Here is a 60,948-nt window from a genome sequence, read left to right on the forward strand (position 1 = left end):
TACAGATGTCAGCAGCATGGGATCAAAGAAGAGGAAGAACTATTGGCAAAAGATGAGGTAAGCGAACACAGCTGGTTTTGCAGTGACATTTAGATAAACACCTGGAGTATAGAAGAGTTTGCAGGAATTTATGATATGAAAACTGCATTTGTGCTTGTGAATAGGACAGCTACCTAGCAACAGTGGGTGGATTAGGCAGCAGCATCCTAGTGGTCTGTCAGTAAGGTGACAGTTGGGGTGCCTGGACACCAATACTTATTACCAATAAAATACATTTAATGTGAACCTGTAGGTAAAAAGTGTCGGGGAGGGGCAGTACTTACCTTGGGAGGGGGGCACCTGTGGATCCTAATCAAATTTATTTCGTCTCCCTCTGCCAGCTCGATCCAGCACTGGCAGCCCCAACATCAGAGAGACTATAATAATTACATTTGCCTGCAGACGCAATAGCGGCTTTCCGCTCCGGTGGAAATAGCAGCGGCTGATCGGATCCAAACTACTGGGTAGGGGCAGACAGCTCGAGCCTGTGCAGTAGAGCGGTCCCGATCTGACTTTCTCAGAGGTAAAGTGTTGAAAAGTTCATTTTAGATAAGATAAAAAATTATCTCCTGGAAGAAAACCTTAAGAGAAAGATACCGTATTTACTGGCGTATAAGGTGACTGGGCGTATAAGACGACCGCCCAACTTTTCCAGTTACAATGTAGAGGTTGGGGTATACTCGCCGTCAGGGCCGCCATCAGAAATTTTGGGGCCCCTCACACATCATCAAGCCTGGGCTTCCCCTCCCTGGGCCCACCCACTGAATGCTGTGCCTGCTAGCCACTTCTCCCCCATGTCCGTGCGCGAAGTGCGCTGCGGCGAAAAATGAGCATGGCTCCAACACTGAATAAAGCAGCATGCAAAGCATGATGCGGCAAAAAGTGGGCGTGACCATGGCATGTTGTGGGTGGAGACAAATACTAGCAAAATACAGGTAGTCCCCGGTAAACAAATGAGATAGAGACTTGTAGGTCCGTTCTTATCTGTTCTCTTTTGTCCCCCTCTTCTCTTCCTGGTGCCCCCAGTATAGGTATCCAGGCATAGGTGCCCCCAGTATAGGTAGCCAGGTATAAGTTTCCCAGTATAGGTAGCCAGGTATGGGTTCCCCAGTATAGTATAGTAGCAGGCTCACTCATCTGCTCCTCACGTTCAAGCACTGATGTCACTCTTCTCTCAGTGCTAGAATGCAGTGTGCTGGTTAGTGAGCCACAGGTCTGCAGCCAGCACATGTGGCCCTTCCAGCACTTTGGAAAGGGGGGGGGACCCAGGGCCCCCAGAAGCCCTGGGCCCCTCACTGCAGTGTCAGTTGTCCCCCCCTGATGGCTGCCCTGCTCGCCGTATAAGACTACCCCATGGTAGGAGTGCCGGGTGTCAGGCAGAGCTGTAAATGCCTAACGCTGCAGTCATCTGATGAAAAGAGAGATAGATCGCGCTCTCCGTTTAGAAAAATAACTTGTTGTATAATAGCTTCTGGTGAGCAGCCGCTCGCGTGGGTAGCTGTGCAGCTTCTGGCATCACCTGACTGGTGACGTGTGCACTCCACTGATGACGCTCACGCAGGAAGATTGCAGGGCTGTATTGTGGAGCACACACGTCACCAGTCAGGTGACCCTGGAAGCTGCACAGCTACCCGCGCGAGCGGCTGCTCACAAGAAGCTATTACAACAAGTTATTTTTTTGTAAACAAAGAGAGCGCAATCTATCTTTCTTTTCACTGGATGACTGCAGCATTAGGTAATTACAGCTCTGCCTGACACCCGTCACTAACTCCCTGACCAGACCTGAAACCATGACACTCGGCATGTAAGACGACACCCGACTTTTCAGTAGATTTTAAGGGTTAAAAAGTCATTTTATATGCCAGTATATACGGTAACAGGTTAATGACCAAAATGTTCTTATACAGGGGGTATGGGGTGAGGGGGTTTTCAATAAGCAAGAAAGTAACTATCTCATGTATAGTCAAATCAGGACACTGACAATCGATTATCCTCCAAAGTAGAACTGAGTCCATTACGTCTAGTTTGGAAAAATACATTTCTGTTTTTATTTTATTTTTTCGTATTGCTGCTATTATTTTTATAGAATTTTTTATTCTCACCCTCATGTATTTCCTTATACTGCACCTAAATTAATGTTCAGCGCTGCGTAATATGTTGGCGCTTTATAAATACAATAAATAAATAAATACTGTATTATGTTCATTCATGTATTTTTCAATGTGTATTAATTATTTTACACCACTAGATGGTGGTATTGGTTAAGTTCATGCTGGTGTGTTAGCCAGGTCCCAATGTTAACCTTTTAATTGTATTTATTTTATTGATTTTTTAAAGGTAAAGCAGCACTTACCAACTATTCTTATTTTTACTTGTAGCTCTGATTGAGTGTAAGCCCCCATTCACACAGGCACAAAAAAATGTTCCATTTAGCAGCTCAAATGGAACAGATATGAACCAGCCAATAGAATCTGTTCACATTAGTCGGTCAATACAGAGCTGTTCGGGCCATTCCGGTGAGCAGAAGCCAAGCTTGGGTCCCATATTACTTTACCGGGTCTGGCGGACAAGGTGTATGTCTACAGAGGCCAACAGAATCCATGCTAGCCTATGACACTAGGCTGCTCGCCGAGTACGTTTCACAAAATACTCACCTGCCGACATTCATTCTGGTCTGACAACACTGGGTATACCGATCTCAGAGTCCCAGCCGAAGCATCAGGCTACAATCCATTTGTAATAGACCAATGGGAATCGTCCCTCCCCAGGGAGGATTCTCATTGGTTCGCTGAGTGCTGGACCAATAAAAATCCTCCCTGATGCTCAATAAGGATTCCCATTGTTTATTTTGCAAAACAATGGAAGTCTGGTGCTTCTGATCAGGTTTTGGGATCATCTGGATAGCGTACTGGTAAGGCTGTTGCCCTTGATGTGGTATTTGAGCCTTTGACAAGGGTTTGAATTCCAGCTCAAGCCAGTACGTAAAACAGTAAGGAGTTTTTTTTGGCAAGGCTCCCTAATCATCCTGGTTTCCCGTAGAGTGCGCTGTAAGTGGCTGCAGCTCTGTTGTTTTGAGTCTGCTAGGAGAAAAGCGCAATATAAAGGTTCTGTGTCTATATTGGTGTTTCTTCGGTGCAGAGTACCCAAACAGTGGTGCCAGTGGCACAGAGGACACGAAGGGACAGCGTCAGGTACTGAGAGCGTGACTACGGAACCAGATGAAAAACTGATGCCATTGTAACAAACCGATTAGCTTAAAGGGGCACTACAGCAAAAAAAATATAAAATGTAAAATATGTGTAAACATATACAAATAAGAAGGACACTTTTTCCAGAGTAAAATGAGCCATAAATTACCTTTCTCCTATGTTGCTGTCACTTACAGTAGGTTGTAGAAATCTGACAGAAGTGACAGGTTTTGGACTAGTCCATCTCTTTATAGGAAATTCTCAGGGATATATTTATTTTCAAAAGCACTTAGTGAATGGCAGTTGCTCTGTCCAACTGCCAAAAAACTGTGTAGGGAGCAGAGAGGCTGGCCAGCACCATTGTTTAAATCCTTTTTAGGGAATATCTGTATAAAGAATAAAAGCCTTGCTGAGAATCCCATATGAAGAGATGTACTAGTCCAAAACCTGTCACTTCTGTCAGATTTGTACTGCCTGCTGTAAGTGACAGCAACATAGGAGAAAAGTAATTTATGGCTCATTTTACTCTGGAAAAAGTGTACTTCTTATTTGCATATGTTTGCACATATTGGAAATTTTACAATTTTTCGCTGTAGTGCCCCTTTAAATAGAAAACGGATCAGTTTTTATATCCAGTTCAGTGTGTACTGGTCCTTAGGGGCACCAGGGCTGGGGGGGGAGCATAACTTCTTACCCACCATCCCTTCAGTACAGAGGGTACGTTACTATGAGACAAATGTACATCTTGTATGTAAGCATACACATGTATTCTACATTTCAAAGATGTGCACTTTACTACAAATCATTGAGAAGTAAAACTTTCCGACGCAAAGTTTTATTATGATTATTCTCCTTAGAAAATCATGTTGGCATTGCTTGGATGATGTGCTTTCTTAAAACTGTCCACAAGAGGGAAGCATTGTATTTGTTTCAATACATCAGATTTTGAGTCACCCAGTCCAACTTTTTTTTACACATTTTCTGTTTTCAGCACTTATTGTATCGCTGCAACCTTCATTTTGATAATTTACTGTTTAGCCTGATACTCCTGCAAGGGTGACACCTGGTAGTGACTCCCAGCAATGTTATTTCAGTGGATGAGTAAACCGTCTTTTCCCATGCCAAAGGCACTCCAGTATCCTGCATTATTCAAAAACTTCTAACGAATGAGTGATTCTGGCAGACGGACAAAAAAGACATCGTCCAGATAATATAAAGCTTGCTGCTGTGGGCAGCTCTCATTAACTGTCCATTCCAGCAATGTAGAGAACGATTTAAAGCAGTGGTTCCCAACCTTTTTGGAGTCATGACACATCAAACCAAACGTTCAGATCTCCGTGACACGTAGACTAAATGCATGTAATGAGAGACAGCGTTTCCCCACTAAATGCACATAAGAGACAGCATTTCACCAGTAAATGCAGGTAATGACAGACAGCGTTTCCCCAGTAAATGCACGTAATGAGAGACAGCGTTTCCCCAGTAAATGCACATAATAAGAGACAGCTTTTCACCAGTAAATGCACATAATAAGAGACAGCTTTTCACCAGTAAATGCACATAATGACAAACAGTTAGTTGTCCCCAGTATATGTAGCCAGGGATATATGTGGCCAGTATATGTAGGCAGGTGTATATGTGCCCAGTATATGTAGTCAGGGGTATATGTGCCCAGTATATGTAGCCAGGGGTATATGTGCCCAGTATATGTAGCCAGAGGTATATGTGCCCAGGATATGTAGCCAGAGGTATATGTGCCCAGTATATGTAGCCAGAGGTATATGTGCCCAGTATATGTAGCCAGGGGTATATGTGCCCAGTATATGTAGCCAGAGGTATATGTGCCCAGTATATGTAGGCAGGGGTATATGTGCCCAGTATATGTAGCCAGAGGTATATGTGCCCAGTATATGTAGCCAGGGGTATATGTGCCCAGTATATGTAGCCAGGGGTATATGTTCCCAGTATATGTAGCCAGGGGTATATGTGCCCAGGATATGTAGCCAGGGGTATATGTGCCCAGTATATGTAGCCAGGGGTATATGTGTCCAGTATATGTAGCCAGGGGTATATGTGCCCAGTATATGTAGCCAGGGGTATATGTGCCCAGTATATGTAGCCAGGGGTATATGTGCCCAGTATATGTAGCCAGGGGTATATGTGCCCAGTATATGTAGCCAGAGGTATATGTGCCCAGTATATGTAGCCACGGGTATATGTGCCTAGTATATGTAGCCAGGGGTATATGTGCCCAGTATATGTAGGCAGGGGTATATGTGCCCAGTATATGTAGGCAGGGGTATATGTGCCCAGTATATATAGGCAGGTGTATATGTGCCCAGAATATGTAGCCAGGGGTATATGTGCCCAGTATAGGTAGCCAGGAGTATATGTGCCCAGTATAGGTAGCCAGGGGTATATGTGCCCAGTATATGTAGTCAGGTGTATATGTGCCCAGTATATGTAGTCAGGTGTATATGTGCCCAGTATATGTAGCCAGGGGTATATGTGCCCAGTACATGTAGTCAGGAGTATATGTGCCCAGTATCTGTAGTCAGGTGTATATGTGCCCAGTATATGTAGCCAGGTGCCCCCCCCCCCCCCCAGGAGGAGAGAGCGAGGGAAGGAGAGCGGCACCTCAGGGTGCTCTCCCTCCCTTGCTCTCTCCTCCGGAACGAAGTGCGGTGGCTGGCAGGCTGGCTCCGTCTGGTCTGGTCGCAGGCTCGCGGGATGATTTGCCACTACTCTGGTCTGATCCAGACCAGAGCAGCGGCTGTGGCGCCAGAACTTCCAGCGCTTGGAGCGACACGGAAGGTAAGTCCCGCCCGCTGCCAAACGCCTGACCACACTTAGTATCGGGGGAGAGAGCGAGGGAGGGAGAGCACCCTAAGGTGAGGGAACGGGGGGAGATGGCCCCCTTCTCCTGCGCTGCCCACAGCTCTCCCTCCCTCGCTCTCTCCTCTGAGAGCTGACACTGCGACACATACCCGAAGCTGCACATGGGTTAGGAACCATTGATTTAACCACTTGCCGACCGCACGCTTATACCGTGCGTCGGTAAAGTGGCAGCTGCAGGACCAGCGACGCAGTATTGCGTCGCCAGCTGCAGGCTGATTAATCAGGAAGTAGCCGCTCACGCGAGTGGCTGCTTCCTGTCAATTCACGGCGGGGGGCTCCGTGAATAGCCTGCGGGCCGCCGATGGCGGCTCGCAGGCTAAATGTAAACACAAGCGGAAATAATCCGCTTTGTTTACATTGTACGGCGCTGCTGCGCAGCAGCGCCGTAAGGCAGATCGGCGATCCCCGGCCAATCAGCGGCCGGGGATCGCCGCCATGTGACAGGGGACAGCCTGTCACTGGCTGCACAGGACGGATAGCGTCCTGTGCAGCCCGGTTCACCAGGGGGGGCCAGGTAGGAGAGGGAGGGGGAGGATTTCGCCGCGGAGGGGGGCTTTGAGGTGCCCCCCCCCGCAACACCCGGCAGGCAGGAGCGATCAGACCCCCCCAGCACATCATCCCCCTAGTGGGGAAAAAAGGGGGGCGATCTGGTCGCTCTGCCTGCACCCTGATCTGTGCTGGGGGCTGCAGAGCCCACCCAGCACAGATCAGCTAAAACAGCGCTGGTCCTTAAGGGGGGGTAAAGGGTGGGTCCTCAAGTGGTTAAAGTATAAACAAGAAAAAGAACAGCCCATGCTACTTGGAAGTAATCCCAATAGGAAGAGGATTAAAGCATACCCGATGTGACATGATGAGATAAACATAGGGACATATAATACTAGCCTTAGTAAGGAAGTCCCTTTCTGTTTTCCAGTACAGCAAGAGTTAAAAAAAAGTTGTTATCTATGCAAAAGAGCTTGTCGAAAACTTGTCAAATTCAGTCTGGTTTCCTGAAAAAGTAAACGTAGAATAAAACCATTGAGAAACAATGAGATAATGCTTCTAATGGGGTTTAAGTGCAGGAAAGTTCAAAGGGTCATTACTTGTCTAGCTCTTACCCACCTCCTGACCGTCTCACGCCAATGGGTGGTGGCTGCCTGGGGAACGCCTAACGTGCGGTGGGTGGGATTAGCAGGGAACATGCGCGTGTGTGTTCCCTGCACAACAACAGTGTGGGAATGAGGGCTGGCAGGCTGAATTCAAGGGGGAAAAAAAGCTATTTACATTTTGACAGCGCTGCAATCTAGAGCAACGCTTTACAGGGGACAGCCCCGTCACTTAACTGTATCAGGAGTAGCTCACAATCTAATCCCTCTCATAGGCTGATGTTCTGTAGAGTATGGATCACAGTCAGGGCCAATTTAGGGGGGAGGGAAATATAAAAAAAATAGGATTTTTTATTTAAAAAAAAAACGTTTTAAATTAATAAAAAAAAAATTGCAGCAGCAATTAGAAACCACCAAATGCTCTATTAGTGGCAAGAAAAGGAGGTAAAATTCATTTTGGGTGGTAAGTTGTATGGCCGAGCAATAAATCAACAATTCAGTGGCGAAGTGCTTGAATTGTAAAAAAATCACCTGGTCACTAGAGGGGTATAAACCTGTGGTCCTCAAGAGGTTAAAGGACAACTGAAGTGATAAGAATATAGAGGCTGCCATATTTATTTCCTTTCAAACAATACCAGTTGCCTGGCAGTCCTGCTGATCGATTTGACTGCAGTAGTGTCTGAATAACACCTGAAACAAGCATGCAGCTAATCTTGTCAGATCTGACAATAATGTCAGAAACATCTGCATGCTTGTTCACGGTTCCCATTGTCTCGAGTCTTGGATGTTACACGTAGCAATCAAGATGGCTGCATTCCAGCAATTCTTTTCCCCTCCAGGGTGATCAAAATGTGTCGGGCTGATGAAACGCCAGGACCAGATGCTGAACGCTTGTCGTGCTCGGTAGTAGAAAAGTGTTCGCATTGGCTAATCGAGCCGCCGGTGTCACAATCCGCCTGTGGGTACCAAGCCTCAAGTGTTGGGATGGAGGTTTTTATTATGGGGATCAGTTGCATGTAGCCAAACAACAGGAGACAGAAAATAGTGTTGCATAGCCATGAAAATCAAAGGTACTCTTTTGTATGATTCAAAGAGATGTAACTATTAGAGGAGCAGGCGCCCTGGTAGTGAGGGAGGGGAGACCATCTACATCCTTCCCTCAAATACTGAATCACCCCTCCAATTGTAGCTGTCCACCTCCCAATATAAAGTGTCACAGAGGTGCAGTGTATAATATCTGCTGCAACACAGGACCCTTCTTCACTGCAGCTACCCACTAGCAGTGTCAGTTGACACTGGATGACTCGGGGTCATAGGCAAATGCAGGGGGGGGGGGGGGATTACAGCTGCCCAGAATCCCCCCTCAGACCAGTACCAGTGCAGTGTCTGGGGACAGGCACAAGTTGAGACACCAGAATATCTGCAGGAATCCTGCAGCCAGTGGAGTAGCTAAGGAGCTGCGGGCCCCGATGCAAGTTTTACATTGGGGCCCCCCAAGCACTCTATATATAACAATTGTTACTGCACACCAAAACCTGCCTATGGAAACTACAGTGTCAATGATTACCACTATTCAAAGTATCTATAGAAGTAATTATTATGATCACAGGACCAATAGAGAGCTAATACTGTAGTTGAGGGAGGGCCCTTCCGGGCCCCTTTGGCCCAAGGGCCCCGATGCGGTCGCTACCTCTGCACTCCCTATTGCTAGGCCCCTGCCTGCAGCTCACAGCACTGCCCTCTTTCTTTTCCTGCTACAGTTAACTTTGGAGGGAGAAGCAGCATGTGTACAGAGCATGGAGCAGCTCTGGGGAACTTCACAGAGTCAGTAATGAGCACAGCCCTGTGCCCTGCTGTTTTTCCCTTCATTAGCAGTGTTGGCTGTCTTCATTATTATCTGTATCTAAACTGCTCCTGATCAATCCCCTTGTTGATTGGGCCAGGTGCCCCCCCCCCCCCCCCCCCAGGAGGAGAGAGCGAGGGAAGGAGAGCGGCACCTCAGGGTGCTCTCCCTCCCTTGCTCTCTCCTCCGGAATGAAGTGCGGTGGCTGGCAGAGGGGCGGAACTTACCTTCCGTGTCTCCGTCTGGTCTGGTCGCAGGCTCGCGGGATGATTTGCCACTACTCTGGTCTGATCCAGACCAGAGCAGCGGCTGTGGCGCCAGAACTTCCGGCGCTTGGAGCGACACGGAAGGTAAGTCCCACCCGCTGCCAAACGCCTGACCACACTTAGTATCGGGGGAGAGAGCGAGGGAGGGAGAGCACCCTAAGGTGAGGGAACGGGGGGAGATGGCCCCCTTCTCCTGCGCTGCCCACAGCTCTCCCTCCCTCGCTCTCTCCTCTGAGAGCTGACACTGCGACACATACCCGAAGCTGCACATGGGTTAGGAACCATTGATTTAAAGTATAAACAAGAAAGAGAAAAGCCCATGCTACTTGGAAGTAATCCCAATAGGAAGAGGATTAAAGCATACCCGATGTGACATGATGAGATAAACATAGGGACATATAATACTAGCCCTAGTAAGGAAGTCCCTTTCTGTTTTCCAGTACAGCAAGAGTTAAAAAAAAGTTGTTATCTATGCAAAAGAGCTTGTCGAAAACTTGTCAAATTCAGTGTGGTTTCCTGAAAAAGTAAACGTAGAATAAAACCATTGAGAAACAATGAGATAATGCTTCTAATGGGGTTTAAGTGCAGGAAAGTTCAAAGGGTCATTACTTGTCTAGCTCTTACCCACCTCCTGACCGTCTCACGCCAATGGGTGGTGGCTGCCTGGGGAACGCCTAACGTGCGGTGGGTGGGATTAGCAGGGAACATGCGCGTGTGTGTTCCCTGCACAACAACAGTGTGGGAATGAGGGCTGGCAGGCTGAATTCAAGGGGAAAAAAAAGCTATTTACATTTTGACAGCGCTGCAATCTAGAGCAACGCTTTACAGGGGACAGCCCCGTCACTTAACTGTCCCCAGGAGTAGCTCACAATCTAATCCCTCTCATAGGCTGATGTTCTGTAGAGTATGGATCACAGTCAGGGCCAATTTAGGGGGGAGGGAAATATAAAAAAAATAGGATTTTTTATTTTAAAAAAAAAAACGTTTTAAATTAATAAAAAAAAAATTGCAGCAGCAATTAGAAACCACCAAATGCTCTATTAGTGGCAAGAAAAGGAGGTAAAATTCATTTTGGGTGGTAAGTTGTATGGCCGAGCAATAAATCAACAATTCAGTGGCGAAGTGCTTGAATTGTAAAAAAATCACCTGGTCACTAGAGGGGTGTAAACCTGTGGTCCTCAAGAGGTTAAAGGACAACTGAAGTGATAAGAATATAGAGGCTGCCATATTTATTTCCTTTCAAACAATACCAGTTGCCTGGCAGTCCTGCTGATCGATTTGACTGCAGCAGTGTCTGAATAACACCTGAAACAAGCATGCAGCTAATCTTGTCAGATCTGACAATAATGTCAGAAACATCTGCATGCTTGTTCACGGTTCCCATTGTCTCGAGTCTTGGATGTTACACGTAGCAATCAAGATGGCTGCATTCCAGCAATTCTTTTCCCCTCCAGGGTGATCAAAATGTGTCGGGCTGATGAAACGCCAGGACCAGATGCTGAACGCTTGTCGTGCTCGGTAGTAGAAAAGTGTTCGCATTGGCTAATCGAGCCGCCGGTGTCACAATCCGCCTGTGGGTACCAAGCCTCAAGTGTTGGGATGGAGGTTTTTATTATGGGGATCAGTTGCATGTAGCCAAACAACAGGAGACAGAAAATAGTGTTGCATAGCCATGAAAATCAAAGGTACTCTTTTGTATGATTCAAAGAGATGTAACTATTAGAGGAGCAGGCGCCCTGGTAGTGAGGGAGGGGAGACCATCTACATCCTTCCCTCAAATACTGAATCACCCCTCCAATTGTAGCTGTCCACCTCCCAATATAAAGTGTCACAGAGGTGCAGTGTATAATATCTGCTGCAACACAGGACCCTTCTTCACTGCAGCTACCCACTAGCAGTGTCAGTTGACACTGGATGACTCGGGGTCATAGGCAAATGCAGGGGGGGGATTACAGCTGCCCAGAATCCCCCCTCAGACCAGTACCAGTGCAGTGTCTGGGAACAGGCACAAGTTGAGACACCAGAATATCTGCAGGAATCCTGCAGCCAGTGGAGTAGCTAAGGAGCTGCGGGCCCCGATGCAAGTTTTACATTGGGGCCCCCCAAGCACTCTATATATAACAATTGTTACTGCACACCAAAACCTGCCTATGGCAACTACAGTGTCAATGATTACCACTATTCAAAGTATCTATAGAAGTAATTATTATGATCACAGGACCAATAGAGAGCTAATACTGTAGTTGAGGGAGGGCACTTCCGGGCCCCTTTGGCCCAAGGGCCCCGATGCGGTCGCTACCTCTGCACCCCCTATTGCTAGGCCCCTGCCTGCAGCTCACAGCACTGCCCTCTTTCTTTTCCTGCTACAGTTAACTTTGGATGGAGCAGCAGCATGTGTACAGAGCATGGAGCAGCTCTGGGGAACTTCACAGAGTCAGTAATGAGCACAGCCCTGTGCCCTGCTGTTTTTCCCTTCATTAGCAGTGTTGGCTGTCTTCATTATTATCTGTATCCAAACTGCTCCTGATCAATCCCCTTGTTGATCGGGAGCAGATCAGACATTTAGGAAATAATTGTCAGATCCTGTCAGTTAGACGGGAAATTGCATTATGTGTACCCAGCATGATGTCCTATCAAATTATTAAACTGTATTGTGTGTGGCTGAGGAAGACCTTTCAAGAATCCCCCCCTCCCTCTTGATAAACCTGGGTTTGCCCCTGCTGGTGACAGACATAGGTGAGGGGCTGCAAGAAGAGGTATAAACCTGTCACTGAAAGAATATATGTTGTGCTCTGCTTTTCTACACGGCATTGGGAAGATAACTCAAGCTACTCAGTTTTGCTGTAAATCACTGTCCAGTAATGATTAACCTTTTCAGGACCGGCCACCTAACCCCCCTTAAGGACCAGGCACTTTTTCATGGGAGGGGATTGTGCGTTTGGGGGAGGGTCAGGCAGCTGGATCCTGTTGCTGGGCTTGCTGGGCTGTGTCCCCCCTGTGTGGCCAGGTGTCCCCCCTTTCAGCAGCAGCTTTCACTCACCTTCCAGGCTCCAGTGATGAGCCGCGGTGGATACCACCACTCTCTCCGACATCCCCGCTCATACTGACGCTAAGTCCCAGGTCGCGGCTTGATGACGTCATCAAGCTGCGGCCCGGGACCTACGTCACAACGAGCAGAGATACTGGCAAAAGCGGTGGGGAGGGCCAATCGTCGTGGGAACGGCAGGGAGGTAAGTGGATCCACTTCCCCCCCCCCATCCCACCGCCTCAGCTGTCAAATTGATCACTACGATCTGCCTGCGATTGTAGGGATCACATGATTAGCAGCCATACGCGATGGCTGCTGATCACTGAGGGGAGATGCCAGCTGTCATATGACAGCTTAATCTCCCCTCTCAGGTGCGCACGATCGCGTCGGTAGCGGAAACGGCGGGTGGCTTACATCCTACGCTGCATCAGGATAGAGCAAGTGCAGCGTAGAATCTCATAGCAGCGGTCCCCAAAAGGTTAATGATACTGTGATTTGGTGTGGTGGACAAGGATAGTGCATGGCAGCCAGAAAATGATTAATGAAATGGGGCCCTGGGCAAGATAGCAGTTTGTTATCCACCGCTGATGGTCACGTGGCTTTTTTAAAGAGAAGCTGTCAGCCATACTATCTCAGAAAAAAACCCACATATATACTGTAAGTAGATAAATACTTGCTCCACTTACATTACAACATATGTATTGCACTGTCCACAGTTTGATTTTAGTGCTTTTTATACAGTAAAAAAAAAGAGAAAATACTTCTTAGCATTGCCCATTTTAAGTGTGGCTATTTTGAAGCCAATCCTGATGTCATTTTCTCCCTTACTTTTCTCTGTCCGATTGTGTATGCATTACCCGCCCTCCACTATAGAAAGTGCATTGTATCAGCATGAGAAATACTGGCCAATCAGAGAGGAACAGAAGTGTGGGAGGGGAAAACAGGAGGGAAAGAGGGTTCAGCCAATCAGACTGCATTAGTTAAGTCTGAGGGGGAAGAAGAGAAGCAAAAAAGGACAACTCAGCATGCCCTGCAACTTCCTTTTTGCATACCAAATTGTGTGTGTACCAAGTAAAAGTCAGGTAAACTGGGGAATGATCATTTATTAACAAGAAAAGTAACAGTGATTTTAACTTTTGGATTACCTGGTTAACATTCTTATTACTTGTTTACCAGATAAAAATAAAGAATTGATTTTTGATTTTATGCTGGATAGTTACACTTTAATAAGACTTGGTGGGGGGTAGAATCTGCCAGGCAACTGGACTCTCTCCAGGCCCTAGGCAACTGCCTAGAATTGCCTTGTGTATGATCCAGCTCTGACGGCAGCATACATTTATCCAAGTACAGTTCTGAAGTTATTGCGTTCATATGCATTAGGTATTATCTAATGCAGGGGTAGGGAACCTATGGCTCGGGAGCCAGATGCGGCTCTTTTGATGGCTGCATCTGGCTCTCAGACAAATCAGTAGGGGTTGATCCACTAAGCTACACTGCTCAAGCAGCGCAGCTTAGTTTGGCAGCGCAAGTAACATTTTCGAAGTAGTGCATGTTACTGCTATAGTAGCATGCACTACTAACTTACTCATGCTACCCCAAAATTAACAGCTGTTCCAACTGTCCCACTCTGGACCCAATCAGGTACAGTGACTTTGTAGAATGAGATCCCCACACTTTGATTGGCCCAATAGGCTGCCTGTTACTTGACAGGCAGCCTATTGGGCCAAAGTGCAGGGATTTCGTCCTACAAAGTGAATCAACACCCAAGTCAGCTAGCTAATTGTACAAGCTGTTAGTCGTAATTTCTCCTGCCTAGCTATCGTGGAAATTGCTGATGTTGTTGAAACCCCCAAAAAGCTGAACACGTATCTGACACTTCTGCTGCCCGGTGGATCAACTGTATACACATCTACATAGCAACGGGGACGTGAGCCCTACTGTCCCAGTTTGAAACATATTGTATGGCTCTCACAGAATTACATATTAAAATATGTGGCGTTTATGGCTCTGTCAGCCAAAAAGGTTCCTGACCCCTGATCTAATGGAACATCTTGGTAAAGAAAGCCAAATTCAAGGTTCATACACATAACCTAGAACCTAGAACTTGATGGAAACTACATTCTCAGTCATCTCAGCATGACAAACATGAATGCAGTTATTCACTGCAGCACAGTAAGCTGTGAATGCGGAGTGCAAGAGAAGCATTGTGTGTGGTTGTGGTGTAATTTGATACGCATAGATACCAAACTGGTCGTGTAGGAACAGCGTGCATGTTACTCTGGGATTGTGAGCCTCACACACCCTTCTACAAGAAGAATAAGGTCACACCTGTATCAGTGCATTCACTGAGCTATGTGAACATACCGGTCGGCAAGTTACATATTCTCTTATCGTAGCACCAATCTTAGTGCTCATACCCATAAAGTGTATTTTACTGCGTATTGGAATGTTTGAGTTGTTTTACTATTAACAATTTCATTGCCAAGTGCTGGTTAATTTAAACCTAAACTATGTCAGGCTTAAAAATCAGTAGTATAAACATAACAAACAAAACAAAACAAAAGGAAACCTGTTTTAATAAAAAAAAACGTTATTAGGCCACAAGCAACATGATAAACTCTTTACTTTCGTGACTCTGAAGAGTCTAAAGGAATCTGTGATCTGCAGTCTACATTTGACTTAAAGGCAGGGCCGGAGCTACAAGTAAGGCAAGGGGGGCAATTGCCGCCAGGCCCTAGAGTCCATATGGGCCCCTCAAGCATGTCCCACATAAAAATGTAATATGTCCGGTAGGGCCACCGGGTACTGCGGCGTGTGGTGGAGATGAGCCTGGGACAGCAGTGGCAGGCAGATGAAGGAGGCAAGGTTTCCCTGAGTGCTCCCCCTCTCCCCCCATAAGCAGAGCAATGCAATCCGGAGACGAGGGTACAACTCACCTGTACTCTAGATTTCTTTACTGGAGGGGGGAGGCTACCTAATCTAAGGGCACATCTAGCTATCTATAAAGTAGGGAGAGGCTACTTAATCTGGGGGCACATCTTGCTATCTATACTGAGGGGGAAGCAACCTAATACTGGGGGGCATATCTACCTATCTATACTGGAGGGGGGAGGCTACCTAATACTGGGCGGCATATCTAGCTATCTACACTGAGGGGGAGGCAACCTAATACTGGGGGGCACATCTAGCTAACTATAATGGAGGGGGGGAGGCTACCTAACCTGAGGGCACATCTATCTATCTATACTGGAAGGGGAGGCTACCTAATACTGGGGGGCATATCTAGCTATCTATACTGGAAGGGAGAGGCTATCTAATACTGGGGGGCATATCTAGCTATCTATACTGGAGGGGGGAGGTTACCTAATACTGGGGGGCACATCTAGCTATCTATACTGGAGGGGGAGGCTACCTAATATGAGGGCACCTCTAGCTATCTATACTGGAGGGGGGAGGCTACTTAATATGATGGCACATCTAGCTATCTATACTGTAGGGGGAGGCTACCTAATATGAGGGCACATCTAGCTATGTATACTGTAGGGGGGAGGCTACCTAATATGAGGGCACATCTACCTATCTATACTGTAGGGGGGAGGCTACATAATACTGGGGGGCCCATCTAGTTATCTATACTGTAGGGGGAGGCTACCTAATATGAGGGCACATCTAGCTATCTATGCTGGAGGTGGAGGCTACCTAATATGAGGGCACATCTAGCTATCTATACTGGAGGGGGGAGGCTACCTAATATGAGGGCACATCTAGCTATCTATACTGTAGGGGGGAGGCTGCCTAATACTGGGGGGCACATCTAGCTATCTATACTGTAGGGGGGAGGCTACCTAATATGAGGGCACATCTAGCTATCTATACTGTAGGGGGGAGGCTACCTAATACTGGGGGGCACATCTAGCTATCTATACTGTAGGGGGAGGCTACCTAATATGAGGACACATCTAACTATCTATACTGGAGGGGGAGGCTACCTAATATGAGGGCACATATAGCTATCTATACTGGAGGGGGAGGCTACCTAATATGAGGGCACATCTAGGGCACATGAACTGCGACTCCTCAGTGAGAAGAGGGAACTGGGCAGTAACACCCCAGTCTTCTGCTTCACAGAAACATGGCTGCATGACGGCATCCCTGACAGTGCCCTACATCTCCCAGGATTCAGCCTCACCCGAGCAGATCGTGATGGCTCTCTCTCATGGAAAAGGAGAGGGGGCGGTATCTGTCTATACATCAGCTCCGCTTGGTGCTCCAATAATTCAACACTTGCAAAGAAATGCTCCCCGGAACTAGAACTCCTTCTTGTGAACTGCAGGCCGACATACTCGCCCAGGGAATTCTCCTCGTATGTCCTTGTTGGTGTGTATATCCTACCCGATGCCGAGGTCAAAGCAGCCCTGTGTGATCTTAGCGACACCATCATGAAGTGGGAGTCAGCCCTCCCAGACTCGTTGTTTATCATCATGGGCGATTTTAACAGAGCCAATCTCCGCCAGGAGATTCCACGCTTCCACCATCACGTCTTCTGCCCCACTAGGAACTCCAACACCCTAGACCACTGCTACACGGTCCTAAAGGATGCGTACAAGGCCACCCCATGGGCAGCACTAGGCTCTTCTTACCACAGTCTCATCCATCTGATACCCACGTACAGGAGGCGGCTGGAAACCGCAAAACCAGTCCTAAAGTCCACCAGAGTATGGTCAAGCGATGCCAAAATACAGCTTCAAGCATGCTTCGACAGTACAGATTGGAAGGCCCTGGAAGCACCAACCTTGGACGAGTGGGCGGACAACGTTGCCTCGTACATCAGTTTCTGCGAGGACCACTGCATACCAAGGAAAACTTTCAAACTCTACCCTAACGACAAACCGTGGTTCTCCAACAAACTCCGGCAACTGCGGAGATGCAAGGAAGCAGCATACAAGTCTGGCAACCAGGAGGACTACAGGAGAGCTAAAAACATCCTAAACAGGGAACTTAGAGCCGCCAAAAGGAACTTTGCAGAGAAACTAGAACAGAACCTTTCCTCAAAGAACTCACGGGCAGTGTGGAAGGGGCTAAAGGCCGCCACTAACTACAAGCCACCCCCTCAGCACGCAACCCCCAGCATCGAGCTCGCTGAGAGCCTGAGTGACTTCTGCTGCAGATTTGAGAACCAGGGGACACCTGCACATTCCAGAGACCCCCCTGCCTCCTCTTCTGCTCTAGCTGTCCAACAACCGAGTCCACCACCTCTAGCGGTGAATGAGGAGGTCGTTCTGCGGCACCTGTCAAGACTAAATTCGAGGAAAGCCTCTGGCCCAGATGGTGTGTCACCGGCCTGCCTGAAAACTTTTGCACAGCAGCACAGCAGCTCACCCCCATCCTCTCCGCTATCTTCGCCAAATCTCTTCAGGAAGGGAGTGTCCCCGTGTGCTTCAAGAGGTCCACCATCATTTTTGTCCCCAAAAAACAGGGTGTCTCCGACCTCAACAACTACAGGCCTGTGGCACTCACATCTGTCATCATGAAAACCTTTGAGAGCATGGTTCTGCCCCTCCTGAAACTTTCCACAGTGGCCCGACTGGACCCGCTTCAGTTTGCGTACAGAGCAAACAGGTCCACCGATGACACCATAAACACCTGCCTGGAGTTTGTCTATGATCATCTGGATAGGCCAGGAGGGTCCTCCTATTAGACTTCAGCTCGGCGTTCAACGCTATCAGCCCTCAAATACTTCAGGAGAATCTTACTGCACTCGAGGTCCACCCTACCCTACGACTGTGGATCACCGACTTCCTCACGAACAGATCCCAAGTCGTGAAGCTAGGAACTATACTCTCGCAACCTACGTCCACCAACACAGGAGCCCCACAAGGATGCGTACTGTCACCGTTTCTATTCTCCCTATACACAAATAACTGCAGATCCACGGCAAACTCTGTCAAAGTGATCAAATTTGCTGATGACACCACCATTGTGGGCCTCATCACCGAAAACGATGAGCGGGAGTACCGGCACCAGGTAGACAGGATCTGCCACTGGTGCAAGGAGAATGGCCTGGTTCTCAACTCCACAAAATCTGTTGAGGTGGTCGTTGACTTTAGGAAGCACGCCACCTCCCCTTCTCCAATCTGCATCGACAACACAGAAGTGGAAAGAGTCCCTTATGCACGCCTTCTGGGCACTACTATCTCCAACGATCTAATTTGGAAAACAAACACTACCTCGATCCAGAGGAAAGCCCAACAGACACTATTCTTTCTCCTTCATCCTGGTCTGGTATGCCGGTTCCTCTGCTGGTGACAGGTACAAACTACAGAGAGTCATTAGATCAGCGGAGAGAATCATTGGTAAACCACTTCCCCCCTGGACCTCCTCTACGCTCCAGAGCCTTGAGGATAGCCAGTGATCCCTCACATCCAGGCTACCGCTTCTTCAGTCGGCTCCCCTAGGGCAAGAGATTCCGGTCTATTGCCACCAAGACCTCAAGGCACCAGAACAGCTTTTTCCCCTCAACCGTCAAATCATTGAATGCTATGCACTTTATTCCCACCCTATAGTGTCGGTTGTACTGTGAACTCTGTACTATCTGTGTTTTTGACTCTATCTGTGTATTTTTTTGATGTGATTGTTGTATTTGTTGTATTTTTGCGTATTTGCTACACTCAGCCCCAGGGCCGGGCCGAGGCATAGGCTGGAGAGGCTCCAGCCTCAGGGCGCAGTGTAGGAGGGGGCGCACAATTTATTCAGCTGTCATTCCTAATTGTGTATGAAGCAGAAAGAAATAAGAAAAGGGGATATATAGCAGTGACTGCAAGCCAGATAACTAGATATTAAGGTGTTGGGAAGGTTGTGGGCCCTGTGGCCCTCTTAGTCTAATAGCAATCAGTGTGTGACGGCTGGGGTGGGAGGGATGGAGGGGCGCACTTTGGTGTCTCAGCCTTGGGTGCTGGAGGACCTTGTCACTGCTCTGCTCAGCCCTGTTATGCCAAGCCCAATTCCGGGCACGACCCAGTCGTGCTTGGCGATAATAAAAGATTCTGATCTGATTCTGATCTAGCTATCTATACTGGAGGGGGGAGGCTACCTAATATGAGGGCACATCTAGCTATCTATACTGGAGGGGGGAGGCTACCTAATATGAGGGCACATCTAGCTATCTATACTGGAGGGGGGAGGCTACCTAATACTGGGGGGCACATCTAGCTATCTATACTGGAGGGGGGAGGCTACCTAATATGAGGGCACATCTAGCTATCTATACTGGAGGGGGGAGGCTACCTAATACTGGGGGGCACATCTAGATATCTATACTGGAGGGGGGAGGCTACCTAATCTGGGGGCACACATCTAGAAATCTATACTGGAGGGGGGAGGCTACCTTATACTGGGGGGCACATCTAGCTATCTATACTGGAGGGGGAGGCTACCTAATCTGGGGGGCACATCTAGCTATCTATACTGGAGGGGGAGGCTACCTAATCTGGGGGCACATCTAGCTATCTATACTGTAGGGGGGAGGCTACCTAATATGAGGGCACATCTAGGAATCTATACTGGAGGGGGGAGGCTACCTAATACTAGGGGGCATATCTAGCTATCTATACTGGAGGGGGAGGCTACCTAATCTGGGGGCACATCTAGCTATCTATACTGTAGGGGGGAGGCTACCTAATATGAGGGCATATCTAGCTATCTATACTGGAGGGGGAAGGCCACCTAATACTGGAAAGGGGGGGGGGGCAGATCTAGCTACCTAAAACAGGGGCACATCTGACCATTTCTACTTGGGGGGGGGGGGCGAGTGCCGCAAGTCAGAGGGAGATGGGGTCTGGTCCAGCAGTGGTCAGGGGGTCCCCAAGTTAGTTTTGCCCCAGGGCCCCATTGCAGCTAGAACCGACCCTGCTTAAAGGCAACCTGAAGTGTGAGGAATATGCCTTATTTATTTCCTTTTAAACAGAACAAATTGCCTGGCTGTCCTGCTGATTCTCTGCCTCTAATACGCTTAGCTATAGACCCTGAACAAGCAAGCCGATCAGATGTTTAACTGAAGTTTGACTGGATTTGCTGCATGCTTGTTGCAGGTGCCTGATTCAGACACTACTGATGCATGGAAGATCAGTAGGACTCCAGGCCACTGGTATTGTTTAAAAGGAAATAAATATGGCAGCCAGATCCGATCGAATAGCACAAAAAATTGTATCGTGTAGATGGGGCTGATGAGCTTACCTACACAATCTGCTCATAGCATTCAAAATTTGTTGACCCTCATACTACACGAAAGTGGTAAAATTGGCCAGTCATTAGCCAATCGAAATTGGATGTGTGCCAGGCTTTAGGGAGTTGGTAAACCAACTAGCAACAACTGTTGGGCTGGATGACAGACTATAAATGTGCTTCTGGATGGAACTAAGGGCTTGTTCACACCTAGGGCGTTTTAGGGATTTTTTAAGCGCTGGCGATTTCAGGAATCGCCCTAAAGGCGCTTATGCAATGATTCCTTATGAGAGAGTTCACATCTGAGCGGTTTGATACCGATCCACTCACCAAAGCGCTGCATTTTCTGAGCGTTTTGGCTCAATGGAAGGTACAGGGAAATTCGCAAAGTGCTTTGTATAGCTCTTTCCCCAGCGCTTTCATGAATAAATACATTGGGCTCGATTCACAAAGCGGTGATAACCCAGTTATCACGCCTAAAAGACTTTAGGCGTGATAACCTTTGCACCACTGAGTTATCACCAATTTTTCCTGCTCTTCGCGCGAAGTTACCGCGCGTACGCGCGAACGCGCGGTAACTTCGCGCGAGTTTCTTCTTATCATGCCTAAAGTGAGTTTAGGCGTGATAAGGGCCTTTTCACCAGCGTGCAAACACTTTGCACCGCTTTGTGAATCAAGCCCATTGTATTTATTCATTTCCGGGTGAAAGAGTTCACGGACGTCACTAAGTTAAAAAACTAATCGCTCTGCAAAAGCGCTTAGAAAAGCGCTAAGCACAGGGAAAAGTGCATTAAAATACTCTCAGTAAATCGCTCAGCACTTGTGATAGCGCTGGCGATTTATGATGTGAACAAAGCCTAGCAGTGCAAGCTCAGTGGGCTCATTCTGTCAGAGTGAGTTCACTTGATAGATCCGACATCCCTTAGGCTCTATATAAACCTAAGGTTAAGCTCACACTACACACAAAAACACAAAGGGCCTGATTCACAAAGCGGTGCTAACAGTTAGCACGCTGGTGAAAAGCCCTTTATCATGCCTAAACTCAGTTTAGGCATGATAAGTTTAGGTGTGATAAGTTTAGGCATGATAAGTTTAGGTGTGATAAGTTTAGGTGTGATAAGTTTAGGTGTGATAAGTTTAAGCGCCAACTGCGTTAGCACCGCAGTGCACAGCTGATCAAAAGTTTTACGCTAGCAAAGACTGGTGCACTTCGTATAAAGTTTAATGGCGCTGCTTTGCGTGCGGGACTTTGCAAACGATCTAAACTTATCTAAACTTAGCATGCCTAAACTTATCACTCCTAAACTTAGCATGCCTAAACTTATCACACCTAAACTGGCTTTTCACCAGAGTGGTGCAATGGTTATCATGCCTAAAGTCTCTAACTGGGTTAGCACCGCTTTGTGAATCGAGCCCTAGGTGTGATAAGTTTAGGCGTGATAAGTTTAGGCATGATAAGTTTAGGCATGATAAGTTTAGATAAGTTTAGATTGCACGCAAAGTCCCGCACGCAAAGCAGCGCCATTAAACTCTATGCAAAGTGCACCAGACTTTGCTAGCGCAAAACTTTTGATCAGCTGTGCACTGCGGTGCTAGCCCAGTTGGTGCTTAAACTTATCACACCTAAAAACTTATCACACCTAAACTTATCATGCCTAAACAGAGTTTAGGCGTGATAAAGGGCTTTTCATCACGGTGCTAACTGTTAGCACCGCTTTGTGAATCAGGCCCCATAAGTTTAGGTGTGATAAGTTTAGGCATGATAAGTTTAAGCGCCAACTGCATTAGCACCACAGTGCACAGCTGATCAAAAGTTTTACGCTAGCAAAGTCTGGTGCACTTCGTATAAAGTTTAATAGCGCTGCTTTGCGTGCAGGACTTTGCAAGCGATCTAAACTTATCTAAACTTATCATGCCTAAACTTATCACACCTAAACTTATCATGCCTAAACTTATCACACCTAAACTGTCTTTTCACCAGCGTGGTGCAATGGTTATCATGCCTAAAGTCTCTAACTGGGTTAGCACCGCTTTGTGAATCAGGCCCAATGCGTTCTGCAATGGAGCTCAACGGATAAATGGGCATGTTAAGGGACCCAATATTATCCACAGAACCCATTCAGACGTGTCTATTTTGAATGTCTCCCTTGTCTCCATTGAGAGAGTGTATTGCAATTAATCCAAGTACTGCACAACTTTTTTGGATGCAGCAGAAACTCGGTAGACCAACAGAAGCAATCAAAGCCTATTGAGGCTTTGATTGCTTTGAGGCACATCCATTCTCACCAGTGCTTTAAAACTGAAACATGGGAGGCAGGGGCGTAACTAGAAATCACTGGGCCCCCCTGAGAAACTTTGGATGGGGCCCCCTCCTGCCAAACACCCCCTCTTCCCCCTTCCGCTTTCTGCACAACTAAACTGAGAACCAATGTTATTCAATTGGCTAGTGCATGCTTGAATGTGTTTTCCCATGGATGTTAAAGCACTGCCCGCCTTTTCTCTATCAATTACATTAACTTCTCTCCATCCATGCCCAGACTCCTCAACCATCACTACAGGACACAGCACTTGGGGAGGGGTAGAAAGTCTGCGGGTAGCACAGCGCTGTAGACAAGACCCTGCTAAACAGTGAATAGGGACTGTGTACAAATCATTGTCTGCAAAACTTTGTATGATTCCTTATCAGTGGCTGAGCAGACGCAGTCATTAGAACAATTGTGCAGAAGGCAAAAAGTTATTTCTCTCCTTGCCCTTAGTTGTCAGTCTCTCAGGATGGGGCCCCCTGTGGCTTCTGGGCCCCCCTGCCTAGTCAGTCTGCATCCTTTGCAGGGTCTATTGTTATGGCCCTGATGGGAGGGGAAAGAGAGGAAATTCCTCCCCTCCTCTTCCCACTATCTGCACATTAGTGCAGATAGTCCAATTCATTTTCCCTTCGTTTATTTTTATGTCTTCTCAACAAAAAGTATATTATGCATTCTGTCCAAACGTTCTATCACCCTGAGCAGCAGAGGGCGTCAGAGAGGTTTGTTATAACGGACTCCAACATAGAGTCTAGCTAGAGGCTAGCTGAACGGATGTAGACAGACACAGCGGATCGCACATTAGATTTGCTGTGACCGTCCAGCCGTGTAGTGTGACCCCAGCCAGGGGCGTAACAATAGACCCTGCAAGGGATGCAGCTGCAGGGGGGGGGAGAAGCAGCAGGGGGCACCATGAGGGGAGAAGTTTATTTTCCCTGTACTGAGACACTGACAACTAAGGACACAAAGAGAAAAAGCTTTCTGGTCTCTGCACAGTTGCTCTAATGACTGCATCTGCTTAGCCACTGATAAGGAATCATACAAAGTTTTGTAGACAAAGATTTGTAGACAGTCCTTATCCAGTGTTCAGCAGGGTCTTGTGTACAGATTCCTGCCCCCAGCCTCTCTACCTCTCCCCAAGTGCTCTGTACTGCAGTGATGCTGGAGGAGTCTGCAGAGCCAGTTATGCCCCATCAGAGATGGACAGAGGGAGTATAATAAAAAGCTGAGGCTGGGAGCACACTTGTCTGTCAGTTTTCTGTGTGTTTTTTCCTGTATGTGTTTCTGCACACCATTTGTGTCTGTATGTGTAAAAACATGCATGTTTTTTTACAGAGGTTAATGCAATTGATAAAGTGTCTGCAGTGCTTCACTGCTGTCTGTTTTTATCTGCATGGGGAAAACATTGGTTCCCAGTTTACTTGTGCAGTAAGCAGGGCGAGGGGGCCCCATCCAAAGTTTCGCAGAGGGGCCCAGTGATTTCTAGTTACGCCTTTGACCCCAGCCCTAGGCTTTCAGTGTTTCTGGTACTACATACTGTACATACAACAACATACAATTAATTTGCTGGAATTGCCTCCCCAAGGTGACATTATTGTAACAATTACTATGCAATAATTAAATTATAAAAATACTATGAGAACGCCATCCTCAGTCTTCTCCAGCTTTGGTACCGGGTCCTGTCACTTCAGCCAGTCGCAGTCAGTCTGACGCAAGGGAAGTGCGCTCTCTACGTATCTCTCCGGAAGCCGCAAACTGAGATACGTAGAGGGTGCACTTCTCTTGCGCAGACTGGCTGAAGTTACGGGACTCGGTACTGAACAGGCAGAAGACTGAAGACGGCGGCGTGGGAGCGATCCGTGCGCATGTGGCTGGAGGAAGCCCCAGGTATGTATAAAACTTTTAGCTTCAAACGTCTCTGGTACACTTTAAGCTCTAAATCCTCAGTGCAGCTGTGTCTTGCACGCAAATCAGAAGCAGCCTAATTATTTCAGTAGGCTGTCTTCCGCATCCAAATTTACATGCCGGAAAATGGTACCTGGAAAATTGCAAAAAGATAACTTACACATGTATAAGTAATGACACAATAACACATGTTTTGTTAATCAGTAACAATTGCTAAGTAAGGAAGTTGATCAGCTGAAAACCTTTTTGACTGCTCTATATATAGCAAGCTGGTGTGTATACATCATGCGGCTATATTTAGTAGCAAATCAGAAAAAAACACACAACTCCTTCCCACTAATCCTCTTCTCTGTACTCCTGTTCTCTCTCCTGCTCCACTCATAAGCCTCTATCCCCCACTATCCTTTATGACTCTGCCAGTATGTTACACAGCTCTCAGCCCCTGCACCCCTTTTTATATACTAATGCAGTGGGTTGCAAACGTATTCGGCCCCCTTGAAGTTTTCCACATTTTGTCATATTACTGCCACAAACATGAATCAATTTTATTGGAATTCCACATGAAAGACCAACACAAAGTGGTGTACACATGAGAAGTGGAACGAAAATCGTACATGATTCCAAACATTTTTTACAAATAAATAACTGCAAAGTGGTGTGTGCATAATTATTCGGCCCCCTTTGATCTGAGTGCAGTCAGTTGCCTATAGACATTGCCTGATGAGTGCTAATGACTAAATAGAGTGCACCTGTGTGTAATCTAATGTCAGTACAAATACAGCTTCTCTGTGAGGGCCTCAGAGGTTGTCTAAGAGAATATTGGGAGCAACAACACCGTGAAGTCCAAATAACACACAAGACAGGTCCAAGACAGGTCAGGGATCAAGTTCTTGAGAAATTTAAAGCAGGCTTAGGCTACAAAAAGATTTCCAAAGCCTTGAACATCCAAAGGAGCACTGTTCAAGCGATCATTCAGAAATGGAAGGAGTATGGCACAACTGTAAACCTACCAAGACAAGGCCATCCACCTAAACTCACAGGCCGAACAAGGAAAGCGCTGATCAGAAATGCAGTCAAAAGGCCCATGGTGACTCTGGACGAGCTGCAGAGATCTACAGCTCAGGTGGGAGACTCTGTCCATAGGACAACTATTCGTCATGCACTGTACAAAGTTGGCCTTTATGGAAGAGTGGCAAGAAGAAAGGCATTGTTAACAGAAAGCATAAGAAGTCCTGTTTGCGGTTTGCCACAAGCCATGTGGGGGACACAGCAACCATGTGGAAGAAGGTGCTCTGGTCAGATGAGACCAAAATTGAACTTTTTGGCCAAAATGCAAAACGCTATGTGTGGCGGAAAACTAACACTGCACATCACTCTGAACACACCATCCCAACTGTGAAATATGGTGGTGGCAGCATCATGCTCTGGTGGTCCATCTCTTCAGCAGGGACAGGGAAGCTGGTCAGTTGATGGGAAGATGGATGGAGCCAAATACAGGGCAAACTTGGAAGAAAACCTCTTGGAGACTGCAAAAGACTTGAGACTGGGGCGGAGGTTCACCTTCCAGCAGGACAATGACCCTAAACATAAAGCCAGGGCAACAATGGAATGGTTTAAAACAAAACATATCTATGTGTTAGAATGGCCCATTCAAAGTCCAGATCTAAATCCAATCAAGAATCTGTGGCAAGATCTCAAAACTGCTGTTCACAAACGTTGTCCATCTAATTTGACTGAGCTGGAGCTGTTTTGCAAAGAAGAATGGGCAAGGATTTCAGTCTCTAGATGTGCAAAGCTGGTAGAGACATACCCTAAAAGACTGGCAGCTGTAATTGCAGCAAAAGGTGGTTCTACAAAGTATTGACTCAGGGGGCCGAACAATTACACACACCCCACTTTGCAGTTATTGATTTGTAAAAAAAAATTTGGAATGATGTATGATTTTTGATCCACTTCTCACATGTACACCACTTTGTATTGGTCTTTCATGTGGAATTCCAATAAAGTTGATGCATGTTTGTGGCAGTAATGTGACAAAATGTGGAAAACTTCAAGGGGGCTGAATACTTTTGCAACCCACTGTATCTGGCGGAAGGGATAAATGGGGGACCAAAAGCTACCAAATACTATCTGGGGGAGGGGATGGGGAAACAAAATGGCTACCTCAGAATACTACTGGATGGGGGAGTGTGAGAGGGAATAAAGACTACCTATTCTATGGGGTCCACTGATTTCTAACTATGCCCCCGATTGGCAGGTATTACTGTCTGGGTTATGACTGCAGCCACATGCAGCATCCTCAACATAAAAAACCTGCATAGTGCTCTATTATGACCCATGCATCTGTTTTTTGCAAATGCACTCCAATTGACCATCATTCACCACCTAATGTGGAAAAAGAAGAAGAACCGAGAGCCCAATATGGTGTAGTATGTACAGGCAAAGGGTAATTAGAACGAGTATAAGTAGAATACTCACAAACCAGGGTTACCTCAAGGCAACCACTGTATAGGCAGGTGAGGAGATTGTCCTGTCCTCACTCAGGATTAAGAAGTCGCTCTCTGTAGCTATGAAGAAAGATGGGGTATCCCCCTCCACCAAGGGTGGATATTAGACGTAATATATTCGAGAACAGAGGCGCCAAAAGGATAAAAACACTGTATAAAAGTTTTAAAATTTGCTTAGGAGGCAGTGGTGGACTTCCTGCAAGCAGGCACAACAAGCTGTGTATTCAAAAAAAGGTAATATTTATTTGGTACACTCCAAGGGTAGATCGCAACGCGTTTCGCAGGTCGAGCCCGCTTCATCAGGTAAGTACAGGAAGGAGCACACAACTGGGGGCAAGAGGCAAACATTTGTGTATGACCGGACATAATGTACAATTATACATAATAATGGTGATAAATATTAATAATAATTATTATTATAATTATAATAATGGTGAACATTGTCTAGACAAAATATGATGCAATATGTGTAATAATGCAGTGCCAGTATAGAGGGTAGAGGGGGGGGGGGGCAGGGGTTGTTATGTATGAGCAGAGTGGAAATAATGGAAGCCGGAATATCCCATCTTGGGGGGGAGATGATTAGGGTGGAACAAAAGCTATATTACTACTACAGTGGGATGCGAAAGTTTGGGCAACCTTTTTAATCGTCATAATTTTCCTGTATAAATCGTTGGTTGTTACGATAAAAAATGTCAGTTAAATATATCATATAGGAGTCGCACACAGTGATATTCGAGGAGTAAAAATGAAGTTTATTGGATTTACAGAAAGTGCACAATAATTGTTTAAATAAAATTAGGCAGGTGCATAAATTTGGGCATTTGTCATTTTATTGATTCCGAAACCTTTAGAACTAATTATTGGAGCTCAAATTGGCTTGGTAAGCTCAGTGACCCCTGACCTACACACACAGGTGAATCCAATTATGAGAAAGAGCATTTAAGGGGGTCAATTGTAAGTTTCCCTCCTTTTTTAATTTTATCTGAAGAGTAGCAACATGGGGGTCTCATAACAACTTTCAAATGACCTGAAGACAAAGATTTTTCACCATCATGGTTTAGGGGAAGGATACAGAAAGCTGTCTCAGAGATTTCAGCTGTCTGTTTCCACAGTTAGAAACATATTGAGGAAATGGAAGACCACAGGCTCAGTTCAAGTTAAGGCTTGAGGTGGTAGACCAAGAAAAATCTCAGATAGACAGAAGCGAAGAATGGTGAGAACAGTCAGAGTCAACCCACAGACCACCACCAAAGACCTACAACATTTTGCTGCAGATGGAGTCACCGTGAATCGTTCAACCATTCGGTGCACTTTACACAAGGAGATGCTGTATGCGAGAGTGATGCAGAGGAAGCCTTTTCTCCGCCCACAACACAAATAGAGCCGCATGAGTTATGCTAAAACACATTTGGACAAGCCAGCTTCATTTTGGAATAAGGTGCTGTGGACTGATGAAACTAAAATTGAGTTATTTGGGTGTTATGTATGGAGGAAAAAGAACACAGAATTCCAAGAAAAACCCCTGCTACCTACAGTAAAATATGGTGGTGTTTTCATCATGCTCTGGGGCTGTGTGGCCAGTGCAGGGACTGGGAATCTTGTCAAAGTTTGAGGGACGCATGGATTCCACAGCAGATTCTGGAGACCAATGTCCAGGAAACAGTGACAAAGCTGAAGCTGCGCCGGGGTTGGATCTTTCAACAAGACAATAACCCTAAACACTGCTCAAAATCCACTAAAGCATTCATGCAGAGGAACAAGTAAAACGTTCTGCAATGGCCATCTCAGTCCCCAGACCTGAATATAATTAAAAATCTGTGGTGTGAGTTAAAGCGAGCTGTCCATGCTCAGAAACCATCAAACCTGAAGACACCAGATATGTGGGGGCAGCACGGTGGCGTAGGGGTTAGCGCTCTCACCTTGCAGTGCTGGGTCCCCGGTTCGAATCCCAGCCGGGGCACCATCTGCAAGGATGTATGTTCTCCCCGTGTCTGCATGGGTTTCCTCCGGGTACTCAGGTTTCCTCCCACATCCCAAAAGCATACAGATAAGTTAATTGGCTCACCCTAAAATTGGCCCTAGACTACAGTACTTACACTACATAATACAAACATAGACATATGATAATAGTAGGGATTAGATTGTGAGCTCCTTTGAGGGACAGTTAGTGACAAGACAATATATATATATATACTGTACAGCGCTGCGTAAGATGTTGGCGCTATATAAATACTAAATAATAATAATAATAATGTTTTGTAAAGAGGAATGGTCCAAAATACCTTCAACCAGAATCCAGACTCTCATTGGAACCTACAGGAAGCGCTTAGAGGCTGTAATTTCTGCAAAAGGAGGATCTACTAAATATTGATGTCATTTCTTTATGCACCTGCCTAATTTTGTTTAAACAATTATTGCACACTTTCTGTAAATCCAATAAACTTCATTTCACTTCTCAAATATCACTGTGTGTGTCTCCTATATGATATATATTTAACTGACATTTTTTATCGCAATTACCAACGATTTATACAGGAAAATTATGACGATTAACAATGTTCCCCAAACTTTCGCATCCCACTCTATTTTGGGTAGGATTGAATAGAGGGCCCAAAAGCTAAACAATACTACTGTCTGGGGGAGTAGGTTGATGTGGGGGAACAAAGGCTACTTGATACTACCATCTGTGGGGAATAGTGTGTTGTGGGGGTCCCAACAGCTACTGAATACTTTCTGAGGGAGGTGATGAGCGGGCACAAAGGGTACATAATAGTGCTTTTTGGGGGAGGGGCCGACAAAAAAGACCTGACCTGTGACTCAATTTATTTGAATTTATTGTACCCAGATTTACAAAAGTCCCACGGTATTCTACAGCTGAGAGTTCAGAATTGATATTGCCCAGTAGCTGACCAGTCCATGGATATCCCACAGACAGCTGCACAAACAGTGCGCGCCTCTACTATGAGGATGTTACTCTGGTTAAATATGAAGCAATGTGCAGGTCATGTGGAGGGGAGAGCTTCACCAGAGCTAGGAGATCATTAAAAACTCTATTTTTCCTGTAAATTAGATTCTTGAGCTTGATGGATGTGTGCCTGATTTCACACATTAAATGTGAAAGCTTTACTTCTGTAAAACACACTTGCTTAGTCACGCAATGTCTGGGACCTACAATGTTATGTGCTTACCACAATCACACACACTGAGCAACACCTACTGTAAGTAAAAAAAACAAAAAACTAATAGAAGAATTTCCTTTATTTATTATGAATAACAAACTATAAAAAATAAAGTGCAATGTAGCAATATTTTTTTACATTTATAATTGTGACACTTATTTACAAATGGGGGAATCTTTGGTGGTGGGACCAGTTTGGCAAGAGGATCAGTATGGCAGGGGAACCAAAGGTGAAGGACCAGTGTGGAGGTGGAACCAGTGGTGGGGAGCACATATCTGTGGTACAATAATGAAAGGAGACCTATAAAGAGGCCACAGTAAAGGCCCCTTTGGTTTCCTCAGGTAAAATGAAGGCCTTGATTTATGATCAAATCAGTTTTTCTATTACAGTATACTGTATATGGTACACAGTTAAAGACAGGTCATTCAAGATTTTGCTTCACAAGGAGGTATGGTTTTGTAGTATACAGACACTGCCGAAGCAAACTTGCACATTAGGAGACTTTTTTACTTAGGCCTCTTTCACAGTAGGACGTTTGGTTTTGATGCAACGTTAAAGTCGCAACTCAAATTACAACGCAATGCCTCAAAAAAGTCGCAACACTAATGCCTCGTTATTGTCGCATACAGTAGAGCATACAGGCAATGAAAAGTATGTTTCCAAGTCATTACTGAGCATGTGCAAACAGTCCAACGCTGCTAATAACGTGTATAACGCACTGCATGCAGTACTTTCACTTAACGTGCAGCGTTAGTCACCAACGCAACGTGTGCACTGTGAATGGGGCATTGATTTTTCATTGCAGTAAGTTATTCTGCTTAAATGTTGTTTTAACGTGCGACATTAACGTCACACTGTGAAAGAGGCCTCACTGTCCCTCGGATGGCCACAAAATCTAATCCCTGCCATAGTCCTTAGCCTTGTAGGCATAGGACTGTACACTGATAGCTGCCCAGGGCCAGGGACAATGGGGGGGGGCGGAATTAAAGGAAATAATGGTTGTTGTTTTTTGGGTTTTTTTTAAAGGAGTCATCAGGGGGAAAAGGCTAAAATAAGTGGTACTTACCCGCTTCGGTCCACGTGGCGGTGTCCACGTGGCGGTGATTGACAGCGCCGCTCGCGCAGGCACAGTACAGAGCGACCTGGAGGTCACTCTGATGTCATCTCCGGGATCGGGACGGACCTGCGAACGGGCAGAGCTGTGGAGAGGGATGTCCTGGGAGCTTGGAGCTGGAGGAAGCCCCCAGTAAGTACCACTTATTTTAGTCTTTTTCTCCTGATGACTCCTTTAAGGATACTTTTTTATTAGTTAAAAAAAAACTAACGATCACAGGAGCAATCAGAGACCACCAGAAGACTGCCCTGTTAGGGAGAGGAAAAGAAGGGCAGATTCATTTGTGTGCTAAGTTGTATGGCCGAGCAATAGACTGCTAAAGCTGCAAAGTGCAGAGCTGTGAAAAATGGCCTGGTCACTAGGGGGGTATAAGCCTGTGGTCCTGAAGAGGTTAAGTGTGGCACAGATGTATGAACATTAGTAACAGGTACTTTCATATTACAAACTTTTACACACACAAAAAAATAAAAAAAATAGACCTTCAGTCAAATATCACAAATAAGAGAGGCCTTGTTAAATGAAGCAGGTGCTTTTTAAACTGGGTGCCGCCATAGCACTAGTGCTATGCTAGGCACCCCGTGCGAGGGTAGTTGGGGAATTTGGCGACAGTGGTGCTCATCCGGATTCCGGATATCCGGGTAATCCGGATATCCGACCATTTTTCAGCTATCCGATTCGGATTCCAGATACCGGATTTCTATAGAAATGGAGATAGTTGGCTGGCAATGCGGATATCCGCGGATATCCAGAGAAATCCGACTATTGAGATACTATTGAGATACTGTAAGAGGTCCAGGACGTCATTGAGCCAATCAGAGGGCTCCCAGCAGAAGCCCTGGCAACCAATTACAGAGGGGAACCCTGGCCAGCCCCACCCGACCTCATTGAGCCAATCAGAGGGCTCCCAGCCTAAGCCCTGGCACCCAATCACAGAAAGGAACACTGGCCAGCCCCCCTGTATAATAAGGAGGGCTGCCATGATGAGACATATCGTCCCTTGCTTGTGAATGCTCACTGAGAGACATGCTCCAGTGCTGCTGGCCTAGCAAATGCTTACACAGTGATAAACCTAAAGCTGTTCAGGGATTAACCCCTTCACTATCACTACACTATTGTTATATTGTTAATTAGCTTGATTTCATTCAGTGAGTGACAGTCAGAGTGTGTGCTCCAGTGCTGCTGGCCTAGCAAGTGCTGTACACAGTGATAAACCTAAAGCTGTTCAGTGATTAACCCCTTCACTATCACTACACTATTGTTATATTGTTAATTAGCTTGATTTCATTGTGTGACAGTCAGAGTGTGTGCTGCAGGGCTGCTGCAGCTGCTATGTGTCTGTGTGTGTGCTGTGCGTTGCTGCCTGCTGGCCAGCTATTAGCCTTAGCTAGCTACAGTATAGGTTAGGTTAGAGATTAAGGAATAGGATTACTGTGTTATTGTGTAGTTAGTACTGCAGTACTGCAGTCAGTGCTAGTAGTTGTTAGTGTAGTAGTACTACTGTGTCAGCTTACTATAGAACTGCTGTGCTGCTGAGCAGTGCCAGTGTGACAGTTAGTATCTTCTCCTCTGCTGCCTGACTGTCACTCGGCACGTGGCACTTGGCACGTGGCCCTTGGCATGTTGCACGTGGCCCTTGGCACTTGGCACGCTGTCTGGAACCTAGTCCTGATGTTAATTGACAGCCATTTTTTTTGGGGGGGGATTTTAAGTCCCCACATCATCAATTAGTGTTCCCCTTTAAAAAATAATGATGCTACATGCCTCATATACCCTAAAAAATGTTTTTAAAGCAATTTAAAGGCCACTTCCGATTTTTCTATCCAGATATCCGAATTTGCCCAGATATCCCGGATACTGGGGTCGGATACCCGATTCTATTCGGATACCCAAAAGGTCGGATCCGGATATTCGATCTGGATCCGGATTTCTGGGTATCCGGATCCGGGTCAATCCGGATTTTGAAAAGGGGTATCCGAGCACCCCTGTTTGGCGATCCCCCTGAATTACATCTCCCTCTGAGTTGCTACGACTCGGAGGGGGAAAAGTATTTAACACTGACAGGAATTTGAGCGTCAGCAGGGTGAGCCTTCATTCAGATCACCCTGTGCCCAACTCACCGGCGGTATATATATATATATATATATATATATATATATATATATATACACACACACACACACACACACACACACACACACACACACACACACACACACACACACACACACACAGTACGTAGGCATATTAAAGAACACAGGCAATGAGAATGACTTCAAATGTATTTCTTGGAATACAAAATAATATCACTTCACCTCTAAAGTGCACTGTCGTCTTTCACTGCTATTGCTAAAGATTATTATCATTCTTTTTTTGTTCTTCAGGTCAGGTTTAGTTTGTTATTTCAGGATCCACATTGTTTGCATGGTGTTGTATTTTCAGTTGATTTACTATATTGTAGAGTTAAGGGATATTCCCTGGCGCCATTTATACAGGGGAAAAAATGCACTGCAAATGCATACAGTTTGATGAACCAATTCAGTTTATCAGATCTGACAAACAGCTACACCTGACCAGCATATCTGATTAAATCACTTTCTATTGCTTTCAGGCAGTATGATAATATTTGTTGGAAACTTTCCATGCAAGCAGGCAGGGGAGGACCAGCCAGAGTCGGTTTTCTAGCTAAAATGGGGCCCTGGGGAAAAAGTAACCTGGGGGCCCCCTGACAACCCCACCCCCCTGGTATATAGTAGCCAGATGTTCCCCTAACTACACACACACACACACAGTGTTACGGAGGCAGTTGTGACAGGCAGACACTCACCTCCTCTGAGTTCCAGAAGTCCCATCTGTCTTCTCTGTACTGTTGCTGCTCTGCACTTCCTGCTCCTCACAACAGGCACTAGAGCCCAAATGGAGAAGCAGGAAGTGCAGAGCACCAACACTAAATAGTAGACAGACAGACCTGGAACTGGAGGAGGTGAGTGTGTGGGCCTGTCACCACTGCCTCCGTAATGCTGCTGGGGTGTTGAGGGAGTGGTGGCAGACACTTAGGGCCCATATGGATTGTGGGGCCCTGGGGCAATTGCCTCCTTTGCCCATATGGTAACACTGGCCCTGTGACCAGTAGTGAATAAATTGCTTCATAACTTTGCACTGCATCGAGCTGTACAATGTTTGTTGTTCAGTCGATGCTTGATATGCCTCTGCATAAATATATCAACACTAAGAATGCACTGTGGTGCAGGACTCCACCATAATCTGATACAGTCAATAGTGCCAAATGGAAGATACCGCTGTAGATCAGGAGGCTGGAGGTAGTGGTGTTCAATCACCATTTTGAGTGTAGGCAGAGGTGCTTACACTCTCCTGTCTGTCACCACACTTCCCGTGTGTTCTTTCCACCTCCAGGTGCTCCTCCCTATCTCTTCTTTCCCAGGGAGCCTGTTTCATGTGACAAAAGCTAGAGGCCAATCACTAGAAGCCTATAGTGGTCACGTAAGGTATGTGCCATGGCGCCTCTAGTGTTTGACACAAGTGCCGTTGGAGAGAAGAGACAGGGAGGAGCACCGGCAGCTATGAACAAAAGACACCGACCAGCAGACAGGTAAGTGCAAGCTCCACTGCCTGCACTCTGCATGGCCTGGGGGGGAGAGAACATAGGTGGGGGAGATTTGGGGGGCCCAGCATGCAGTAAGCAGCTCCACAAATTTTCAGTAGATGTGTAGAGTTTGTGTAGGGATCCAATCAAATAGCTCCCTCTCTTATCAGATTATGTTCTGAGACGTATCTATCTGTTGGCCACATTGACCAATGTATGGCAAGATTTATCCAAAATAATTGATAACTGAGTCTTTGATTGGATGTTGTACAAGTGGACATGCTGGCAAATATTGATTAGTCAAATAAATCTTGTACTATGTTCTTGTTTAATCATTCAATATTATTCTAACCATACAGGGGTCGATATCTTATACCGCGATATGATAAACGATTGATCACTCCTTAGTCGGAAATTGATCAGGTAATAGTAATCGATTCTACCACCTTTTCCCCTTAATGATTAGATTTGAACAGAAATCCAATCAGGAATAGCTCAACTCATTAGCAAAGTACTTCTCAGTGCAGCTGTTTCTGCTACCCCTCCCCATACCTCCTCCACCCTTTTAGTTGTTAAAATGTCCAACCAAAATTTTTCAAAAGGTAATTGACTGAGCATATTAGGTATAAAAGATTTCTGGCAGATTTGATAACAGTGATTTGGACATGTGCAGACAGCCTTAGGCCTAAATACATTTCTAGTACAGTTTTATAGGAGAATTTGTTCTGCGCACCTCTACACCAAAACTTCAGGGGATGTAGAAGGTGAAACTTCAAATGTAACCATAAGCACAACAAACAAACTCCTTATTGCATTAACACTGTTATATAAAACAATATTATGATACAAAAAAACATCAAATGTACTCAAAAATTCTGCTTTACATCATAACTGTGTTGACCTATAGCCACAGAAAGCCACAGCAGCCTTCACTGCAGGCTGGCTACTTGACTAACTCAAGTTTTCTATTTCTCAGTTTTTAAAAGTTCACTGTAAATTATTTCCATCATACTTTACGCTGCTGCGTAGTCTTCAGGCTGGAGAGCAGCCCTTAGATTGTCCCAAAAAACTTCTTGCTCTTCCTCCTCAGTTGGCCACTTTAGGTAGGTTTTGGTGTTCATGAGTTTGCGCAGTTTGGCAAATCTCCTTGGAACAGTTGACCTTTCAATTGGCTCCAGAATAACCAAAATGGCTGTGTCGTTACTTTCATCAAAAAGGCGAAAGTGTGAGAACTCCAGTTCATACTTGCACCATTCACTCTGCACAAAGTGCTCTGATAAGATAAACAGTGTTTTGTAGCTTGACTCCATAGCATCAATTATGTTATCAATGATGGTTTTGCCAGGCACAAAGTCACGTTTGTGGTGGCATATCTTGTATGAAGGGTCGCCATTTTCCAGTATAGGGAGCATCATATTTTCTACCCATTCAGAATCTCTTTCACTATATGATATATAGGCGTCATAACTGATCTCTCTGTCTACTACTTTCAAAGGTCTCCTTTTTGCTTTCAGCCAAGCCCAGGTCATCTTCACGTACCATAAGATGTGAAAATAATGTAAGAGTGCACCTACAGTTATTAAACCTATAATCAAGACAGTACACAGTACAGCCACAAATAACGTTTTATGACACATTAAGAGAGGAAGGTTTGCCTTGTCAATCTCATTGCCTCTAACAGATGTTGGAGAATCACAGATATAATTTTGTGGCCACCCAACAAGTGCTATATGATGCTGATGGATAAAATCCACAAATTGGCACGAGCAGAAATAATTGTTGCCCCTTCCATCCAAGCTCATTAGATTTGGAAAGTGATTCAAATCTGACTGGTAAAACTCTGTGATCCGATTAGTTCTGATCGCAAGCAGTCTAAGGCTCGGCAGGTTAGCATCACCTGGCAGTTTGGCTAATCTGTTATTTGATATATAGAGCTCTTTCAGTTCTGGAAGATGAATTTTAAATTGTTCAAAATAATTGAAACTCACATCCAAGATTTTTAAAGCTGCATTTGTGCAGTCACTAATACGCTTTATCTGGCAATTGGAAGTGTTGAGGGATTGGAGATTTTTAGGCCATGCACATAAAGACAGCGTCGAGCTGCCAAACCCATTTTGGCTCACATCTATGCTGGTTAAAGATGGTACATGTGTTAGCACTTCAGCAACTTGTGATAAAGATGACAAGCGATTCCTGCTTACATTAAGAGTTTTCAGTGAGGGCAAAGCACCAAAGCCTTCATAGAAACAGACTGTACTTCCCAAAAGTAGGTCAGTTAGGAGATTGTCACTGAGATCAAGGTATTCCAACATTAGAAAAGACCTGGCAAAATCGCAAGGCATCAAAAAAACTTTGCTAGCAATACAAGTAACACTTTTTATGTTCCGCACTATCTTATATACAGAACTTAAGTCTGAAAAAAGATAGAAATTTGGTATCAAGAGATTTTTGATCACTACAGTTGTCAAAGACGAGTTAGCATCATTTAGAATTGGAGAACCTTGTCCTGTTCCGTGAAGTTCACAGTCCTCCAAAACCCAATCTGTGACATTTTTATAGGTGTGAATAATTTCTATAAGTCGTGCTGTGCTATCATCGGTCAGGTAGGAATTTTTATACATTAAAACTTTTACAGTCGTGTCGTTGAGAACAGCAAAGGATTCCACATCTTCTGGATTTGTAAAAGTCATGTTTTTGATTTCTAGTATGTTGACAGAAAGCCTAAGATTGTCTACTACAGATGGTAGTAAAGTGAGATTTAAAGCCAAGGTAATGTGTTGTATAGATTCCACTGTCTTCAGGGTACCGTTTTCGTATTGCTTGAGGTTTGGTATATTTAGCTGTAGCTCCTCTAAGCTCAGAACACCTTGGAAATCTTGTTTATGTAAAGCTCCAAAATTGAGATTTCCAAGTTTTAAATACTTCAATGAAGATAAAGCAGAGAAAAGAGAGGTGTTGCCAAGTGATGTGTATTGGTTACCAAGCAGATTTAAATGTCTCAACTTATGGAGGTTTCTAAACCAAGAAGGAAATAAGCTGGGTAGTTTATTACTTGACATATCCAGTACTTCAAGATTTGTTAGTGATTGAAAAGCATATTGGCCAATGGAATACATTTGATTGTTGTTTAGGAGCAGTTCTTTCAGCATCCCATATCTTTGTAGATCGGTGTCTGAAATCTCTGAAATGTGGTTATTGGACAAGTCCAGGCCCGTTATTTGTGGTGGCAGCATGGAGGGAACACTGTTTAATTGTCTGGATGAACAATTACAGAAGCCCAGGTCATTACATTGGCAGGATCCAGCTCCATCTAATGAATGTATAACAGCCAGCAAGGAACATATCAAACAACCAATCCATATGTGGTCCATCATTCTGATTTTCAAGCAACTAAAGAGAACAGAAAGAAGCACAAATAAATTATAATAATATAATAAATTTTATAAATTCATACTCATAGCAGTGCAAAGCCTAAAGTGAAACTTAAGTGAACCTAAAAAAAGTTTCACTTATTTGGGGCTTCTACCAGCCCCCTGCAGCCACCCTGTGCTTGCGCTGTCACTTTTCGATGCTCCTGTCGCCCGCAGTGACAAAAAGTTTTGATTTCGGCCACTGGGCCTGCATGGCCCTGGCCTCGATCATGCTCCCGGGAGTGTCCTGTGCATGTGCAGTGTGAGGAAATCTCGTACTGCGCATGCGCAGGACGCTCCCAGCAGAAGGAGTGTGATCAAGGATGCGCGTGGCCAAAGCCTTGCAGGTGCAGGGACTAGCACGTGGCTCTGTCGCCGAAATCGAAACTTAGGCACTGGGGTCGTCAGGAGCATTGAGGAGTGACGGAACGGGCACAGGGCGGCTGCAGGAGGCTGGTAGAATCCCCAGGTAAGTGAAACTTTTTTAGGTTCACTAAAGTTTCACTTTAAACTTCTTCTGATAAGACAATGATAAATATCCAGTTCTGAGGGTCTGAACTCACAATTTTGGCAGCAAAGGCTTTGTTGTCCCTTAGTATCTTGTAACTACATTTACCCTTTCTTATCACAGCCATAAGAGAGGTGTAAAGGGCTGCAGGACTGATTGAAGGTTAGTAGAGGTTCAGTCATCCCAGCAAACCAACTACTAATACTCATAGCAACAGGATTTCTTCTAACAATTATGTCCAGTTCCCAGTCTAAACTTTCATCTAACTGTACATTATTTGGAACCTATTTATTAGTAGTTAACCTCCCTGGCGGTGACCCCGACCTGGGCTCAGGGTAGGAAAAAGTAGCCCAGTGCGGTAAGCCCGAGCTCAGGTCGAGGTAGAGAATTCCCTTATTTGCATAGAGTTTTGGAGTCCCGCGCACGATCGGCGCTGCGCAGCGTGACTCCAGCCTCCCTCTCCGGCTATCTGCCGCTGTCTGTGGCTTCTCGGGCCGCAGGGATTCCCATATCCACGCTCTTGTTCCGGGGACCCGGCGGCAAATCAGTGCGGTGGAGCGACGGTGGCGGCATGATGTCACCAGGGGCAGGGGGTGGAACTAATTTTTAAAGTGGATCTTGTATTATGCACAAGGCAGACAAAAATCATAGAGAAACATGCCCTGTATGTCTGTCCTGTGCAGCGGATTGGGATCAACATGGGGGGGGGGGGGGGGGGGATTAGACAGGCTATCTCTCTCTCTCTCTCTCTCTCTCTCTCTCTCTCTCTCTCTCTCTCTCTCTCTATATATATATATATATATATATATGTATATACATGTATATACACTACATACATATGTATATACAGTATACGCTGTACAGCCGCAGGGCCGGATTTGTACTTCTTACCGCCCAAGGCCGACTATTACCAGCCGCCCCAACCGAAACCGTATCCTACCACCTCTCTCCACACACACCAATCCAAAAATTGTTGGGCCGATGGTGTCCACTATTGGGGCTAGTGCCGAGGTCTCCATGGCAACATGAAGTGAATCAATCATGTCACACGGGGGAACTGGTCAATCAAAGCGATCTACAGGTGATGGGCGTGGTGGGAGCCTTCCACCACACACACATAGTCAAAAGTGGCTCACAATTGGACATTGGGTGGGGTCAGCAACACGTAAAAGTGAGTCCTGTACCCACTGCTGTTCAGGGTAACAGTGCTGGCCAATCAATAATTAAGAAATGGGTACTGTGAGAGGCTGCCTTCTGTATTCTGTACTATTTGCTGGTGCTGCCCCTGGTCCTTTCATCCCCCACACCAAGTGCGTGAGACCCGGCCTTCTGTAACTGCCTGCAGCTGCTGCTATGTCATTGGACAAGGTCTGGCTTTTTGCTAGTCACACACTGTTCACAAACGTTTGGTTAACGGACTGCAGCTGCCTGTAGCACAGCACAGGCAGATGCCAGCTGGTACTAATAGTGCAGTTATCCTGACCACTTTCATTTGTTTGGACACTTGCAAATAATGCCCTGCAAATAATGCCCACTGTCTGCAGGCCGCCCCTTGTTTATCTGGTGCCCTAGGCCATGGCCTATGTGGCCTTGCCAGAAATCCGGCCATGTGTACAGGGCTGCAGAAGATGGCGGTCGGTGCTATATAAATACTAAATAATAATAATTAAAAGGTGGTGGAGCCATTCATGACAAGGTACTTTTAGTGATTAATATACACATAATACATCATCCATACAATGAAAGCTGAGAACAATGATTCAGCTGAATAATGTGAACAGGTGTTTATTCTCTGATCTAGAAAACCCCAGGGGAGCAGAAAAAAGAGATTAGTACCTTTTATTCCACGTTTGCTTCCTGTATGAGTAGAATCAATTCTCGACTAGCGTTTATGACTGATGTCTCTGGTCCTTCCTTTGTTCTGTATGTATGCCATACCACCTGCAGGTAAACATGAGCTTCAGATATCATTCATGCTATTGTGATTAACTTTATTTATAAACTCTAAAGGGAATTTAGTCTATTGCAAAAGATAATCGTGGTGCAGTTCCCATATTTCACCAGGAATATATAAGTAATACGCCTGCCTGTGCGGAAGATGAGGTAAACCATGTTTTGGTCTTCATAGTGTGACAAAGACACCTTAGGCTAGTGGCCCACTATGAGTGCTCTGCAGAACATTACAAACTGCTTGCTATTTCCTGAATGGCAGAAATGCCACAATTTCTCCGCAGTTTGCCGCACAATCACTATTTTGCTTTGCAACAAATGCAATTGCTTCGGATTTGCTTGAAAAATGCTGCATGCAGCGATATGCTGCAAGTTGAACCACCCCCATAGGGTTCCACTGGTTTAGCGGTTTGCAGATCACCTTGCAGATTGCCAGGAAACAACAAGCACTGCAAAATCGCTGCAAGTGGGTCTCAAGCCTAATGCTGGGTACACACGAAACGTTTTTCCGGTCAATAGATGGATTCGATAGATAATTCCCGTCATGTCCGATATTGCTTCCGATCGATTCTGCACTCGATTTCTCATAGAAGTGAATGGAAAAAGATAAGAAAAACGATCGTAAGATAAGTGAATCTAGTGCAGAATCGAGCGCAGAATGGAGCGGAAAAAACGAGCAGGTGGAAAATCGAGGGGAAAAAACGTATCGTGTGTACCCAGCATAAGAGCTTGTACCTAACGGCATCTGTACTGTAGACAAACATTTAGGTAACTGATTATTTTAATTGATTTCCTGAAAGGAAATGTACATGGACAATGGCTCTGGCGTTTTCTGTCTTGGGTTACAGCACTGGGGAATAAGACCAAAGCAAGGAAGAGATTTATTGGTAGCGTGTGGGCCATATGTACAGTAATGCATGAAAGTTTGTGAACTATTTAAAATGTTCTATATTTTATATAAACATGACCTAAACCATCATCTGACTTTCAGTCAGGCCCTACAAGTAGATTAAGAAAACCTATAACACAGAAATTACTGTATCTTTTTGAGCATTACCGGTAATTGAAAAAAAAAAATCAAATAACATATCTGTGTGTGGTGTGACAAAAGTAAGTGAACCCCGTTTTCATTGGTGTAACCTTGTGCACCAATAATTACAAATAAATATTTGCCACTAACTGTTTAATGACAAGTTATTTTGTTTTGTTTTTATAGCTCCCAAGGGCAGGGAGCTCCTTCTAGTGTTACTTATTCCTCTGTAATTTGTCATATGCACATGTACCAGTATGGGAGATGTCTCAAACCACACATCAACTTTGTATGTATTTTTTCCCTGGTGCTTCCATGGCAGCATACTCTGGGTTATGGCCCCGCCCCCTAACCCCATTGGACACAGTAACTATAAGTTTTTCTGCCTGTTCACTGGCCCACCATCTTTTTCTTTTTTGTCCTCCCCTTCCTTGGACACTTTCTTTTTCAGGTACTATCCCCCAGGGTTTATCCCTTTCCCTGGGGAAGACTCCCGTGGGTGCTAAATGCACTTCTGAGAGGTCAGGTGGCTGATGCCTGTTTGTTAGTTCTCGGCTAAATGCAGAGCTGTTTGTGCACGCTGCAGTCTTCTATTTTCCTCTTATTGCCTGTTCACCGTTTTCCTCTAGTATGTGACTCACCTTGTGCGGCTACCCAGTATGGAAGCCTGGTCATTCTTTTAGGTGCCTTGTCGGCATCTGCGTATAGCGCTGTGGTTTGTGTAGTGCTCGGTCGGGCGGGCGTCTCCCCCGCCGGGGAGCACAGAGCGTTCTGGATGGCCGGAGGCGGATAGCGTCCTGCAGGCATCTTCTCGCGCGCGCGCGAGAATACAGTTCCTTTTGTCGGAACTCTCTGGTCCGCCCTCTTGCCCTACTTCCGGCTGCTATAGCGGCCATTTTGGTTTTGGGCAGCTCACACTGAGCATGCTCAGGACCTCGGGGGCTATTTAGACAGCCGTTTTCAGGCTGACGGGTTGCTCGTGTGCAGCTCCTGTCAGCACATTCTGGCGCAGCAAGCCTGACACAGCAAACCTGCTGGTTACCTGGGAGCATATTCCTAGCTAACATTGTCGCAGGCTCAGGTATTTTGAGCAATTAAAGGAGCCTTACAATGGTCAGACTCTGAAGTCATCGATGAAGATGTTCCTAAGTATTATCCGCATCTGGCGAAGCTTGGTCCCTCCTTTCCCTTCATGAAAGAAATTAAAGGTGTGATTATGGATGAATGGGCAAAAGTGGAGAACAAAGCCTCCTTTACTAATAGATGGGCGAAACTTTATCCACTTAAAGAATCAGAGACCTCTTTTCTGCAGAATGCCCCGGTAGTGGATGCCTCCATCGCTAACCTGGCGAAACATGTGACACTGCCTCTTGATGACGCTGTTGCCTTTAAAGATGTGCTAGACCGCAAAGCCGAGGGTGATATGAGAAGATGCTATATCTCAGCAGGCGCTGCTTGCAGAACCTCTATTACTTTAACTTCACTAGCCAGGGCAATGAAGGTGTGGATAAACAATATGGAGGAATCAATAAAATCTGGTGCTGACTGTGAACAGATTATCTCGGGACTGGAGGATCTGAAGATCGCAAGTGACTTTGTAGCAGAAGCAGCTATTGATGGAGTACGTGCATCTTCGAGAGCCATGCTTTCATCCGTAACATCTAGACGCGCTCTCTGGCTAAGATCATGGAATGCTGACGCAAATTCTAAACAGGCGTGGATGAAGATTTCCTATGATGGCAAAGCCCTTTTCGGAGAAAAACTAGATAAAGCTATCTCACGTAAATCCGGAGGAAAGTCAGGTGACATCCCGCAGGATAGAAAGACTAGAAAGCAACGCTTTGGTCAAAAATCTCAGTTTCAAGGTTTCAGAAGTTTCAGGAACTATAAACCTGGTAGGGAGTATCAAAGGAAATGGCGGGGAACTCAGTCTTCCCTACCCAAATCGTCAAAAGTCGCTACATCTGCTCGACAGGGTTCGGGAAAGTCCTTTTGAGGGTTTGTCCGTCCACACTCATCCTGTTGGAGCAAGACTAAAGTTTTTTGCGCGAGTGTGGGCGGACAAGGTCTCAGACTCCTGGGTTCTGTCGACCATAAAAGAGGGTCATCAGTGGCACTTCAAGACCCAGCCAGGAAACATATTTCTTCCTACCCGTCTTCCTGCTTCAAGGCAAAAAAGAGTATGTTTGATCCAATATGTCCAACAGCTTCTGCTACAAAATGCGATACAGGAAGTCCCAAACTCTCAGCGGGGCAGAGGGGTTTATTCTCCACTCTTTTTAGTGGCAAAAAAATCAGGGGATTGGAGGCCTGTAATAGACTTGAAGAAGCTAAACAAACACATACTTCTACCAAAATTCAAAATGGAATCTCTGCAATCCATCATACTCTGTATTCAACCCAACGACTTCATGGCCTCAATAGATCTCAAAGACGCTTATTTCCATATTCCTATACATCCTCATTTCCAACCTTACCTCAGATTTGCACTAAAAGATCTACATCTTCAGTTCACAGCATTGCCCTTCGGCCTTTCCACCTCGCCCAGGACTTTTTCAAAGGTGTTACAATCCGTAATAGCTATACTCAGACAACAAAAGGTCCGCATCTACCATTACTTGGACGATGTTCTAATCTTATCCGATTCGCATCATCAACTTCATCTACATGTAAGAAAGTGCCTTGCCTTGCTGGAAGATCTAGGCTGGATAGTCAATTATCCGAAAAGTCAGTTGACACCATGCAGGAGGATGATTTATTTGGGAGCCCTCTTCAATACCTTGGACAACACTGTGACCCTACCGGAATCGAAAATACCAACAATAATTCGTTGGGTGCAAATGACTCTACAAGTCTCCTATTTAACAGTGAGAGAATGTCTACAACTTCTCGGCACCCTGTCAGCAACAATTCCGATGATCAGGTGGGCTCATTGGCATATGAGGGGTTTTCAACTGCCTTTCTTACGCCAGTGGAACAAACAGGATTTGGAGCAGAAGATAAGGGTTACACATTCAATGAAGACTTCGCTTCTTTGGTGGAAGGAAGTGGAGAATCTAAAAAGAGGCTATTCTCTTCGACCGATTCCTTGGATATGTGTGACTACAGATGCCAGTATGATCGGCTGGGGAGCGTGGTGCCAGAATCACGTAGTCCAAGCTCGGTGGCCCTCTCGTCCTGTTGTGAACAGTTCAAACTTTTTAGAATTAACAGCAGCACGCCTAGCTCTGCAGACTTTTCTTCCAATACTCAAGAACAAGCCAGTGTGTCTGAGGTCAGACAATTCCACAACGGTGGCATACATCCAAAACCAGGGTGGTACGCACAGCCAAATTCTATCCCAGGAAGTAGCTCGCCTTCTCTCTTGGGCAGAATCCAATCTACTATATCTAAAGGCGGTACACATTCCAGGTCATCTGAACAACAAGGCGGATTTTCTTTCAAGGAAATCGTTAGACAACAACGAGTGGTCACTGAACCAGAAAGTCTTTCTCCAGTTGACAAAGAAGTTTGGTGTCCCCAAACTGGATCTATTTGCTTCTCCACAGAATTTCAAACTTCCCCTATTCTTCTCAAGACATCCGTCTCCAGAGAGTCAAGGAGTGGACGCGTTGTCTCAACCATGGCCTTACCAATTCCTTTATGCCTTCCCTCCAGTACCTCTCATATTCAGATTCCTGCGCAGATTATCAATGGAATCAGTGACAGTTCTAGCAATCCTGCCATACTGGCCGAACAGAATCTGGTTCCCGTTGTTACAACTAGCCCGGTCAGAACCAATGTTCATTCAGAACAACGCCAATCTGCTGTCCCAAGGGGAGTTTCTCCACCCGGCACCAGACAAACTGCACTTGACGGCCTGGATATTGAGGGGCAAAGGCTGTCCAGCTTAGGCTGCTCACAGTCAGTCGTCAATACTCTATTGAAAGCAAGAAAACCGTCCACTAATGTGGTATACAACAAGATCTGGGCAAAATTCAATGACTTTGCGTCAAGATCCGGGTTTGATCCCCTAACTGCAAATGTTTCTAACATTTTAGATTTCCTTCAAGCAGGACTAGACTTGGGGTTGAGTTATAATACTTTGAAAGTTCATACCACAGCTTTGTCTACGCTGTCAGGGAACAGATGGGCCTTTCATCCGTTAGTGCAACAGTTTATGAAAGCTACACTGAAGCTGAAGCCGCCTAAAAGAAACATTTTTCCAAAATGGGACTTGCCTGTAGTACTAGATTTTTTAAGTTCTTCTCAATTCTGCCCACTGGAAGACTGTTCCCTGATTAACCTAACGAACAAGCTAGCCTTTCTTTTGGCTATAACATCGGCTAGGCGAGTGTCTGAGATTCATGCTCTGAGCTGCAAGGATCCTTTTCTAGTACTTTACCATGACCGGGTAGTGTTGAGGCCAATGCTGAACTTCTTACCAAAAGTAGTAACTACTTACCACTTAGATAGTGAATGGTCTCTCCCAGCTATGTTTACTGACCAAGAACACTCCATATCACATCCTCTCGACATAGTCTCATTAATTAAAAGATACCTGTCTCTAACTCAACAATTCAGACAATCCGATCACCTTCTGGTCTCTCCCAAAGGCTACCGAAAGGGGAAAGAGGTATCAAGCAGAACCATTGCTTCATGGATCCGTTCAATTATTTGCAGTGCCTATAAATCCAAAGGACTTCAGCCTCCTGAAAGTGTTTCAGCACATTCTACCAGGGGAATTGCCTCTTCCTGGGCCTCTTTGGCTGGGGTCTCGTTGGCATCCATCTGCAAAGCTGCAGGATGGTCATCCGCGAACACTTTCATAGACCATTATAAAATTGATCCTTGTCTGTTATCTACTGCTTCTCTTGGTCGATCAATTATTGATGCTGCTATGGCTATCTAATAAATAGTTTATGCATTCCCTCCCTGTTGATTATTGAGTCTGGATAGTTAAATCCCAGAGTATGCTGCCATGGAAGCACCAGGGAATTAGGAAAATTAATACTTACCTACAGGAAATTTTCCTTTCCTGGTGCAATTCCATGGCAGCATACGATCCCACCCAGTGCGGGGAGGACGATAGCTAAAAAGATGGTGGGCCAGTGAACAGGCAGAAAAACTTATAGTTACTGTGTCCAATGGGGTTAGGGGGCGGGGCCATAACCCAGAGTATGCTGCCATGGAATTGCACCAGGAAAGGAAAATTTCCTGTAGGTAAGTATTAATTTTCCTAAATGTATTTGTATAGCTGGATGTCCTGATTCTACAGAGTTTTGAATGTCCCATGTATATTTATTTATTTATTGTATTTATAAAGTGCCAACATATTACGCAGCGCTGAAGGTATATCTATGCCCCCCACTAGTTGTGTTGTGCTATATACAGTGCTACAGAAGATATTGGCGCTATACAAATAAAAAAAAAAATAATAATAATCTTGAACTAGTAAACTTTTTGTTAGCCAGAAACACTGTCACGTACAAACCTAGATTCTTAAAAGGAACCTAAACTGAGAGGGTTATGGATGTTTCCTTTTAAATAATACCAGTTGCTTGGCTGTCCTACTGATCTGTTTGGTTGCAGTAGTGGCTGAATCACACACCTGAAACAAGCATGCAGCTAATCCAGTCTGACTTCAATCAGAGCACCTGATCTGCATGCTTGTTGAGGGGCTGTGGCTAAAAGTATTAGAGGCACAGGATCAGCATGAGAGTCAGGCAACTGGTATTATTTTAAAAGGAAAAATCCATATCCTTCTCAGTTTAGGTTCCCTTTAAAGGGAACCTAAAGCAAGAGGAATATAGAGGTTGCCATATTTATTTCCTTTTACAATGCATATTGCCTGGCTGGCCTGCTGATCCTCTACCCTTAATACTTTTCAACAGCAAGGGAAGAAGCCAACGCATGCTATAACAATAATAAGTTTAGCCATAGACCCTGAACAGCATGCAGATCAGGTGCTCTGACTGAAGTATGACTGGATTAGCTGCATGCTTGTTTCAGGTGTGTGATTCAGACACAAGTGCAGCCAAAGAGATCAGCAGGACTGCCAGTAACTGATTTTGCTTAATAGGAAATAAATATGGAAGCCTCGCTTTAGGTGTCCTTTAACACTTACAGAGAGGTGAAAAGGCATACAGCATAGTTTTGGGTAGGACCGGGACAGTACATGAACATGTTTCACATTACATGTCACTGCAAAGTCCCTTTAAGTTTTTGTGTTTCCCCCTCTGCATTTGCTGAAGTTTATTAAACTTGTTTTCTGCAAAGGAAGCATTTTGTTTGCCCAAACAATGCTGACGTCATAAAATTAAACATTGAGTGCAATTTGGAATGACGGGCTAGTCATATTTTTTATGGTTTCTTTCAATAAAAAAAGTGAGGTCATGGTTGATGGAACAGATTAGATTACAACAGGCATAACCGTAAATCATACACAATGTTCTGGATTTAAAAATATCTGATATAGAGCAAGATAGACACATTCAAAGGGAACCTTGTGACAAGCCTATGGAGACTGCCATCTTTATTCTCTTTTACAAGAGCCAGTTGCCTGGCTACATGCTGATGCCTACTCTAGTATTTATGAAGCAAGATCAGATTTATAGCTTATTTTCAGAATTCTTTATTTTCTGAACTGCCCTACCCCCCTCCTACTCCTGCTTTACAAAAAGGTGAACCCTCCTCCCCTAGAGCGCCAATTAACTCACCTAGAGAAGTCTTAGCATTCGGGGGTAAAGTCACCACCCTCCACAGGGACCACACAGCTCCTCTCCTCTGCAGTGCCAAATTATAGCTGTCTAGTCGCCATCCACACTTCCTTTCCATAGAGAAGAATGAGGCAGCACACATAATGGCAGGTCAGCTAAGTGCCCATCTACAACCACTTGCACTGCATCCCACAAATCCAGTGGCGTAGCTAAGGAGCTGTGGGCCCCTATGCAAGTTTTACAATGGGGCCCCCCAATTCTGTATATAACAATTGATACAGCACACCAAAACAATCCAATGGCAACTACAGTGTCAGAGGTGCAAGAAGGGGATGGGCAACAGTTTGTTAATAATTACCACTATTCACAGTATCTATAGAAGTGATTATTATGAGCACAGGACAAATAGAAAGCTAATACTGCCGTTGAGGGAGGACCCTTGCGGCCCCTCTTGCCCAAGGGCCCCGATGCGGTCGCAACCTCTGCAACCCCAATTGCTATGCCCCTGAACAAATCCCTGTGCTGCATTCCACAGCTCCAACCATGTGTGTTTTAGGCATAGCCAGAGCAGGTAGATGCCTATGCTGACACCAGCAGGAGGGGGCATAAAATAGGGCATCTAAGCACACTGTGCTCTATGGAACTATTATACCCAACTCCTAGTCTTATTAAAGTGGACCTGAACTCAGAACTCCTCTCTGCTCTAAAAGATACACAACAGCATAATAACCTTTAAACTAAAAATATTAATTTGTTACAGTTGATACAAATGCTAAAATATATTTGCACCGTTTCTACTTCCTGATTCATGGAAGCTGACATATTGTTTACAGTCTGTGCTTTCAAATGGGCTTACCTGCTTATTTTCACGGGGGAGATCAAATTACAACTTGTGATTAGACACAATTGAGGGGGAATTAACCAGGCTAAACTCTCTAAATACATTCAGGGTGCATTTCTCTACGTTTTCCTTCTGTCCTATGCGAGAGTTCAGGTCCACTGGATTTTAAAACATAGAGGCATGAATAGCATAATCGCATAACAAAAGAGGCATGAACAGCATAATCATGATATAGCGGGTGCTATTGTTTTAATTGGGCCATATGCAATTCCCTTTATCTCCTGAGTTTTCTCCTAGGTGATATTTTCAAAATTGTCAATAAAATGCCTAATAAACCACCAGCAAGCAAGTAAATACTCAGAATAGTTTTGATAGTATCTTTTCACCAACTTTTTGGTACTTTTTCAGTTGCTAAGTGCTGAAAAGTTATAATAAATAGAAGATGTAACATTATCTCCTAGGAGTAAACTCAGGAGAAAAAGTTAATTGCATATGGGCCAATCTGTCTTATATTTGGTTTTCATTGATTGTTGCAACTCTTCTGGATTTGCAGGACAATATTCCAAACCTATTAAAGAGACTCTGAAGCGAGAATAAATCTCGCTTCAGAGCTCATAGTTAGCAGGGGCATGTGTGCCCCTGCTAAACCGTCGCTACATCGCCGCTAAACGGGGGTCCCTTCACCCCCAAACCCCCCACTGCAACACTTGGTCGCAGACTTGGTCGCTCCTGGAGGCAGGGCTAACGGCTGCAGCCATGCCTCCAGTCGCGTCTATGAGCGGCGCATCGCCGCGTCTCCCCCGCCCTTCTCAGTGAAGGAGAGGTGGAGATACGCGCTAACATACGCGCGTGGGGCAGGGCTGCGGCGGTTAGCCCTGCCCCAACCAGGAAGCGCTCCCCCGCTGCACCGAGGGGATTTGGGGGTGAAGGGACCCCCGTTTAGCGGCGCGATAGCGGCGGTTTAGCAGGGGCACACATGCCCCTGCTAACTATGAGGTCTGAAGCGAGATTTATTCTCGCTTCAGACTCTCTTTAAGAGCCAGGCTGTAGCTAAACAGTATAATGGGTTTTTTTTATAAGTTGGCTACACACACCTCATAACAATTTTTGTTATGTGGGTTTAGTGAGTTTAGGCCAGCAAGGTGTATGTGTCTTTCTTGCCTCCTTGGATGCTGCCATTCAGCTTTTGATGTTAGCACTATGCTCAGAATAGGGATAATTGACATAATTGTAGCTTGGTTTGCTCTTCAGTCACCTCAGCCTGTCAGCTGAAAGAGTTAAACGACAGAAACATTGATTTTCTTATACATTTTTATTACAAATATCTTTATGTCAAGGGGACTTAAATTGGGCCTGATGAATTTTGTGCAAACAGGAAATGGGCATAAAAAACTAAAACTATGAATTCCTGCACAAGACCTACACTTCTGTAAATGTGAACCTGTATATACTCATTCCGGTATCTCACTTGAAAACGTTTTATATGTGGAGCAAGGAGACCCATTTTAGGCTCAAATGTTTTCCCAGACGTGTGCTGTCACCCAGTTACAGAGCTTGTTTTAGGGATAGTTCACATTAGGGGATTATTCAGCATTTTACTGATCGCTGGTGATCAGCAAAGGGCTGCTACAATGTATCCCTATGGATACATTCACACTGCAGCGGTTGCGATTGATTAATCGTAAACGCGCTGCATGCAAAGTTTTGGAGGTGATTACTCTGTGATTCTCGTTCTATTGAACGGGAATCACAAGCGCAAATCACGGCAAATCGCGGGATTTGGGCTGCCAAATCCCGATCGCGGACGCAAATGCGATCACAGTAAAGCGCCCAATGTGAACCGGCTTTTACTGTATTTGTCTGAAAGCTCCATTCTAAGCTGATGTCAAATAAAGCACTTTGAGGGCTGGAACCCACAGGAGCGCTTTTGGCAGCGTTTTGGCAGCACTGCGATACGCTAGCAGTTTGCCAAAACGCTGGGCTAATGTTAATGGATGGGGCAACTTCCACAGGAGCGTTTGCGTTTCCCAGAAACGCAAACGCAGGACCTGCAGCATTTTGGGAGCATTAGCGCTTCAATGTAAAGTATTGAAACGCTAGCAGAAACGCTCAAAACCTAAACTGAGCGGTTTTGCTAGCGTTTTGCGGTTCAGCACACTGTAACAAAATGAAAAATAATTCACAGGACCAATCAGGATAAAAAGCAAAATGCTACGCACCCGCTGGGCAAAAAAATACAATGTTGCAAAACACTACCAAAAACGCGCATGAATCCGCTTGCAAACCGCTCAGACAAAACGCTAGCAGTTGCGTTTTGCGTTTTCTGATTTCAGTGGGTTCCAGGCCTAAAAGTACCCATGCAACTTCATGCACTACAGACTGTCACTGCTATTGACTGCAATCTTCTCAAAGAGAATCAGTGTGTGCCGTTCTCCTTGCACTGCAGGCAACAGCATGATATAATGAAAGCAGTGGCCCCATTCACAGAGCCTAAAACTGATTGGCTGAACTGATTCTGATCATGTGATCAAAATTTTAAAACAGCTTTTGTAGCTTTAGAAGCCTTCTTATACAAAGGAAATAGCACTCCGATTAAATAGCCATTAGAGGATCTGTAATTTAAAAAAAAACCCTCTGGGGATACTTACCTCGGAAGGGGGAAGCCTCTGGATCTTAGCGAGGCTTCCCCTGTTCTCCTCAGTCCCGCCGTTGCTTTGCCGGGACCCCCCGAATCAGGGCGAGGTAAATATTTACCTATCGCAATCCAGCGCAGGCGCACTAGCCGCTCTTCATTCAGGTTAAGGCGGAAATAGCCAAACGCGATCGATCTGCTCTACTGCACAGACGTGAGTCCTTTTGCCCCTGCTCAGTAGAGCGGATACGATTGGGCTCGGCTATTTCCACCTTACACGAACGAAGCGCCGTTACTGCGCCTGTGCTGGATCCCGGAGAGGTAAATGTAACAAGCCTTGTCAAGCTTGTCGGGGTGGATTTGGGGGAGCCAGCGCTGGATTCCATGAAGATACAGGGGAGGGGGAAGCGTCATTGGGACCCCGAGGATTCCCCCTCCTGAGGTGAGTATCCCCCAGAGGGTTTTTTTTCTTTACAGAGTCTATGCCTGGAAATGATCTTGATACACATACCTACTGAGTAAAAAGGTCTTGCTTGCTGTTCATTTTTGTTTTTGTGGTGTGTATTGAAATTCATGTTCATGACCTGTGTGTGGTCTGATGAAATTCCTGTCTGACTTCTTAATGCAGTGAACACACTTGTCAGAGCTTTTTCCCGCGGCCATTCCTGGGTTTACGCGGTTCTCTGTGATCGCATTTTCCTGCATGCGATTTCCTGCATTCATTTTTGATTTTTCAGATGCAGTGGATACAGTGTAATTACATGTGAAAAAAGGAGAATGCCGTTCGATTTAAAATCACACGGAAAACACGAACAAATGCGAACCTGGTGTGAGTCCTGAGCGAACCTTTGGCTACAAAGGTCATGTGTGGCAAAACGCACACAGATCAGGTAAGTGTGCTCCCTGCCTAAGTATGTGTGATGGCATCTTCCTCTTTCTCCATAGAATACTTCCAAGATGACAACATGTATGTTGTCATTTTACATTGTTTTCAGTGGAAATCAGTTTAACATTAAAGGGGTTCTGTGGCATGTTTAAAAAAACAAAAACTGACACTTACCTGGTTCTTCTATCAGCCTCCTGCAGCTGTCATGTCCTCTGTTCCCCGCCGCCGATCCCGGTCTAATTATTCGTCTAACTAGACGAATAATGCTCGCTCCCATGCGTGTCATCGGGCGCTTACTGCGCAGGCGCAGTACAAGTTTTCTTGTACTGCGCCTGTGCAGTAAGCTCCCGAAGACGCACATGGACACGGTTGCTCAGCCGCAGTCTAGTTACAGGAATAATTTGACCGGCGGCGGGAAACGGAGGATCGTAGGAGGATGGCGCGGGACATGACAGCTGCAGAGGGCTGATAGAAGCCCAAGGTAAATGACTGTTTTTGTGTTTTTAAACATGCCACAGATTCCCTTTAAGTACACATGAACTAAGGAGACTTCCATATTTATTTCCTTTTAATTAATACCAGTTGCCCGGCAGTGTTTAAAGGGAAACCAATATTGCAGCAACCATATACCTCTCACTGCAGGTTGTCTTTAAATTGCAAAATGACTTGTGTGGCACTGATCTATGTCGATACCATTTTGTTTTCTTTTGATTGTTTGTTAGTTTTTTAACGGTAAGAATTTCACAGATGTGGTTTCTTATAACTGTGTTTGCACACGAGAGGAACCAGTCTGTACTGATAACTTCACTGTAAACAGGACATGGCCATAAATTCTAGTTAGTTATTTAATGTTAATAGAGGCTTCTGCACAATATGTCTGTTTTCTTTTGGAAAACAAGTTTTCTGGAGCAAAGTGTACATTTTGTGCCTTTAACATGAGTGATGCCAAAACACGCAACAGAATAGTTATTTCGGTACTGTGTTCAGCACATAGGTGTAAATGATGTAACTATAGTACTATCATTGAGTTGACATTTGCTTGTACTGAGGCGATAACTAGGTTGATACACAACAGTGCAAGGATTGTCTTTGTTTCACAAAGTAGCAGTTTCCCTTCTCTCTTCTGCAGCCTGAACCACAAACGGACAGGAAATTCACTCTGGTTATTCTTGGAATATGGCAGCATTTGTACATATACAGCTATCATTACTAGTATAATTGCACATTCAAGCGTCTCTCTCACGAATGGCTGACATAAGTAGACTTAAACAGAACCTGAAGTGAGAGGCATATGGCAGCTGTCATATTTATTTGCTTTTAAACAATACCAGTTGCCTGGCAGCCCAGCTGATGATCTCTTTGTCTGCAGTAGTGTCTGAAACACACCAGAGACAAGTGGCCCATATTCAATTACTTTTTTTCTTATGAGTTATTGCATAATAAATAATTTTTATCTTCTCTTTAAAATAATTTTTTTTAGCATTTTACAATTATTATTTATTATTATTTAGTATTTATATAGCGCCGACATATTACGCAGCGCTGTACAGTGTATATATATATTGTCTTGTCGCTAACTGTCCCTCAAAGGAGCTCACAATCTAATCCCTACCATTGCCATATGTCTATATTATGTAGTGTAAGTACTGTAGTCTAGGGCCAATTTTTTAGGGGGAGCCAATTAACTTATCTGTATGTTTTTGGAATGTGGGAGGAAACCGGAGTGCCCGGAGGAAACCCACACAGACACGGAGAGAACATACAAACTCTTTGCAGATAGTGCCCTGGCTGGGATTCGAACCAGGGACCCAGTGCTGCAAGGCGAGAGAGCTAACCACTACGCCACCGTGCTGCCCATTGAAAAAATACATAAAGTTTATTTTTTTTTTTTAAGTACTATCAAAATTATTTTGAGTATTTTCTTGCTTGCTGGTGGCACATATGTAATTCACTTTTTCTCCTGAGTTTTCTCCTAGGAGATAGTTAGAGCAGTTAGACATGTCTATAGATGTCTTTTCATGTGTGTTTGATGGGACATTTACACTGTTCCTGCAATCAGCCTGTGTGAGGACCCTTCCTTGGATTTACCAGATTTATTACACCTTACTGTATGTGTATATTTATGACTGCACCATCTCTGATTCACCAACTTTTGATTTTGACATGTAATTGCAGACAAATGTTATGAAATCCAGTTGAGAAAAAAATACTCAACATTATTTTGATAATACTTTTTCACCTACTTTTTGGTACTTTTTCAATTGTAGAATGCAGTGATTTCATTGAGAAGATGAAAATTATCTCCTAGGAGATAACTCTGGAGAGACAGTTAATTGCATATAGGCCCAGGAGAGATAAATCATGAGTTAAGTAATTTAAAGAGAGAGAAATTGTGAGCTAATAATTAAGGTGAGATAATTCAGCAGAACAGCTTTGTGAGTCACCTCCTATAGTGCGTAGACAAAGGGCACAATCCAATTCATTTTTTCTCCAAAATGTTTCCGTAGGTGACATTTTCACATTATACTGTACAATATATAAAATGCCTTTTAAGCCACCAGCAAGCAAGACAATACTACAAGCAAGAATACATTTGACAGCACTTTTTCACCTACTGTTTGGTCCTTTTTCAATTCCAGAGTGCTGAAAAGTTATTTTAAACAGAAGGTGAAACATTATTTCCTAAGAGAAAACGTAAGAGAAAAAGTGAATTGCGTCGGACCCGTGTGTTAACTAGCAATGATGTTGCTCAAGTTATAGAACTGTTCAGGCCTTCATTAATTGTGTTATGTTTGAATTACAGATGATGGTTTTAGCAATGAAGTATGTGTCTGTTTTCCAGTGTACATGTTTGGCAGATTTCTGCAAGTGAAAGGACGCTGGCTCTATAATGTAAATGCATGTACGTGTTTCCACTAGTGCGATCTGATTTCGCCTGATCACAAACGTTGGTCCTGCTGCAAAATGCTCTGCATTGCAATTTACCCATAAAAACAAAGAAAGTTTTTTAAAAAAAGTTTAGCCAGCGAAAATGGTAAAATGCAATCACAAAGACAAAAAGCAGAGAATCTCTGAAAAAAAGCAGAGAGTTGCACACTATAAAACTGTAAACATTGTAATGAAATCACACAGCGTTTGCAATTGCAATTGCGTTCTCCAATTCCTAGTGGTAAACAGCCATAATGGCAACATTATCCGTGGCATGATTTTCTTTATTAGATACGTTTGTTTAGCTGTAGTTAATGGGCACATCCATTCTCATACACTAACTTTTCATCAACTCTCACTGTGGTCCAATTTGACCCTGGCAAACTTTTGTCACCTAATAGTAAACAATTTTCAATTTTCAGCAAAGCTAAGATGGGTTTTGGGTGGTCTCTAGTATTCTCCAACTAGCAATCGCTTAATCTGCTCCTATGTCTGTCTGTGTATGTTATGAACTTGTCCATCTTTCAATCTGAACTGCACTGAATTTTGCAACCAATAGCTTAATCTGCTCCTATGTTTGTCTGTGCATGTTATAATCTTATTTCATCTATATGATCACCCCCCACAGACATCTTTGTCACTGTCAACGGTACAATAATTTGCCCAATTACATAAGCTTGCTGCCTGGGTGTCACCCTGGGCTCAGCGCTCTCCTTCACCCCCCACATCCAGACCATTGCTAGGGTCTGCAACTTCCATTTACGCAACATCTCCAAAATCCGGCCCTTCCAGACCCCGGACACTGCCAAACTCCTTGTCCGTGCTCTGATTATTTACCGCCTAGACTACTGCAACACCCTCCTGTCAGGCCTTCTTCAGAACCGCATCACCCCCCTACAATCCATCATAAACACAGCAACCAGACAAATATACTCATCTCACCGCTCTGTCTCCATGACTCCCTTATGCAAATCCCTTCACTGGCTTCCAATACTCTTCAGAATTCAAGATCCTATGTTTAGCATACAAATCTATGCACAAGTCCTGCCCGACCTACATCTCTGACCTGGTCAGCAGATACACACCTGGCCGCCCACTTCGCTCCTCCAACAACCTCCTCCTAACCACCCCACGCATCTCACATACCCGTGCTCGACTACAGGTCTTCACTAGAGCTCCCCACATCCTTTAGCAGGGCCTTCTCTTCTTGTGTATCATGCATGGAGATGTACGTGAATGGAGATTGTTCTTGGTGGTCTCCCACCTCCCATTAACATACTAATCTTGTAACTGCAGTACTGCCCCCTGTCTCAGAGCAGATCATTCACAAGGCAATTCTAGGCAGTTGCCTAGGGCCTGGAAAGAGTCCAGGGGCTTGGTGGATGCCAAGTCCAACCAAATCTTACTTAAAAAAAAATCCAAGTGACCATCAGGAGAGGGGGGGGGGGGGGGACGACGACTGCTATCTTGCCTAAGACCCCGTTTCATCTTAATCCATATCTTCCCTGTATATGGTACTACTTACAATATACAGTAATGTTGTCATGACCCCCACAATCCCTGAAACTTGGGAGGCCCCTAAGGGTCTCGGGCCCCAGGCAGTTACCAAATAGCCATATGGAAGCACAGACTGCAGTGGCGTAGCTATAGAACATAGCAAAACTTTCATGAAACGTAAGCACTCTTAAGCAGTGCCACATTGCCCCTACCCTATAATTAAGAGTTAATTGAGCAATTTACATTCTCATGCAATCTACTCTGCATATAGTCCATGGGCACAGAGATAAAGTCAGGTGGTGAAACAACTTAACTAAGTTAATGGTGAATACTTTAAGTACCACCTGGGCCCCCTCTGCTCCAGGGCCCCATAGCAGCTGCTATGGCTATTGCTACGCCCCTGACCGACTGGTATTTTGTAAAGCGTAAACAGCTAGTTGGTGATGCAGACATACAGGAAATAAATTAAGTAGACCAACTCCAAATTAAAATGATCTCATCAGGCAGAACATGCTGTGCAGCCCTAGAGGGCAGTGCATCCCACCAAATTCCACACACTGTTATATTCCTGCTGTCAGTGAGGAGCTTGTAAGCTATTCGCTCCTTGTTATTCTTTGTTGTTTATCTGAAGCACAAGTATTCCTGTTCTGGGGAGAAAAGCTGAACAAGTATATGAAACATACCTGGGAAGAGCTATTCTGTGCAGCAGCTTGATCTGTATCTGTATTTCTTCTCCTGCTGGGTCTGCTGTGAGTGTGACAGAATAGGCTGATGTGAGGATCCTGTTGCAGGACTGCCCAGCACAGCCCAACTGTGGGTGGAGAGAAATAATACACAGAATGATTGCTTATGAGGGGAAATCCCAACACTTACAATACCCTTCCTCAGCTTCAGTATGCCAATAGGCTTTGTGCTGATGTAAATTATTACGCAAGGCGTACTTTAAAGTGAAACTGGAGGCAGTGAAACATATCCAACAACAGTGTCCTTGCATGACAGCCACAAAAGCTTTGAGACTACGCTCTGTCAAAACAAAACTTGAGGCATATCAAATCAAATCAAAAATAGCTTTAATGGCATGACCAAGCTTCAATACAAGCATTGCCAAAGCAGGGGGAATGGGCATGGGCGTCCGCAGAAAATTTTCCAGGGGGGGGGGGGCAAAAAGGCAGGGAAGAAGTGGTGCGGCGCGCGTAATTTTTGAGAAGATGTGTGCACCGTAAAACCTACGCTACGCGCGCCGCGCCAAAAAATGGGTGAGGAAATGGACCAGAATGTGGGTGTGGCCATGGGTGGTGACAAATTTTCATTAACTTAGCAATGTTGGACATTAGATTAGGACAGTGGTGGCGAACCTTTTGGAGGCCGAGTGCCCAAACTGCAACCCAAAAGTCACTTATCTATCGCAAAGTGGCAACAGCAATTTAAACTTCATACAAACGTTTTAACTCATACATGAACATTATGGAAAATCCAAGTTGAAAATAAACTGTGAAGATAAACAATTTCATTCATCGTACTCCTGAAAAATGTATTCTTTTTTTTTTTTTTTTAGAACCTCCCAGTTTTATTTTCCGTTTTAAAAAGCTAAAAAGTAGGTTTAATGCTATTGCCTCATAGGATGATGATTCAGCTTTTCCCAGAGGCCCCCAACAAGACAAATTTAGCAATCATGAGGCCCCCAACAAATCATCAGGCTCCCAACAAGACACATTCAGCAATCTTGAGGCCCCTAACAAGACAAATTCAGCAATCATGATGCCCCCGACAAGACAAATTCAGCAATCATGAGGCCCCCAACAAGACATTCAGCAATCTTGAGGCCCCCAAAAAATCATGAGGCCTTTAACAAGATGAATTCAGAAATCATGAGGCCCCGAACAAGACAAATTCAGCAGTCATGAGGCACATAAATAGACAGCATTTCACATAAATAGGCAGAATGCCCCCTTAATATGGTAGACACCTCTCACCTGGCTTCTCAATTCTCCTCCTATTGGCAATACTGTTTTTGGCTGGATTGGGGATGACATGCGGGCTGAAAGGCCTTGCGTGATGCTGTGGCCAGGCTGGCTGGCGGTGATGCTGTGGCTGGGTTGGCTGGCGGTGATGCTGTGGCTGGGTTGGCTGGCGGTGATGCTGTGGCCAGGCTGGCTGGCGGTGATGCTGTGGCTGGGTTGGCTGGCGGTGATGCTGTGGCTGTGCTTGGCTGGTTGAAGTAAATGCTGCCCCCTAGTTTAGGTAGTGCCAGGAACCCCCAGGTTAGGAAGTGACAAGGACCCCCCCAGTAAAGTAGTGACAAGGACCCCCCCAGTAAAGTAGTGACAGGGACCCCCCCAGTAAAGTAGTGACAGGGGACCCCCACTGTAAAGTAGTGACAGGGGACCCCCAGGTTAGGCAGTGAGTGACAGGGACCCCTTTAGGCATCGAGTGACAGGGACCCCTTTAGGCAGCGAGTGACAGGGACCCCTTTAGGCAGCGAGTGACAGGGACCCCCCAGGTTAGGTAGTGAGTGACAGGGAGCCCCTTTAGGCAGCGGGTGACAGGGAGCCCCTTTAGGCAGCGGGTGACAGGGAGCCCCTTTAGGCAGCGAGGGACAGGGAGCCCCTTTAGGCAGCGAGTGACAGGGAGCCCCTTTAGGCAGCGGGTGACAGGGAGCCCCTTTAGGCAGCGAGTGACAGGGACCCCTTTAGGCAGCGAGTGACAGGGACCTCTTTAGGCAGCGAGTGACAGGGACCCCTTTAGGCAGCGAGTGACAGGGACCCCTTTAGGCAGCAGGTGACAGGGACCCCTTTAGGCAGCTGGTGACAGGGACCCCTTTAGGCAGCGGGTGACAGGGACCCCTTTAGGCAGCGGGTGACAGGGACCCTTTTAGGCAGCGGGTGACAGGGAGCCCCTTTAGGCAGCGAGTGACAGGGACCCCTTTAGGCAGCGAGTGACAGGGACCCCTTTAGGCAGCGAGTGACAGGGACCCCTTTAGGCAGCGGGTGACAGGGAGCCCCTTTAGGCAGCGAGTGACAGGGACCCCTTTAGGCAGCGAGTGACAGGGACCCCTTTAGGCAGCAGGTGACAGGGACCCCTTTAGGCAGCGGGTGACAGGGACCCCTTTAGGCAGCAGGTGACAGGGACCCCTTTAGGCAGCGATGACAGGGAGCCCCTTTAGGCAGCGGGAGACAGGGGGCCCCTTTGGGCAGCGAGTGACAGGGACCCCTTTAGGCAGTGAGTGACAGGGACCCCTTTAGGCAGCAGGTGACAGGGACCACTTTAGGTAGTGAGTGACAGGGAGCCCCTTTAGGCAGCGGGTGACAGGGAGCCCCTTTAGGCAGCGAGTGACATGGACCTCTTTAGGCAGCAGGTGACAAGGACCCCTTTAGGCAGCGAGGGACAGGGAG

General features: G+C 45.4%; 1 protein-coding gene and 1 long non-coding RNA gene across 2 annotated transcripts in view; both read right to left on the reverse strand.

The window, feature by feature from the left end:
- Positions 1-163, reverse strand: part of LOC137546765 (uncharacterized) — a 10,840-nt gene extending 10,677 nt beyond the window's left edge. The window contains exon 1 of the long non-coding RNA XR_011026360.1: positions 102-163. This is a non-coding gene — a long non-coding RNA (uncharacterized lncRNA). The remainder of the gene's footprint in view (positions 1-101) is intronic.
- A 30,359-nt stretch (positions 164-30,522) lies between these two features.
- Positions 30,523-58,456, reverse strand: TLR2 (toll like receptor 2). Its single transcript, XM_068278903.1, has 3 exons — positions 58,240-58,456; positions 40,931-41,035; positions 30,523-38,566 (listed from the first exon to the last, which is right to left on the reverse strand). Exon 3 carries the CDS (start codon positions 38,548-38,550, stop codon positions 36,190-36,192), a length of 2,361 nt encoding a protein of 786 aa, XP_068135004.1. The 5' UTR covers positions 38,551-38,566; positions 40,931-41,035; positions 58,240-58,456; the 3' UTR covers positions 30,523-36,189.
- Positions 58,457-60,948: the final 2,492 nt, after the last annotated feature.

The sequence above is a fragment of the Hyperolius riggenbachi genome, chromosome 1 (assembly GCF_040937935.1).
Source record: "Hyperolius riggenbachi isolate aHypRig1 chromosome 1, aHypRig1.pri, whole genome shotgun sequence".
Lineage (NCBI taxonomy): Eukaryota > Metazoa > Chordata > Amphibia > Anura > Hyperoliidae > Hyperolius > Hyperolius riggenbachi.

What these genes read in the sequence shown, in the direction of transcription:
- TLR2 (XM_068278903.1), bottom strand. Translation starts at nt 38,550, where the DNA reads ATGATGGACCACATATGGATTGGTTGTTTGATATGTTCCTTGCTGGCT.